The following is a 69,293-nucleotide window of genomic DNA, read 5'->3' on the forward strand; positions in this document are numbered from 1 at the left end:
TGGAGGGCGAGGAGAGCCGGTGGGTGTTGGGGTCTCTGACTGGCCTGGCGACTTGGGGTGGGCAGGGGTGGGAATTGAGTCCTGTTGTCCTGGGACAAGGGCCTGGAGTTGGTTCTGATGTCCCATGTGTCCTCTGGGTACAGGCTGGAGTCTGGGATGCAGAACATGAGTATCCATACTAAGACCACCAGTGGCTACTCAGGTGAGTGTCCCAGCCTTGGGGTGTAGGGCAGGAGGGCGGGGCCTTTTTACACAGCTCCTGTACATTTCCCTCTTGTACGGCTGAGGAAGCTGGGGCCCAGTTAGAGGTCCTGTCCAAGGTCACATAACTATTTCAAAGCTCTGTCCTAGTCTGCTCCTGTTTTTCCCCAGCCATCCTAAAATAATGAGCCAGGGCTGGGGAACTACGTAGGGGGTGGCAGGGAACAGCGGACGTGGAGCCTGATGTGTGCCTGGCCTGAGCTTATATGGCTGCTTCTGTCTCTGACCAGGTGGCCTGAGCTCAGCCTATGGGGGCCTCACAAGCCCTGGCCTCAGCTATGGCCTGAGCGCCTTCCAGTCCAGCTTTGGCCCTGCTGGTTCCTTCAGCCGCAGCGGCTCTTCGAAGGCTGTGGTCGTGAAGAAGATCGAGACCCGTGACGGGAAGCTGGTGTCCGAGTCGTCTGATGTCCTGTCCAAGTGAACAGCCACGGTGGTCCCTCTCAGCCTCACCACTCTTGTGGCTGCCAGAGCGCCTTTGGGGGGAAAAGGAGCTGTGCCGGGGAGCGTCGGGAACAGGAGAGCCACCTAAGACCCAGCCCTAGTCCTCAGCCTGCCTTTGGGGGGAGTCTTTTGCCCTGGGTACCCCCTCTCGTCCGTGCCGCCAACTAAAAGCCAACTCAAGTATCTTTTCCCAAATAAAGCCTCAGCCGACTCTGCCAATCCCACTGGCTTTGTGCAGCCCTTGTCCGTGGGGTGGGGGAGAGGGGGTCAGGAGGCCCCTCCTGGGACCCAGAAGCTGGTGGGGGGGCGCCTGGGAAGTGGGGGGGCACTGGGGAGGATAGTCTGGCCTTCTCCAGGCTGTTCCCAGAGAGACTTCTTTGCTGAAAGCCACATGATACCTTGGTCATTAATGTCCTCTTCAGTACCCCATTTCATTTTAGCTGTGCAACAAACCCTTTGAGGCAGGCAGGCAGGCAGGCAGGCAGGTTTTAGATGCTATGATCAGGACAGAGTGCAGTTTCCTTTCCATAGACCTCGCAGGACTGCTTGCCCAGAGGGCCAAGTAATTGGCCCAGCAGGAAAGAGGAAGCTCCGGCATTTGTACTCTGCAGTTCCCAAGCCTCTCCTCCTCCTCGGCCGGGCACGTGGCATTTCCTTGGTGGCCACAGATGTCTTTTTACCGTCTTCATTCCTTTGCAGCTGGGAACCAAGGAGTCCCGGTTTTCTCTCCCTTCAGAAGCCCAGAGTGCATTTGTAGCTATTGGACGTGTCACACCCACAGTTTCTAGAAGCCAGGATAGTATAGGACTTGGCATTGGTAAGTGGGCTCCTCCTGGCTCCACTGACGGTTGCTCCCATCCGACACTGGTCCTTGCCATTCCCTTTTCACCCTTTTCCACGCAGTGTTATATATATTTTAAAGACTTATTTATTTATTAGAGAGAGAGGGAGCTCAAGTGGGAGGGGCAGAGGGAGAGGGAGAAAGAATTTCCAGCAGACCCCACGCAGGGCTTGATCTCACGACCCTGAGATCATGACCTGAGCTGAAACCAAGAGTCGGACGCTTAGCCGACTGCACCACCCAGGCACCCCTACACGCAGTGTTTATATTATGTATACAGCTGAGTGTGCGAAGGGTGTGTGCATTCTGTGTTTGCATGTGGAGGGTGTGCTGTGTTGATATGGGTGTGTTTATGTTCTGTGAAGTGTGTAAAGGGGTTTGCCCATCTTCGCTAGAACTGCAGCCTCTGGAGTCTAGGGCAGGGCCAGAGGTTTAGGACACACCTGGGTGGGGCAGGGTGTCCCTGGCCTGCGGCTTCACCACTACCACCACGGGGGTCCGGGCAGACCTGCGGACCTCTTAGCACTGGACTAAGGGTGGACAAGCCCTTACTTGGTTCTGACTTTCCAAAGCACCAAGGGAGAATAAAAACCATGCAGAGAGTACAGTTGTGGGGACAGGGTAGGGCAGGAAGCTCTCAAGTTCTGGCCCTGCTGTAGGGTCTTAGGGCTCCTGTTGGCTTCCCGACCTCGGGGTTCTCTGGTTATCTCCCTGGCTACCTGCCTCAATGGAGCTGCTTGACTGATCCCCGGCCTTCTACTTTCCCACCCCCTCCCAGCGCTAGGCCCAGAGTTCTGGACTCTGTCACAATAAAGGACTTCCCTCTTCCATGATCAAACTAAGCACCATTATTTAGAACACCATTATCTCTCGCATTATTTGGCAACAGCTTGAAGAAAGAAACTCATTTTTATCACAACTTACAGCCTAAGCAGCCTTCGGCTCATGTGTGGCTGACTCTCCCCAGGTCCCAGGAGGCGGCAGGGTGGTGTTAGAACCCAGAGCATGCATGGTACCCAGTGAGAGGGACCTCTGGCCCCGTGAGGCCCCACGTCAATATTTTAAATTGTGCCCCGCCCAATCCTTCTTGAAGCCAGCCACCCATCTTATCAGGCCCTGCCCCCACGAATGCTGGGGGCAGCCAAGGGCCCCACCAATAGGCTCCTGGTGTTTCCACACCCCAGGTGTTTGCTCAGGGAAAGGCAGGAAAAGTCGGGAGAATTCCCTCCCTCCCCCTCCTTCCTTTCTAGGTTGCTGTGTACCTACTATGTGATCAAGGACACTCAGCATTCAGGGGACACCAAATACAAGAGCTGGCTGTCCAATTCTCATTTAGACGAACTGAGGAAGGATGGAAGCTAACCTTTCTTGAATACCTACTTGATGGCTGATCTGGGGCTGCATCACACGCCAACCCTCCAGGGATCCTGTAGGGCGGGTAATAAAGTCCCCATTTTATGCATGTAGACTTTGCACAAGGTTACCCTGTTAAGTGATGGAAGTGGTGTCCAGCGCTTGGGCCAGGGCTTTTGGACAAGACTAGATTTTTATCATCTGTATAGCATACACAGCTGAACAATTTTAAGCTTGTGTTTGTTTTTGAAAAGACGCTGTCCCCTGTACACTGTTCTAAGTACAGGGGGCCTCCTTCCCCACCAGCTACCGGTTTCTCGCCCAGAGGGTAACTAACGTTACCTGTTTCTTGTAGTTCATTTCAGGTAGAGTTTATGTATGCATCATCCCTTAGGTATGTACGTGTATACAGATAAACTTTTCACAAAAGGTATTATACTATATGTGGTATTATATGTCATGCTTTGGCATTCACTCAACGCCTGTTTCTTCCATATCAGTATGTAAATTGCTGCCTCTTGCTTTTTCAAAGCTTCATAATATTCCATTTACAGATGTGCCACTACGTACGTATGTATGTATGTATGTATGTATGTATGTATGTATGTAAGTAAGCAAGCAAGCAAGGAAGCTCTACACCCAACGTATGGCTTGAACTCAACGACCCCAAGATCAAGAATCCCATGCTCTATTGACTGAGGCAACCAGGTGCCCCATATTTAAAAAAAATTTTAAATTAAGTTTTTAAGTTTAATTACAGTATAGTTAAAGTGTCACAATCTTTGTAACCAATCCTCAGTTGGTGGGTCTTTTTAATCTTCTGCTATGTCAACAAAGTTGCAGTTAATAACCTTGGGGTCCATGGCATATCGTACATAATGAGGGTATCTGAAAAATTCCTGGAATCGCTGAGTCAAAGTATATGTACATTTAAAATTTTTTAAAAAGATTTTATTTATTTGAGAGAGAGAGAATGAGAGAGGGAGCATGAGAGGGGGGAGGGTCAGAGGGAGAAGCAGACTCCCTGCTGAGCAGGGAGCCCGACGTGGGACTCGATCCTGGGACTCCAGGATCATGACCTGAGCCGAAGGCAGCTGTTTAACCAACTGAGCCATCCAGGTGCCCCTACATTTAAATTTTTGATCGGTATTAGAAAAGAAGCTTGTTTTCTTAAGGGACTGAATTTTAGTTTTCTAGAAAGTCTATGGGTAGAGAAGGCCCATGTTTGATCGTTTCAGATAAATCAGGCATTGCTCCTCACCTCTCACCCCTCTAGGAACAAAATAATGAGTTTTCCAAGCATTTGTGGGCCACTTTTCATACACTGTCATTTTAAGGTTTTGCTCTGCCCGCCCAGGGTGATCTGGGCTAGGATGGCCCGTGATCGTCTCCGTTGGGGGGACTCTAAAGAGGACTCAGGAGGAGGGCCAGACAGACCATAGTGTAAGGTGGGGGGAAGGGAGGAGGCTGCTGGGTGCCGAAGCTGGTGAAGAAGGGAAGGCAGGCATGGGGATCAGCAAGGCCGAACATGGTCGGTGGCCCCTGGGCCGGACTGATCCTGCTTTGCCCATCCTGGCGGGGTTAGTAGCTCTGTGTATCCAGCATCCCTCCCCCTTCTGGTGACAGGACTCTCCCCCCATCTGGCCACTCCCATGGCCTCCCCCTTTTCAGGGACTGTCCTTCCCAGCTGCAGCCTGTGGTTCTGGCGGGCCTGCCAGTCACACTACCTGTTCTCCGGGCCCACAAGAGTGGTGGAGCCAGCCTGGCCGATCAAAGAACAAAGCCTTTTTCCTTTCTCGCTGGGGTATAATATGAGTGCAGTAAAAGGCAGAAAGTGCTTCACAGATTTCTGCTTCCCTTCCCACCTGCAATATAGAACATTTCCTCCCTCACAGAAGATTCCGGTGTGCCCCTGGCTAGAGTGCACCTTTAAAAGTACAAATCAGGTTTGGTTAGTCTCCTGCTTAGCAGCCCCTCATGTTGACACGGAGGAGAAGTCCCCACAGTTTGGGCCTGCTCGGTCTCTTCCCGCTCCTCAGGCCTCCTGGTCACCCTCTCTTGTGTTCTTTGATTCGGTGGAGCAGGCTTTTCAGGGCTTGGTTCTCATCTCATTATTTTCTGCTCGGACCTTCTGCACAGGCTGTTCTGTCTTCTTGGAACACGGTGCTTTTCTGTGCACAATGAGGAGTTTCCTATTGTTCTTCACGGTGCCTGTGATGCGGCTTCCACAGGAAAGCCTCCTGGACACTACAGGCCAGGTGGACCCTTCCTTTCTCTCCTTCTCTCCTTCCTTCCTTCCTTCCTTCCTTCCTTCCTTCCTTCCTTCCTTCCTTCCTTCCTTCCTTCCTTCCTTCCTTCCTTTCTTCCTTCCTTCCTTCCTTCCTTCCTTCCTTCTTTCCTTCCTTCCTTCCTTCTCTTTCTGCTGATGTATTGGTCTTTTATTTATTATTTTATTTTTTAAAAAAATATTTATTTACTTGAGAGAGAGAGAGAGAGAGACTATGAGTGGGAGGGGCAGAGGGAGAGGGAGAGGGAGAAGCGGACTCTCCGCTGAGCGCAGAGCCCGATGCAGGGCTTGATCTCAGACCCTGAGATCATGAGCTGAGCCAAAACCAAGAGTCAGATGCTTAACCAGCTGAGCCACCCAGGCGCTCCTGTATTGGTCTTTTAAAGCATCTCCCTGCAAAGTGGCCTTGGCCCCACAGCAGCAATCAGGTTGTCTATAAGTGCCTGGGAAAGGGGGAGAAGGCAGACTCGGGGCCAAGCTTGGCATAAATGTGCCTAGCAGTGTGTGGCTGGTGCCCGGAGGGTGGGGACAGGGATGGCAGGAGTGAATCCACAGACACCTAAGCCAGGGTCCTGGGCCTCAAACTACTTTCCGCTTACCTGGGAAAACAATGCACGACCCAGAAAAGTCAACTTCACTTGCTCAGTCATTCAGCAGGCATTCACTGTTCACGGGATGAGGCAGACACCGTCAGGCACAGGGTGAAGAGGACTGGATGTTTGGCACCTGGCAAGGTGAGGAGTCACTGGGCACGATGGACTCAGTGATGACTTAGGGCAGCATTGACTGTTGGTGGTCCCCCAAATCTTGTTCTCCCCCACTTTCCCCAGTATGAGAACTCCACTTTTAGTTGGGCACATGGCTACTTGGAATAAAGGCTGCATACTTCTGCTGTCCTTGCAGTTAGCTGTGGCCATGTGACAAAGGGCTAGAAGAGGAAGTGGAGGGTGAGACTTCTGGGAAGTATCCTAAAATGGAGAGAGTGTGAGCACTTCTTCCACCCCTCCTTTCTGCTGGTGTGAATGCATACGGAATGGTTGTAGTTCAGCAGCTATCTTGGACCATGAGGCGACCTGGGGAATGAAAGCCATTCTTGGCAGAGCAAAGGGGAGATGAGACCTGGTCTGTGCGCCACGGGATGCCATACTAGTCTTGGCCAGATTATTTCCATGTCTGGAAATTGGGAGAGAAATAAACTTCCATCTGCACTGAGCCACTGTTATTCTGGGTTTTGCTATTACTCTTAGCTGAAGCCAATCTTCATATAGTCTCAGGCGCATAGCTTCCAGACGAGCCCAGAAGATGAGCAGAGAGAGTCCTGGCTGGGGTAAGCAAACTGGCTTCCAGCCCCATCTTGCCCTGACTTGCTCTGGGATGTTTGGAGAATCTCTCCCTTCTCGGGCCTCAGTCCCCTCTTCTTGAACCGAGTTGTCAGACTTTGTGGGCGCCAAGATATCTTCTCGCCTTGCCATTTTATCTTCTGGATATTTTGATGAGTCCTGGAAGCCCGGCATGCTGAGCTGAGAACGTTGTACTTGATCTCAGAAGCAGTGGTGTCCTTGGTGAATTTTCCTGGTGGAGAGTAGGGATGGGAAGTGGTGGAGGTGATGCTTTAAGAGGAACCTGGAGTCTCCTGATAGGGACGTGTGGCTACGCTGGAGTGGGTGCTGGGTGAACAGCAGAAGACCAGCTCTGCCATGCACGGGGTCTGGGACTGTGGGCGTGCTGCCTCCCCTCGATGAACTTTAGTGTGCTGCCAGGGACGTGGGGACGATCCACCCTGGTCCCAGGGCAGCTGAGGCTGGGACACAGTAATGTATGTGAAGGAGTTCTGTGAACCCTAGATGGCGAGGCTTGCCCTTTCCCTCAGGAGCCCTTTCAAGATGAATTCTCTGTCCGTCCTCCCTTCTGTGTCTGTGGCTCACCCCAGTGCATGCACTCCCCATCAGACTGGGGGGCCTCGGGAATCAGCATGGCCCTAATGTTAAGGCAGAGGGGTCCTCAGGCACCTGCCCGCTCTGGCCATGACATCCCCCTCCCCCGCCCCCCGCAGCATTTTCTTCCTCTCCTGCAGGTGTCAAAGTGCTTACCCCACCTCGTCTGCTTCTCACGTGTTCTCTCTGAGGAAGGTTCTCTTCTCATTCTCACCTCATGAGGGACGAGGTCTGAGGCCCCGGGAGGGGAAGTCATTTTCTCAGGGTTGCCTGGCTTTTGGTGGCAATGTGGACTGGAAAAAGAGACCATAAACCTGAAGCTGTTCCCAGATTATTTGACCTGCCCAGACCGTTTGAAGCCAGGGGAAACTTGTGGGATTAGAGGAGAGAACTGAGGAGTGGGCCAGGCTGGGAGGCAGGCCACCCAGTCGGGAGGGGGGGCGGACAGTATAGCTTCAGACTCCTCGGGCCCATGGGTCACTTCACCCAGGCTTCGGGTGCTCCCTGGTGGGCATTGTGGGGAGTGCCCAGCCGATCACCTTCCCCGCCGTAGCCGGCTTCTGGATGGTTCCCGGGACACTCCCCCTCCTTCTGGGTATCAGTCTACCTGTGGGGCTTATTGGAACGGTGAGAATGTGAGCAACTTGGAGATTTTTTTTTTTGGTTTAGGAGGTTAAAATTCAAATGCCCACAGGGGCCAGGCAGCTAAGGTAAAACAGAGAAGTTCGTGTGGGGTGAGAAACTGTGGATAGTCACCCGCCATTGGCACATAAAACATGCTGGAATATTCTTGGCCTTCCCAAAGAATTACACTTTCCCGCTATCTTTTTTGAAACACGTCGGCCTTCCATCCTCCCACTGCAGACTGAAAGATATGCACAGGGAAGGTTTACTTTCCTTTTCTCTGTCTCATCTGTTTGCATTTTCTCTATTTCATCTTTATTAGAAGATGGCGCACGTATAGGTATGGCATCTGACACTTGGCCTCATTGTAGGGACAGTAAAAGGGCGTGGTCAGCACAAGGGCAAACTAGAACCACTTAGAACACCTGCGCCGGAGGCACCCCTGCTCTGTTACCCTCTGGCCGTGCCCCTGCACCTCTGCTGAGGAGCCCAAGGGGCCAAAGGGGTGTGTCCACCCCCAGAGCCTGTGTCTCCCCATCCTGTCCAGCAGGCCCTAAGCTCACTTCCGGGAACTGCTGGGGCTTCTTCCCTGGGTCCTGCCTCCTTCGTACCTCATCCTGGCTGAGGGATGGCTGGTTTGGGGGTGGGGAGCCTCTAGAGCTGCCCTGTCCAATCGGGCAGCCGCTAGCCACGTGTGGTTGAGAACTCTGAAGGTGGCTAGCCTGAACTGAGATGTGCTGTGACTATGAAACCCACATCAGATCTTCAAGACAGTAGGAGAAAGATGAATATAAAATACGAATAGTCTTAAATATTGATTACATGTGGAAATAATATTTTGGATATATTGGGTTAAATAAATATACTATTCAAATTAATTCTATTTCTTTTTACTTTATGAATGTGGACTCCAGAAAACAAGAAACTATATATGTGGCTTGCATTTGTAGCTCACCCTATATTCCTGTTGGGTTGGTACAGACGGCCCTTGGAAGAGTTGTCCTGGTATTCATGGTGGCCCATCCGAATGTGGGATGAAGTAGGGGATGGAGCTGGGTCAGAAGGGGAGGGGAGCTGGGGGCCTCCTTTTACACCCTTCTGTGCCTGCCCACATGTTGGGGCCCAGCCCAGGGCAGCCTCTTTACTCAGCCCCCGCCTGCTGTAGACAAGCAAGCTTTCGAACTTTCATCCAGAGTTTCCAGAACTTCCAACTTTGCAACAGAAATTGGAAATCTGAATTTTTACATGAAATCTCCTAATTTTTAAGTGTTGACAGCTAATTCAAATGTTTAGAAAAAACACTCTTCTGGCTAAGACCACACAAGGCAGGCAAAACATATCTTTGGGCTCTGGTTCAAAGTAAGGAGACTGAAGTCAGGGAGACGAAGTTTGAATTGGTTTCCACAGCAAAGGGGACTGAGGGAAGGGGATACAAGGGGACGTAAAATCTCCAACACCAGCATCTGTCCCCCATTGCCAGACTTCGAGAGTCCAGTATGGGTGTCAGGGGCCAGTGCAGTGGTGGGGACCCGAGGGACACAGAAAGCCTTGGATTTTCACCTTTCCCTGAAGCCTGCTGCTCAGCCTGTGTGGACCCTGCAGGATTGGGCGCTGGGACTGGGCCATAGCCTGAGGGAAGGTTGGATTTGAGCGACTAGGAGTACTTCAAATGTCCACTGGGGGGCAACAGAGGAGCAGGGAAGAAGTGGCTCCACATGGTCTTTGGAGCAGAGCGGGCAGGACTGCTGCACCCTCCCCGTTCCTGGAGCCAGACCCGGGAGGCCCCTGGGTTGCAGGCCACCACACGCCCACAGGCTGCTTTCGTGCAAATCAGAGGGCGCTCCCATCCTCCTGGGGGATAGAGCCGTGCGTATGGCTTGGTGAGTGGAGCTTGGGGTGGATTTTAGCCCCATCCACCTGTGCCTTACACACCTGACAACCCAGAGGCCCATGATGTGGTGGTGGGGAGCTGGGGGCTGCGGGCACCCGGGAGCTGAGTGGGGCAGCCGTATTCCTGCAGGGGTGTGTCGCCTGCTACAGCGCGCTGGAAGTCTGAGTTCCTGGGGAGAGGCAGCAGGGGCTCCCCTAGAGGGCGCCACACTGCCAGTTGCCGGCCCTCTGGCTCCCATCTTTCCAGCAGGTGGCAGGCTCCTGGCTCCATCAGCAAGGCAGAGGGAGGTGAGGGTGGGAGGAGCATGCGGAGGAAGGGCTGACTGGGGAAGCTGGGGACAGGCGCCAGGAGGATATGCACAGCGGGTGTCAGAGGGGGTTCTTGGCTCTGGAAGAAGGGACACCTGCCTCATGGGAACATAGGTGGCCCGGTACTCTTGTTTTGGAGGCTCTAGAGGGAAGTCACTGAGTGTCTTGGCAGGGCCAGGGTGAGAACTTGGGTGTCCATGCTCCCCATCAATGCTCCTGTTTCCACAGCACTCCGGGTTGATTCTGATCATGTCACACCCCGGCTAAACCCCTTCCTTGGGGAAAACCAAGCCCCTGAGCTTGGCACTCAAGGCCCTGCTTGACCTGGCTGAAGACCACTTTTGCAGCCCCCCCCATTCCCCCTGCATCCCCCTCGCTCCTCCACTGAGCTCCTTGCAGGTTTCTGGAGGAAGCCCCCTGGCACCTCCCAGTCTTAGTGTACGTGCCCCCCGCTGCCCGCAATGTGTGTCTCCAATCTGGCCCACCGGTCCGTCCTCCCCCGCCCCTCCGAAGCTGGGCTCCCCCACTGCCCTGTACTCTACTGCAGGGCCCTTTCCCCTGGGTCGCAGCTTCCCCAACAGATGGTGACGTTGGTGAGGGCCAGGTCTGCCTGGAATGCATCGGCCTGGCCCAGAGCAAGTGGTGGGAAGTATCTGTTGTTTAGGTGGAAGAGAGTCCTGCCCACATCCCTCGCCCTGCCAGGTGCAGCCTCGCCGGCATAGAGGAAAACGGGGAGGGGGGGCAGGTGTGTGTGTGTGTGTGTGTGTGTGTGTGTGCACGTGTGAACACGCACATCTGTGGTGCGCACTTGTACAGAGGGCCCCAGGCAGCCGCGATAAGGACTGAGTCATGGGGGCAGTTGTGTGGGCACAGCAGGCGATGGGCCCCGACAGACGGGGTCAACCCGGAAAGACAGCGCTCTGTACACAGCAGGGGATTTATTTTCAAACAGCATTTTCATTGAAGTGTACCATACAGGCAGAGGTACGCATGTCCTAAGTCTACAGCTTGATGAGCTTCCACAAACTGAACACGGCAAGGTACCAGCACCCTGATCAAGAAGGAGCAGGGTCAGCCCCGGAAGCCCCCGGTGGGAGCTTTTTAAGTGCCCGTTGCTTGACTCTCGAGAGAGGGAGGAGGAGAGGGGCAGGAGCGGAGCGAGTCTGGGGCTCCGCCTATCACCCCTGCAGGGTCTGGGCCTCCCCAGTGTGGCCCGAGGAGCTTTACTGCTTTTTGGACCCCAGCCCTCTCTCTGGTGCCTCTGCCACCATTTTGTCATTGTCTCTCCTCCTCTAGCACCCCATCTGCTGGGCCCGCGCAGGGCCCCCTCCTTGGGCAGCAGGCCCACGGCCTACTCTTCCCTGTCCACCTCAGCTGCCAATAGCTGCCCACGGTCCTGTGTGCAAATCAGCCACTGGCCAATTTTGCTTTTCTTCCTCATGTCTGGGAGGGGCCGCTGTGCGAGGGTGTGGCTTCTGGGGGGACATCTCCCAGCCCCCTGGCTGGGCTGATCATAGCTGCAGAATAGGGACAGAGCAAGGAGAAAGTGAAGCCCACTCTGATGTCTTGGAATTGTGGACACCAGGGGTGTGTGTGTGTGTGCAGAGACCTGCACCCCGAGAACCAGCTCTCTCAGGGCACCCCTGGCATGGCCAAGTGGGACAATTATCAGCCCCCAGTGAGGCTGGGCAAATCTGCATGACCGGCCACACACAGGACACAGTTTCTTTCGGCTGTGTAGATGTCACGAAGGCCGCATGACGCCGTGCTTCTGTCATGGGGCTCCATGTGACTGGCAGTGCGGGGGCATGGGGTGTGACGTGCTGAGGGGGTAGAGTGGTCGCGTGTGCAAGGCTGCGTGCGTGGGGCCGTGAGAAAGAGTGCTGGTTGTGTGTGTGCTGGACAGATGTCCGTGGGTTAAGGGACAGTGTGACAGACTTGTAGCTCTGGTGTGTTTGCTCACTGCAATCAGGAGGTTACCGGTTACTGGGGGGATCCAGGATTGGTGAGGAGGGGTCAGTCTGAAGAAGGAGAAAGGACCAGGCGGCTGTGGATGGGCTGTGCCTTCCCCCTAGGGTCTTGCCCCTCCTCTTCGCCCCCAGCTCTGGGCATCAGGCGACCCACCTACTGCCTGCAGAAATGGGCGAGGTGGAGGCCCGGGGGGGGGGGGCGGCTAGATGCTGAGGTGGCAGGCCCAGGAGGAGGGGGTGGGGCCAGCGATGTGCCGGAGCGGCAGCCGGGAGCCCAGGGCACCCTGCCCTGTGCTGAGCTGGCAGCGGGCGCTGGGAGCGGGCGGGGCCCCACCCGAGCAGGCTGGGGCAGGCCGGGCAGGGTCTGTCTCGGGCCAGGGAGAGCATAGAGCTAATGGGGCAAGCCCGGGCCTTGTTTTGCCAAGACAGAAGGTGGGGGGGGCAGTGGTCTCTTCTGGGGGAATTCCTTTCATGATGGGGGTGGTGTGTGTGCACGCACGCACTCGGTTGTTGTATGTGTGTCTGATTTGCGTGTGTCTTTGTAGTTTCCTCTTGGTGCAGGCATGTATCGGCGGGTCTGTGTGAGGGCCAGGCTGCTGGGGGTGTGTGTGTGACTGGCGCCTGGGCATGTTTGTGTGAGGGTCTCACTTGGACGTGTGTGCCCACACGACTGCTGTGTGTGCGCCCTTGTAGCCAAGGCCCACGTGGCTTGTGTGTGTGTCACATTTGTGGAAGACATCTGTGTGGGTCGGTGCGAGCTTTCTCCAAGGCCTATGTGTGTGCACCCATGTCTGTGTGTGTACGTGATTCATTCAGGTTCTAGGCACCGAGGGCAGAGGGGGCCGAGGTTGGCAGTGGCCTGTCCGGGGTGGGGGTGGGGGTGTGGGGAGTGGAAGGCTCTGGGCTTCCTGGGTTGGGGTTTGGCCAGGTCCTGGAACCAATTTGTTTCCACACCAAATCCACATGCCCTTCATGCTCCCCCATCACCCCCTTTGTGAGGGTTTGGAACAATGTGTGTGTGTGATGACCTACAAATTTACCAGTGTGTGTAACCATGCCGCTGATTCTTATATACTTGTTTGTAGCAATTCCCGTAAACAGCATGTGTGCAGCATGTGAAATATGCAGGTGTGGTGTGACACATACTCCTGTGTGTCTATGTGCCACGATCCCAGCAAAGCATGATGTATGTGCATTAGTGTGCGTGGGGTTCTACCGTCCCTGTGCATGTGTGTGTGGGTCCCATGAAGTATATGGATCCAGCTGACAGTGTTCCTCCTCAGCTGTCTCCCTGCTGGGGACCTGGCACATACAGTCTGTTACCTCCTTCAAAGCCCACATGTCCTGACACTCAGCTTCTTTCTGTTCCCCTCCCTGGTCCCCACCCCACTCCTTCCCACAGCCATCGGGGATCCTCCCCTGGGACAGGAAATCCTGGGTGGTTGAGAACTGGGCCTTTCTGTGGAGTCAGTGGTTTTCCCCAAGTTTGCTATGGTACCAAGGGGCCAAGGGGAGGCTGCCACCAGCTAGGTGGTTGGGGGAGCAGCCCCGGCCAGGGGCAAGAACATATGTTTTGAAGCCAGACAGACCTGGGGTCAAATTCAGACTCTGACAAACTACACATGTGTGACCCTCTATGCTCCGTTTCTCCTTTGCTGATTTTTGGAGTTGCTAGGAGAAGCCATGGAGGAGGTGAACATAAAACTCCTAGCATAGGGCTTGGCACCCAGTGGTCTTTGGCCATGGGTCCTTTTCTGTTTAAAGGATGGCTTTAAAATCATTGTGAGATCTTGCATGTAGGGCCCAGGGGCTGGCGTGGTGCCTTGAGTCTGATGCGCAGGGCAGCATCTGGTCTTTGACCTTCAGGGGCCCTGCGGTGTGGCGATGGGCAGAGCCTGAGCCCAGGAACTCTCCAAATGTAACCCCCGACACAGTGGTCTGGGCCTCTGTGTCCAAAAGAGGCATGGAGGTGGCGTCCAGGATGTGTTTGGAGGGCATGGGAGAGGCAGTGCAGAAATGATCTTGAAATGGTGGTCACGGAATGACACCCCAAATGGACCAACATACAAGACTCGAAAAGATGACCAGAGTGCATCAGCTGGACCCGCAAAGATCCAGGAAAGGGAGACACAGAGACACAGAGACACTTCCAGAAGGATTGGCACAGCTTCCCATTTCAGAGGTGTCCCCACCACCCCAAGGACAGACACTCGGATCCCCCAGAAAAAACGGACACCAGACCCTACCCCCTAGGGAGCCCCCTGCCGCCCGCCCGCGCCCCTCCTCCCCGCTCCCCCCGCCCGCCCCACGCGCCCTGCCGAGTCAGGCTGTTCCAGCTTAGCGGGCGGGTCTCGGCTGGAAGCGACGGGGCATTCGTCCAGCTCCAGGGGTGGTGGTGGGGGGAGGGTGAGTCACCGAGAGGGGCCCAGCCCGAGCCGCCCTGGGCCCGCGGGCCGCCGTGGGAGCGCTGGGGCCCAGCCAATCGGCGGCTGCCACCCGGCCTGTCGCTCTGGCCCCGCCCCCGCCGCAGGCCCGCCGGCTTCCCAGTTCCCAGGGTCCTTTGCAGCCGAACGGACCCCTGGCCGGGCACCCAGCCAGATCCCGTGGTCAGTGCTTCCGGACAGAGGCTGTAGGAGACGGAGCACCGGGCTCTCAGGGAAGAGAGCTCCCAGCCAGAGTCAGCTCCTCTCCCAGGGGTCCCCTTGCTGTCCCATTGGCTGGTTAGGGGCAGGGGTGGCCTCGCAGGTGACAGGGGGGACTGCCCCCTTCTTGCTGTCCTCTGAGTCCTTCCCAGGTTGTCTCTGCAGGGCACTCAGCCTCTCTGGGAAGGGGACAGACTGCCCTCATTTCCCAGGCTAAGGGCCTGTGCTGGCTGCACACCGTCTGTCCTGTAACAGTCTCTATGGCCAAGTTCCTGGTCCTCAGTCAGGCATATACCACTGTATTCAGAAACCACAGGCACTGTTCTCTGGAGGCTCACTGTTCCTAAGGCTCTGGTGACCCCAGCTACTGAGCCTGGCCTGGCCGGGCTCAGACATGACACCGACACCCATGCAGACACGCAGACTCACCTGAACAGGGAGGTATGAGACCGCGCAGACTCAGGGACACAGACAGACGGGTGTGCAGATGTTATACCCAGATTTTCATGTATATATGAGAACACACACACACACACACACAGACACACAGACAGACATTTTCAGTGTGAGAGGCAAGCATCCCAGCTCCATCCCTTACTAGTTACCTGACCCTGGGTCGGTTATCAAATCTTTCTGTTTCCCTATCTATAGAATAGAGATAGCTAGAATAACTTCCTTAAGGGTTGTGGGGAGAATTAATGGCAATAACAGCTGGAAAGTGCCTGGTACGTTGTAATAATTCCATAGATGGCGGCTATGATGGTCACGCAGACCCACGTGGATATAGCCACACAAACACACTCGTGGACACATACCAAGGCACTCAGACACACCAAACCTCAGACAGCCATACACATACAAGGACCAGGTGTGTTTGCACATAGATACACAGACACAAACAGCACCCCCAAGGAAAACAGCAACCCCCACAACCATAAAAGCAAGTTTTACTGCTCTGGGTGTGATGGGAACAGCCAGCCCAGCTGGGTGGGGGGCGGAGGCCTCCGCGTCGGGCGGTGCCCGCTCTGCTCCAGCTCCCACTCAGCCCCAGGGAGGGGATGCTTTCAGTCTTCCAACACGCCCCTCTCTGTCCCCCTAGAGCAGACATCCCATCGTTTCTCCACTGTCCTCTGAAATCAAACCCCACTTTTCCTAACAGCTGGAGTCCCAGGGTGGGGCCCCCAAGGATTTGGGCTCTGTGGGGTCGGTGGTCGGGCACAATGGCCTGGCTTCCTGGGGAGGGCTTGGGGGTCCCCAGGGCTGGCGCTGTCCCCGCCACTTCTCTGGCCTGGTGGATTCTGGAAGGTAGTAGTTGTGGGGATTTGGTTGCTGGGCCCTGGAAGCAGCCAGTGGGGGACCACCTGCAGCTGGGGATGCCCCTCTGGGCTCAGATCCCTCTGGGCTCTGGACAGGATTCAGATAGCTTCTCTCTACTTTTTGTTTTATTTTTATTGTGGTAAGCACTCTCACCATGAGATCTACCCTTTTCAACTGTACATGTCCTATATAGTGTTGCCAACTACAGGCCGAGGGGTGTGCAGCAGCTTTCTAGAACTTACTGGCACAACTGAGCCATCCTCTACTTTGCCTTGTGCTCCCTATCCCCAGCTCTTGCCTGACCCTAAACCCTCCCCAGGGATGGGGACATTGGAAAAATGGGTCTTTAGTCTCAGGAAAAGCTAGAAGGAATCCCTGCCCCCAGCTTGGGAGTGCGAGTCCTTTTCTGTGGAGCCATGGTCACACCAGCCTGGTTTTCCACTTAGTGCTTTGCCATTGCTCTCTCTCCTCATTCACACCGTGGGTACTGGATAATTCCAGTACCATAGGCTGTCAGAGCTGGAAGGAACCCCCAAAGTAACATAAAGTCAGAACCAGAGATGGAGGGTCCCATGTCTGAGTTGACACAGTGATTCTGTAAGAAGCAGCAGGGGGATCGAACTCGGGGCTCCTTCCTCCTCGTCCAGAAGAGAATCCCATTTCTCAGTGCTCCCATCTCCCCTGCCCCTTGTGTCCATTTTCACAGGGAGCAGGTCTGACACCCTCCCATGGCCTCCAGGTCGTAGGAGCTGGGGCTGGAGACTAGAGCAACAAGGGGACCCAGGCCCTGTGCTCTGGAGCTCCAGGCTGCTGGCGGAGGAGGGCGTCTGATCCAGGGAGCAGAGGCCGGCCGCAGACGGGTCCTGAGCACGCACACCAGACTAGAGGGGTCTCACAGCCTCTGGGAGGTTTATCAAGCAGTTACCTGGAGGAGGGTTTTGAGGGAGAGGAGAGACATGGACAAGGCCAGGGGAGGGGTCCCGAGGGTGGGGGGCGGGGGGGGGGGGGGGGAGGGGAGATGGATGAGGCTTGTTCTATCCACTTCAAGGAGTAAATGTGCTAGATTCTGGGGGTCGGCTATGAGCGACCAGGTAACCCTTTGCTTCAAATGTATGGCATGACTAAAATGGCCAAAGAAAGGCCTGAATGTCTTGCCCAGGCCTGGACCTGGGTGTAATGCCCTACGGTGTAACCTTCAGGGCGGGGCCACTGGCCACTTTCAAGGCTTGGTCTCTCTGGGGGAGCTGGGGGCCAAGAGATGACAGCTCCACCAACATCTTGCCAACCTCCACTCTCCTGCTCCAGAAAAGGCCAAGCCAAGCTTCTCAGAGGCCAGCTGGCCCTTGAGGGTGGCCCTGCCCTGCCGATGGGTCCTCAGAGGACTGAGAAAGCCTCTCAAACGCCCAGGTGTTCAACAGACCCCTGCCTTTCCTGCGCTCAGATTTCCTGCCCCCTTCTGCCCCCAGGGCCTGGATGAACCAGAAGGGTGGGGCTCTCAGTTGGCAAGACCCTATTTTGCTGGCTGGGAGTTTTTCAGGGTGCTAATTAAAAGGAGCCACCCAGAGAGAATGACTTCACTTGTTCACACACACACCCTTCTGCCCTGCCCTCTCTTCTGCCCCCATTCACACACCCAGCCAAGGCAGGGGTGGTGGGCAGAGGGAGCCCAGCGGCAAAAGCCTGGATTGTGAGTAGATGTAGATGTCAACAAGCAAACTGCAGGCTCAGAGCATTTTTGACATTTTTTTTTTTGAGAGTCAAATGTTGCAGTCACTGCATTTCTCCGAGGTTCCACTCCCAGCTTAACTGAACCGGCAGAACTGACCTGGACGGGAAGGGATCTCCCAGAGGCCCCGAAATACCCCTACTGGGGGGGGCGGGAGGGGGGAAATCGACCTCAGTCCACCCAGCTGCGGCCCCTCCCTGGTGGCTTCATCCCCCGTGGGCTGAGACCTTTGCCGGAGAGACCTTGGCGGCTCTGCCTTTCCTACAGGCTATGAGATTCTCCCCACTTCTTCACAGCTCTCTATGTTCCCTAAATTCTTCCAACAGTAAAACCACGATCCCTTCCGTGGCCAGGCTGCGGGATGGGGGTGGTGCCGAGGTGGGCACCGGTGCAGATCCAGTGGTATCTGCAGGGGACGGGTGTTGCTGACAGCGGCAGAGCTCCCAGATCCTTCTGTCTTGGTGCTTGCTACAACCCCCGTGGAGCCCTTGGTCTTGGCTAATTGGGGGCTGGATGTGAGTTTCCAGATTCTACGAGGGTCTGGTAGGGGGACGACCCTCAGACTCCACGGGGCTGCGAAGCAGTAGGGCGCGGGGGAGGCAGAGAGACTGGGCTGCTGCGCCCGGCGTGGAGCTGGGAGGGGAGGAGCGGAGCGGACGCTCGCTGTCCTCCTCCCCCTCTATTCTGGGAACGCCCTGCAGGGGGCGCCCTAAGCCAGGCTTCCTGTCGGAGGTCGGCGAACAGGCCCTCTGGACAGGCGGGGTCCTTTCTCAGCCCCCTGCCGCCGACAGGGCTCTCTTCTCCCGCTAGGGTCCTCCAGGCCTCAGGAGTCTAGAAGGGGCCAGAGGAAGGACCAGAGCAACATGGGGCCAGAGGCTCTGGAGTGACAAGTGTCGATAGCTAGACAAAGTGCATGCAAATGAAATGTACATGAGCCTGGCTAGCACGCAGGCCCCTCTTCTGTATCTCAGGAGTGTGGAGAGAAGTTGCTGGCCTGCTTTCCACCCATCTGTGGATGTTAGGATCCCATCTTTGCTGTTTGCACCTCCGAGTAACTCACTGTGCCAGACACGCAGGTGCTAAGTGCTTTAGATACTGCACTTAATTGTCACATTACCCACTGGCAGGGACAATGATCCTCATTTACACATGGTCCCTGTGGGGTTGGAATATTGTTTCCTAGTCTCTCCCTTTTTCCTCACAAATCACCAGCTACCAAACCAGCCTGAAAAGAATGTGACGGGACCCCACCCCCACCCTCCGGAGAGCTGGGTCCTCCTGGGAGGTCCCTGAGAAGGGGGGCTCTGGCCTGCAGTTTGCTGCGCAGAGACTCCTGGGAGTCAAGCCTGGGAAAGGACTCTGAAGAAGTCATCTGAGCATTCCCCTGCCTCCTTGGGGCGGCCCCTCCCTGCCTGATCCAGGTAGCCCAGACCCTGTCCCTCTGCTCCTTGACCCTGACCTTTCCCCATCGTCGGTGGTCTGACTTCAGGCACCCTTGCTGCAGCACAAGCCCCTTACCCTGGTGGGGGCCAGCCTTTCTAAGGAAGTGTCAAAGGGGATTTTGATACACTTTCTCTACTTCCCTCTTGCAAAAGGGCTTCATGAGGCCTAGGGAGCTTGGGGTGGCACAGGTCGCTTTCCTGGAGTAGAGTCCCAGAGAGAGGGCCGAGGGGACCTGATGCTCTGCCTAGGTTTCCCACATGCTTTCTCCCTGGGGAAGCTGGGAGGCGGCTGGGGTGAGGCCAGGTGAGGTGTGCCCGACCCCCCTCCCCGCACACCAAGTGCTCTGCCTCAGCCCCGCCTCAGCAAGGAACCTGTGCCAGGCTCCTTTGGCACCCCTAATCCCCATTCCTCCCCACACGCTCTCCCCTATTCACCCTGCCTTGCTGTCCCTCCTCCTCCCACTTCCTCTTTGGCCCCCGTGGATCTCCTTTCTCCTGAATCTTTGCCAGGCAGCCTCTCCTCCCGGCCTGCCCCTCTGGGCACTTTGGCTGGTTACTCTGGAGCCCCACTGAGTTTCTCTTCCCCACAAGTCCAGGGGTTCAGGGGCTCCTCCCTGTTGCTGGGAATGAGGCAGCTAGAGGAATGAAGCCCTGGCACATTCCAGAGTTTGAAGGTGCTCAGTGGCTCAGCGCCTGGGCTCCCTGGGATCTGAGACCCCTGGCCCAGCAGAGGTCAGGAAGCAGATGGTCCGGCCTCCTTGGGGGTAGTGCAGGGAGACAGGTACTTTGGGGGCTCGGCACCAGGCCCCAATTTTTACCATCTCTGTTCCCACTCTGTGCCACCTTGCATGCAGCCATACACCCGCCCTCCCCAGCTAGGTGTCACAGAGGCCAGAGTCCCCCTTTCCATCCCTTCTTTCCTCCACTCGACAATCCAATCTCTCCCCCTTGCTTCTTGAGTTCCCTCCACGCTCCCATCCTCTGGAAGTCTTTGCCGACAGCCCCAGCCCACCATTTCCCCTAGTTGTCCTGTCCAGTCTGAGCGTGTTTGTGCCTTTCTTTGGAAGAGGAAGAACAGAGGTGCCCATTCTGGCTGAGAACAGACAGGAAGATGCAGGCATAGACCTAAGAAAGGGTCCAGACTTTTACAGACAGACCTAGGTTCAAATCCGGACTCTGTCACCACTGGTTGTGTGATCTAGGACAAGTTAACCTGACCGAACCTCAGTTTTCCCATCTATAAAATGGGGTTAACTAGAGGTACCATATGTAAAGCACCTGGCATGTAGTGCTTGTGCATTGAGTGATGATTATTGTTGATACATATAATGTTATTAACAACTGAGACAACTTCCTGGAAGAGTGGTCTTCTCTGGAACCTCTAAATGAAAGGAAGGACCCCTCTTGACATCCAGCGTCTGCATCCAAGTGGCCCTTCTTTCTGAGATATCCTCCCCACCCAGTCCTCTATCGTGGTTTTGCCTTCTTAGGAGACAGGGTGGGGTGCGGTGCCTGCCTCCTGGGAGGGGGTTGGCCCCCCCACTCCAGCCCCCAGTTCCCTTCTGGCAGGGAGTCGCTGGCTGCCCCTGGATAAGGCCTGCCTGGGCGGGGAGGCAAAGTGCTCTCAGAGCACGGAGAGGGGCTTAAGCTTTCTGTCACTGGCTGGCAGCTGCCCCAGGTGCCCTCAGAGGGGCCAGGGAGAGCAGGGAGAGCAGGGAGAGGGTACGGGCGGAGCAGAGGGAGGTAGGGGCAAGGTGTGGGTTCTGCGCCACCAAGAGCATCCCCCCCACCAGGAGCATTCCCAGGCAGGGGTGGGGGTGCCGGGTGGGGACAGCTGACGCTGGTTTCCCTTCCAGAGTTTCGATCAGTGGGGCGGGTTTAAGGCTGGGCTCTGTTGAGCCAGCAGCTTTTCTCTAGGAAACTCAAAAGCTTTGAAGAGAGAAAAACATCCAGGCTGTTCTCCCATCAGGTCAGGGGCACTGTCCCCTCAGCCTGGGGAATTTTTGTCTCTGGTACCCCCCTCCTGGCGAGACGCGTGCCGGGGTGGGGCTGGGGAGCATTGACATTCACACACAACCTTCCTGCACACACATACCCTTACACATTCACAACATACAACCCGGTACACATTCACGCCTTGTCCCCCCACAGCCCCCCGCGGCCCCTGACACACTGATGTGCACGAGTGTCTTCTATGATCCACGGTCACAGAGCTCCGCATCTGCACGCCCACCCTTATACGTGCGTAACTAGCTTACACATGCATATATGAACTGCGCTTCCACGGCCCCGACACTTGACTTGTGCACACACATCTACACTCCTACGTGGTCATCTGACTTCTGCACATTCCCACTCAGGCCCCTACACTCAGTTAGAAGCTCCCAACAATACACTCCTCACATGTACCCACACACATGGCCCTACTCTCTCTGTCTCTTGCCCCACTCACTCAGATGACAGTGAGGTCAGGAGTAGTCCCAGGAAAGTCAACCTTTAGTAAGCCAGGACTGGCCGGCAAGTGGGGACTGAGAAGATAGTAATAATAAGAGCTAATAGTTGGTCACTCCACTGTGCTAAGTGCTGTTCTGGGCTCTACGTGTATCCTCTTGTTGGACATACACAGCAACCCTATGAAATAGGAATTATTATTCCCTTATTATAGTCGTGAACATGGAGGCACAGAGAGGTTAGGTCACTTGCCTGAGGCTACAGAGCTAGTTAGTAGTGGAGACACAATCTGAACCCAGGCAGTCTGACTCACGCTCTTAACCACCACCTGTAGGTCCTCCCTTCCAGATCCTCAGCCTCTCTCTTCTGCTCTACCCAAGGTACCCCTAGGACCCCAAAAGCTAGCTTCCAGAGAGTCCATGTACGGTGGACTTTCCCAGCTTGGCCCAGGGCCAGTGGGGACTTCCCAACATCCAGAAAAAATGCCCAGGAATCACTGGTGGCTTATGTTCCCATTTGGGGGCCTGTTTGGGGGCTCTCGCCTTATAACCCCATCAGGCAGCAGGGAAGTGGTGCTAGGGGAGGTACTTCGGGGAGGTCCTGATGACCCCCCACTACTGTTTCAGGAATTCCAGCGGGACTGGCTCCGCCTGGCTCCCACGCCCCATTCCGGTCGTGAGAACGCTGGCTGCCTGCAGGGGGCGGTCAAGAGCACAAGAAGCCAGGCTCGTGCTCCCGCTTGGAAGGGAATGCCAGGAATGGCTCTGTGCCCTGGAAAATCCTGGAAAGATGTCTGGGACCAGGACTGGATTACACTGCCCTGTCCGTTGACCTGCCGGCTGGCCCCCGCGGGAGACGGTGTGTGCATGCATGTTCGTGTACGTGTGTATGTGTGTTCAGACGTGTCCTCTGGGAGAGAAATCAGACAGTGGGCTTGGTGAAAAGCCCTGAGAAGCCATGCAAGGGAATACACTGAACCGTTTACAATAATCTGATCTACACTTATGGATACCGACGGAGTGAAACTGGCTATAAACCCATATGTATAATCTGATCCCACTTCTGGGAAATACAGATTTATACGCATAAGTGGTGCTCATGCTACAGCAGTATATAGCACTATACTAGAAACATGAATATACACGTATGCATATATACATATATATAATTATAAAATGCAAACTCCATAAGGGCATGGATTTTTATCTATTTCATTGGCTACTTTATACCTAGTGCTAGAACAGCACCTGGTCAAAAAAAAAAAAAAGAACAATATGTGGTCCAATAAATACGGGTTGAATGGATAATGAAAGATATTTACATGTAGAAAAGTCTGGGAAGTTTTGCACCAACCTGTTGATAGTGACTGCTTCTAGGTTGTAGTTTTTGGAAGAGTTTTATTGTTCCTAATTTTATTTTATTATCTGTTGTTTTAAAATTTTCAGCAATGAGTTTGTATTATTTGTATAAAGAAAAGGAAGTGCCACAAGCCTTAGAATCTTCTTCCTCCGCATCTTTAAATCATCAGCCTAGACTTTAAGAAGCCAGGCAGTGGGAGCTGCATTTTCTTCCCCCTCTACTTCCCCACCCAACATCTTCCTGCTGGTCTTCTGCTCTCCCTGCCCCCTCCCTGCCCACAAGCTTCTGCTGGCACAGCTCCTGGGGGCTTTTATGCCACTTTTGAAATAATGGAAGGGCTACCCCAGGAGCCAGGAGAAGCCCTGGGTAGCACAGGCACCCTCCCCACCTGCCAGGCCAGGTGAGCAAGCAGGTGCCTCGGAGGCCAAGAGACACTGGGCTGATGTTGCAACAGGATGGAGTGAGGTGAGACCCAAGAACTTCGGAGAGTAGTAAGTGTTTGGCCAGGTCAGGGAGGTCACAGGGCCTGTCTCTCTTCCTGGAGGGCAGCAGGTACTCTCCATTCTTAGCTGGAGGGGATTATTCATTGGATCTGAAGCACCTAGCACAGTGCTTGGTGCTGAGAAATGCCCGGTACGTGTTATGGATGCATGATAGCCTTCACGAGCTTGCTGGGATGGCGGGAGTGGGCGGGCGGGTGGGGTTTTGGGGTCCGCTTCCATGGGTCTCTATCCAAGTCTCATGGCTCTCTATAATGCAGGATGAAATGAGTCCTGGCTTAGTGGGTTCTAGTCCTATCCTTGCTATGTTGCCCTGGATAGGTTGCTTTCCCTCCCTGGGCCTGTCTCTTGTGCTGTTAAACAAGGGTGTTGAACAAGATGACCTCTTAGGTCTCTCTGCTCTGACATTCTGCACCAACTGGCAGGTGTCGTGTAGGGTCTTTTTGCTGTTGGGTCATTCTCCAGTTGTGCATTATTATGGTCTTGATAGAGTCTACAGTCCCCAAGGGCAGGCACACAGTCTGACCCGCTCTGTGTAGCTCACGGCAGGCCGGCCATCAGGCCCTCCGGCCCTGTCTGCACTCAGCATGCTGCTGTCTGCTCTCCCCAGCTCCGCCAACCTTATCCCCCCTGGATCCAACCAGGGGTTCCTGTCCTTGTCACTGTCATGACTCAGTGGTTCCATGGAGGAGGGGGCCATGGTTCTTTCCTTTCGGGAGCTATAGGGCAGAGCATGCATCTGTGGGTTTAGGGATTAGATTAGGTATTAGGAGAATTTCTTAACCCTCAGGATAGATTGGGAGAGCTCCCTACCCTCTGCTTTCCCCCTTCTCAAACCTGCTTTCATTCTTTCTCTCTTCTGGAAGAGCTTCCCAGAGGAAAGCTCTATTTTCCCATCCCCCAGTCCTGACAGCTAATGCTGCTCCTGGTTCTGGTCTTATTTCTTGGGTTTGTGTGTGTTTGGGGGTGGGACCGCTTCTTCTGTCAGAAGGTTTCTTAAACTTTTTTGGACAATGATCCCTAGGAAGAAATTCATTTTTTTTTTTTTAAAGATTTGATTTTTAAGTAATCTCCGCACCCAACGTGGGGCTCGAACTTACAACCCCAAGATCAAGAATCGCATGTTCCATCAACCGAGCCATCTGGGTGCCCCAGAAATTCATTTTCTATCATAGTTCTGTATGCACTTATACAAGCACACACATATGGAACAGAATTTCGTGGTGCAGTGGTAGGTAGCCTTACTCCCTGTGAGGAGCTGATAACGCTGGTTGAAACCCATTCAGCCAGGGCGCCTGGGTGGCTCAGTTGGGTAAATGGCTGCCTTCGGCTCAGGTCATGATCCCAGAGTCCGGGGTTCGAGCCCCTGCTTCTCCCTCTCCCTCTGCCCCTTCTCCAGCTTGTGCTCTTTCTCTCTCGCTCACTCACTCTGTCTCTCAAATAAATAAATAAATAAAATATTAAAAAAAAAAAGAAACCCATTCAGTTGATTTCACAACTTGCTGCTGGTTGTAACAGAACAGACTGAAGTTCCTTGGGGATGGGGGCAGAAGAGTCAACCCCCACTCCCAGACCCCAGGCCCCGGGCACGGCTCTTCACATGGCCCGAGGAGGGAAGCTGGTGAGGGGGGGTGAGGGTCAGGGAGCTCATCCAGGTGACCCCCCCTTCCCCACCTCCCAGTCCAGGAGCACCTGTGGGCCTTACTTACTTTCCCAGCATTGTAGGAATCCTGGGAACTTTCCCCTAGAAATTGCCCCATGGGCCTTTTGCTCGCTGGGGTGTTGGGAGGCTGTCCTTAGCAACTCATCTCACAAATAGTTGCCACGTCAGGAGCAGTTGCTATAACAACAGGGCGCCCAACTGGCTGAACCTGATTGGATCAGAGTGGCCGTGCTGCGTGCTGCGGGCTGGGCCCTGGCTGAGCAAGTCTGGATGCTCAGCTCGGGGTTTCTGGTCTGAACACTCCCCTCTTCCCTCAGCCCAGCCCCACTTTCCTCTCCCAGGCACCACTGGTTTGCTCCCAGATATGTGTTCTTGGCTGCCACAGGCTGGGAGAGTCTCCTTCCACGGAAAGGCCTCCACCTGCTCCCCCCTGCAGCTGGTGGTGGCGTGCTGGCACCACACCAGCCTGTGCACACTCCGGGGGGCACGCCGTGTCCACCTCCCCAGCTCTGCAGTCACTGGCAGCGCCCTGGCAGCTTGAGATCAGCTGGGGTGGGGGTATTTACACCCCAGAAAATGGCCAATGCTACGAAGTGGAGCTGTGTTCTCTCAACCTGCAGCGAGCCCGTTGTTCTGCGGCAGGGCCCGGCTGCCTGGCCCGAGCCCAGTGAGTCCCCTCCAGGCTTCTGGTTCTCTGCTGAGTGAGGAAACACGCACCGTTCGTACTGCACCAAGGAGTCTCAGGGCATGCCGCGGCGCTCCCAGGCAGACTCGGTTCTCGGCCTGACTTGGCCTCTTATCTCGGGCACTGGCTTCTGTTTCTGTGCCTGTAGCATCAACGACGATGATACCCACTTCTCAGATTGCGACGAGAGGATGCAGGATCTGCAAACGCCAGGCACGGGCACAGTGATGGCGCCCAGGGGTTCCTCAGTAGATGTTTTAAAAGTGCTTCATAGAACACGATCACTGTTTTTCACGTAAAAGGGTTATTATCCCGAAGTTGGAGTTTGGCATTGTCCTATACAGCCTCTCTCAACCTGGACCTTGGAGACATACATTTAAATTTGAACTCCCAGGCAAAGCTTTGCAAATCCCTGCTCTCCAAGGCCTCTGTGTTGGGATTGCGCTCCCTGTGGGTTTTGGGGGCTCATTACCTGGACTTGGCGGCGTTGTGGAGGCAGCAGCTCAGCCCACCCCTTTCTTGATGCAGTAAGCCCGTTCTCCCCATTCTCTGGCTGGGTGCCACCTTCCTCCGTTGCTGGTACAGTGAGGAGGACAGGGGCTACCTGACCCAGCCCAGCGGGCAGGAGGGTGCCCGGGCAGAGAACACTGGAGTGCGCTCTGCTTGGCCTGAGGCAGCATGGGGGGCTGCCTCTTTCATCTCCTTCCTCTTCTTTCCTGCCCCACAGGCCAAGAGAGATGTAGTTACAGAAACTGGCCACATTGGAAGGGTGCTGCTCCCTCCCTGTCCTCACTGGCTTTGGGCAGGAAGCAGCGTCAGGTTGACCTGTGTTTCAGAGAGGGTGCTGTGTAGGCCATTGGCACATGGACGAACGTTTGACATTTTAACAGCCATATTTTATTTGAATATGAATTAGAAAAATTAGAATTAGCACACCAAAGCCATGATTTCAAGGACATTACTGCTTAGGGGCAGGATAAGAAAACAGTAAATTGATTTATAGAAAACTGTTAATGGGGCCCCTGGGTAGCTCAGTTGGTTAAGCGTCCGACTCTTGATTTCAGCTGGGTCATGACCTCAGGATCATGAGATCCAGCCCCATGCTGGGCTCTGTGTTCAGCGCCAAGTCTGCTAGCCCCTCTCCCTTTGCTCCTTCCCTCCCTTGCTCTCTCTCAAGTAAATAAATAACATCTTTAAAAAAATAAAGAAAACTATTAAGCATGAAATGACACCCATGGGACAACGATATGCCACATGATGGTGAGGGTTGAATGGGCGAATGACTGATGTTCGAGATGCTCTGGGTTAGAATTTGGCATGTATTTCTCAGCTGCGAAGGCCTAACTGAGGGAACGTTCTATGACTCGAGCAGGAGAAGTCATGGGCTGTCTGTGGTGGGGGGTGGGGAGGCTGGTTGGAGACAGGTGAGGGACACTTTTGTGTCCGGTTCCCCTCAAACAACAGGACAGTAACCAAGCCCTTCAGTGCCCCGTGAAAACTAGGAAAACAGAACAAGCGTGGGCAGCATAGCCTCACCCTGACCCCATGAGATGATTTTCCTTCTTCCTGAGCATGCCAAGAATAAGAACATCTGCTGCTGCTTCTAGAAGATCCCCAGGCCCCCACAGTACCGTGTACGTGGCACCTTCAACACTTTTATTGCACTTAACTGGTTTTTACATAGGTTTCCTGCTAGACTGCAAGTTCTGCTAGGGCAGGGACTTCTTCTTCTTCTTCTTTTTTTTTTTTTTAAAGATTTTATTTATTTATTTGACAGAGAGAGACAGCAAGAGAGGGAACACAAACAGAGGGAGTGGGAGAGGGAGAAGCAAGCTTCCTGCAGAGCAGGGAGCCTGATGCAGGGCTCGATCCCAGGACCCTGGGATCATGACCTGAGCTGAAGGTAGACGCTTAACCACTGAGCCACCCAGGCGCCCCAGGGACTTCTATTATCCTTTGTTTACTCTGGGCTAACATGGTGTCTAGCATCTGGTAGTGCTTCCTTAATATGGATAATGGATGCAGTTTGAAGAATGAATTTCACTTTTGGATCTGCTGTGTTTGGGCAAGTTGTTTTACCTCTCTGGGCTGTAGGTGGTTAAGGTGTCCTTCAATGCTGATATTCCCAGGTCTCTGAGAGGAGCACCGTGTGGTGATGGAAGTGCAGGGACTCCAGGGCTCAATGACCTGTGTTCGGGTTCTGGCTTTGCAGCATACCAGCTGTGTGGCCTGGCGCAAATTCTTTGTTCTCTTGGCACCTCGGTTCCCCTTTCTGTAAGATGGTGATATTAATAGTACCCATTTCACAGAGTTGTTAGGATTAAATGCTTAATATATGTAAAATTCTTAAAATGGGGCTTGGCATGCAGGTCCCATTGATTGCTTTATTGTTGGGTAAGATAATTCACTGGCACTATTATCTCGGTAGTTTTGTAGGTCAGACAGAGTCTATCTGGGATTCAGTGAGACATTTGATACATTTTCTGATGTTCTTGCAGCAAGATGGGAACATGGGGTCAGGGTACAATGGATGCAGGAGAGGGGCAGATAGAGGCTTCCAGTTACGGGATGAATGAGTCCCAGGAATGAAAGGCGCAGCATAGGGAATAAGGTCAACCGTATGGTCATAGTGTTGCATGGGGACAGATGGCAGCTACGCTTGTGGGGAGCACAGTACAACCTATAGACTTGTCCAATCACTATGCGTACACCTGAAACTAATGTAACATTGTGTGTCAGTTCTATTTCAGTGAAAAGAATTGGATGCTGAATTAAAAAAAATGGGGTCTGGATAAAAGTACAACTGGATAGATTTCCAAAGAGCTGAGCATAGGCCCCACAGGACCTAGGCTGGGAAGATGTAAATCTGCAGAGGGAGGGTTTCCAGGGACGGGCCACAGGAGTCTGTCCTGGCTTTCCTCCAAGACCACGGCGTTGGGTCAATGTTCCTCCAAAAGAGGAATCCCCCGCTATTACACCAACATGCAAACTTGCGACCCAGGCAGTCCCTCTCAGGCCACCCCCCCATTCTGTATTCATATGGGTATCCTCCCTGGGACTCTATATTCCTTCAGAGTGGGGATGGGGCCTTATCCATCTCGTATGTCCTGTTATCATTTAGCTTAGTGCTCAGCCCACAGTAGGAGTTCAACACACACACACACACACACACACACACACGTCCATGTGTCTCAAATGTATGCATGCTCCCCACCTCAAGTGGGTGGACGGCGATTTACTAATGCTTCAGAGAAAAGAATTTAGAGTCACAGGGACCTCCAGAGGTGGAAAGATGGAAGGAAACCAATGAGATGAAACTGGATGGGGATTCGTTCATTCAAAAGATACTTCTTGCCAACCTCCTGTGTGCCAGGCACTGACCTAAGTGCAGAGGATACACAAGGGAGCAAAGGGACCAAATGTCTGCCCTCATGGGGCTCACATTCTCCTGCAGGGAGACTGATGAACAAAATGAGTAGGTGAAGGACGTGCTGTGTTAAGCAGTGGCTGGTGCTAAGTTGAAAGAAGGAAAACAGAGAAAGAGACAAAAAGTGTCAGAGGAGGGATGGCCCAGGGTTGCAATTTTGGGTTAAGGCGACTTTTAGCCCCATGGGTAGCTGGGGAGGAGCGTTCCTGGAAGAGGGAAGAGCAAGCACAAAGGCTCTGAGGTGGGAGTGTTCCTGGCACGTTCGAGAATAAATTAGGGGATAAGCTAGGTTAGGCCTCTCTCATGCCCTATACTTTTCTCTCCTTGTTGTAATAGCAATGAAATACTTGTCCAATGACCTGTTCCGTGTCTCTTTCTCCACAAGACTCTGAGCGCTCTTGGTGCAGGGGCTGGGCTTTGCCCTTTGTTAAATTCTTAACTCTCAGTGCAGGCCCCGGCACACAGTGGGTGCTCGATCACATTTTGTTGAAAAAATAATGAATAAATGTGATTAAATGGCATTTGGGTCAAAAAATAGGCTGTGCAGACAGGATAGGCTTGAGCGAAAGAGGTTGGGAATGATAGCTGTGACTTAGGGTGAGGCAGGGAGGGAAGGGGTGAGGCAGGGAGGGAAGCGGCTGCAGGGGAGCTACGAGAAGCCGTGCTAGCCTGGCGCTTTCCCGAAGGTGGGCCCAGGTGGCCAGGGGCTGCCGAGCATGACGTATGGCTGAGGATGGTTAATCTGGAGCAGGAGAGCCTGAGGACAGCCGTAACCCATCAGAGCCTTCACACTGCTGGGTTTAATGTGAAGTCGTGATGCGAGCCACTGGGGCCCTTCAGCCCCTGCCTGAATTGAGATCTCTTTGTGCACCTCTGTGCACAGGGACAAATCAGTCTGCCAGTGGGGGCCTAGCATTCAAATCCCCAAACTGTTTCAGCATTCTCCCTGTCACCTCATGATTATTTATTTGATTCATTTATTTATTTATTCAAAAGGCCACAGAATCGTCATATTTATTTATAATGTCACAGAACCGTTTTATGTATGTATGTATGTATGTATGTATGTAAGTAAGCTCTCCACCCAGCACGGGGCTCAAACTCACGACCCTCAGATCAAGAGTCGCCTGCTCTACTGACCGAGCCAGCCAGGTGCCCCTGACTTATTTTTTTTTTTAAATAGAAAGAAACATGTTACAGCAGCATTTGAGAACCTGGTGGTTTAAGAAGTTCCCTGGGTGTGACTGTCGTGGATAAGAATTCATTTTTGAAAACGGATACCTGTTGATGCCTGGTGTATGTCAGACCCTGAGCCGGATAGAGTGGTGGACAAGTTATAACCAAAGGTTTAGTGGGCGGCTCCGTGGGGCCGTGGTCTGAGCTGGGTGGTGGTCCTGTCTCCAGCCTGATGAGCTGTGTGGGTGGCCTTGAGCAAGTCACCCGGATCACAGGCTCAGAGGTCATCTGGTGCAATCTCTTAGGTTACCCAAGGGTGCACAGTCTCTGCACCCCGCCCTACCCCCTATGGGGCCTCAGAGTCCTTAAGTGTGAAACAGGGGCATTGGACAGATGACCTTGAAGCTCGTTCTTACTTTAATGTTCTGCAACACTACAAATATGAGGAAGTTCCAGGGAGGTGGATTTGGTGCCATCCCACTTGTGATTTCTGTCCTCCACCCTTAATACTGGGGAGGGAGGAGGAGGAGAGTCCAGTCCACAGAGATGTTTCTTTTTTTTTTTTTTTTAAGATTTTATTTATTTATTTGAGAGAGAGAGAATGAGAAATAGAGAGCACGAGAGGGAAGAGGGTCAGAGGGAGAAGCAGACTCCCCGCTGAGCAGGGAGCCCGATGTGGGACTCGATCCCGGGACTCCAGGATCATGACCTGAGCCGAAAGCAGCCACTTAACCAACTGAGCCACCCAGGCGCCCCACAGAGATGTTTCTAAACACATGCATGGGGCCTGGAAGGAAGGTACCTGGCCTTCCTTGCTGCTGCAAAGTGGTCCCCAGGGGTAGGGTTTGGAGGTGGGTCCTCAGTGGGATCCAACCCATTTCCCAGATTTTCTTTCTAGACACTGGGACTGCTCCATGATGCTTCTCTCTCCTCGGTGCACTCGGATCTCCTGTTTGAATCTTTTGTCTCTTCTTCCTCACCTGGCCCCTCAGTCCCTTGATCTCTTTTGTTCTCCCCATGGAAGGCGCAACGTCTTCTTCCCCGTGAGGCCATCTGTCATTCAGCTTCATTCAGGGTTGTGCCAGCTGGGGCTAGAAGGAGGGAAGGGCTTCAATCCTCTGCAGGGAAGGGAGACTTGCTCACTGTTGTCTGGCCTGGGGCTGTATTGCCAGGACCAGCTTCCTCATAGCATGTCTCTTGAGTGTTCATTATGCTGACTCCCTGTTTGTTCTTGCTTTGAGTTGCATTATCAAAAGCCCAGTCTCCTAGTTTTAGGGGCCACCAGGCTGGGAGGCAGGGAAAAATAACCCTCCCACCATGTAAGAAAGAATTTTAGAAATTTCTAAAAACCAGAGCCGCCCCACCCTGCTTGCCAGTAGGGGAGGGGTTTCAGTGGTGGCGGCTGGATGCCTCCTCCGAAGGGGCCTGTACTGGGTGGGGGGCTCACGGAATACCAGAGGGCAGAGGCAGAGTCTATCCTGGGGGGGGGGAATCCCCAAAGTTCCTGTGTCTGCTCTCAGCACCCCAAGGGAGTATTTTTCTAACTACATATTTTACTTCAGAGCCTAGGTGCCTCTGATTTGTAACCTGACACAGGCAGTGCATGACCCGAGCGGATGCGCCTGGCACTGCGAGTCTGGGGCAGGAGCAGGGGCATAGGCTGGGCTTGGAAATGCGCCACTTGCCCAGATACAGGTTGGAGATGCCTGGTTTGAGTGGGGTGGCGCCTTGTGGATGATTGCTGGGTTGAGCAAGAGAAGGGACTTGGACACCCTGTTTTTCTGTTTCATTTCCAAATCCTGGAGTGTCTTTTAGCCAACGACGACAATAACATCTTTATTAACCCCGTAGCTTCTCCTAGTGCTGCCAAGTGCCTTCCTTCTCCAATTACTGTAGATAGATTCTCCCTTGAGAAGCTTCACACTCCTCTGTCCAGCATGGCCAGGGCACTCAGATGCTCCACAGAACCCCCTCTCTTCTTCCCCATCCCATCTCCTTCTCTGGGAAGCCCTCCTTGAATGACTCTCAGTGACGGCTCAGGGCCATCGCTCCCCACCGCCAGCACTGGAGTCCAGGTCTCTGGCTGCTTCCTTGTCTTTGGGACGCGCCCAGCTCTTCTGCTGGCCTGGGAGCTCCGAGGGCAGGATCTGGGCCTTCTCTCCCTTGGGCTCTGCACGTGTTGGGCCCCTATCCTCCAGGCATGTCAGAATAGGTCAGCTGGAGCCAGTGACAGACACAGTCAGGCAAAGAGCATCTTGCTCCCCGAGGCCCAGCCCAGGCACGGGAGGGGATAAAAGTCTTATGCTGGGGCCTCAGGGCAGGAACTCGCACACCTCGATTATCCTCTGTCTGCAGCCGTGTGACCTTCCGTCTCTACCATGTCTCCCTCTTCATGCCAGGCCCGGAGGGGCTTCAGTGCTCACTCAGCCTGTTCTGCTCGCCTGGGGGGCCGTGGCGGTGGCGGCAGGGGCAGCTTCAGCAGCAGGAGCTTCAGTTCCTTCAGGGGGTGCAGAGGAGCCTCTCGTGGGAGGGCTGGGGGATCAGGGGGAGGACCATGGGTGCAGTTTGGGGAGGGCCGTGGTGGGCCGGGGCTTTCCCTGTGCCCTCCGGGGGGCATCCGGGAAGTGACCATCAACAATAGTCTGCTGACCCCATTGAGGATTGAGATCGACCCCCAGTTCCAGGTGGTGAGGACTCAGGAGACCCAAGAGATCAGAACGCTCAACAACCAGTTTGCTTCCTTCATTGACAAGGTGAGGGTCCACTCGGCTAAGCCCCTCTCTCGGCCTCCCTCGGAGGAACTGTTCTCCATGGATTTGGGAATGGGGAAGTCTGCTCTGCTACCACTTTTCTCATCACTTCTGCAGCAAAAAAGTCCTTCCTGTGGTCTAACTGCAGGCTCTCTGATTACGCTGAGACCCCGCTGTTCTATGGTTGGGGCTCAGGAATGGAGAACGGCTGTTCAGCAGTAGACCCTCCCCTGCTAGCCATCCCCATCATTTTGATGTGCTCAGAGTCTCCTGGGAGGGCCTGAGGCTGCCCCTGCCCAGGCTGGATTGGGAGGTAGGGGAAAGGTGGGCTGACTGGAGGGCCCCTGAGGCTTTCCTCGCCAGAGCCTGTGGCCAGGGAGCCCCACGGGAGCCTCAGGGAGCCTCTGCTTGGGTGGCAGGTGCGCTTCCTGGAGCAGCAGAACAAGGTCCTGGAGACCAAGTGGGAGCTGCTGCAGCAGCAGGGGGTGAGTGACAGCCCCCCGGACCTGGAGTCTTTCTTTGAGGGCTACCTGGCCCAGCTCAGGTGGCAACTGGAGCAGCTCCAGAGCGAACGGAGGGCTGTGGATGCCGAGCTGAAGTCCTGCCAGGACCAGGAGGAGGAGTATAAGGCCAAGTAGGCAAACCCCAGTGCCCCATGGGCCCCGGGTGGGGTCTGGTAGGGTTTGGTTCGGGGCTGGCAGTTGGAAGGCCTCCCACATGCTGAGCTCCCAGAGACACAGGACTGGCCTCCCCTCTTCATCCCATTCCCTCTGATTCTCAGAGTGCCCCACCTGTGGCAGGTAAGGAGGCCCCACAGTCCCTGATGCCCAGGTCTGGAGAGCCTCGGTTCCAACAGACCCAGCTCTGAGGGCCATGTTTCGGGTCAGGGCTGGGAGGGGCTTCTTTAAACAATGCCTCAGCGGGTTTTTCCTCGATAAATTCCTGTTGAGCAGGCTGTGGGCTGAGGTGACTCAGATGTTCTCTGGTCCCGGTGGTGGAAGGGAATCCATTTAGTGGGACCCTCCCCAGGCGTGTGGCATGATTCACAGCTGGGCTGTGTTTCTGGGTTCCCCACCTAGGTCACCTGGTGGTGTGGAGAGAGCAGTGGACTAACAGGAGGCTTGGGTTTGGTGACCGCGAGCCAGGGGAAGCTGTGTGGCCTTTTACCTTTGCCAGCCTCAGCAGCATGGGAGGTGGAGCGGGTCCTGGAAAAAGCCCAGGAGACCTGGTTTTAGATCTGCTTGGGCCACCTAATTATCGATGGCTTGGGCAAGCCATGTACTCTCTCTGACAAAAGCCAAAACGCCTGCTTCGCATGATGATTGTGAGCAGCGAGTAAGAAAAGGTGTTGGAACGTGCCTTATAGACGTGGAGAGTGGCCTCATGTGGTTAAGTGGACGTGAGCTGAAGGCGTGGAGGCGGACGTAGCCAGGATGTGACAATGACTTCCTGATGGGAAAGGCCGAGGAGTGGGCTGGTTATGTGTCCTGCTTGGGAGCGTCTAATGGCGGCAAGGGGGGGCCCTTTCAGGGAGGTCGTGCTCGGAGGAGGGCCATGGGCTCTGATCTCGCCACCTCAGGCAGCGTCCTTCTGTACTTACTTCACAGGTATGAAGAGGAGGCCCACAAGCACGCCACGGCTGAGAATGACTTTGTGGTCCTAAAAAAGGTGGGGGTCAGCAGCTTCACTGGGATCCTGAGCACCCACCATGCACAAAGCCCAGTCCTGGGCTGGGACAGTGGGAGGTGGGAGACCCTAATGCAGCACATGATACCACACTGCCTGTAGGGGGCCCCCAGGGAAATGGGACACCTACGTAGACACAGTGACCCCAGAACAAGATCTGATGGAAGGACCACGTGATGAGCTCTGGGTGTCACTGTGGGAGAGGGTGGGGAGGGAGTGGAAGATGCAGAACTGTTTGAGAGTAATCAGGGAAGTCTTCCTGAAGGTGGTGTGTGCCAGTGTCAGGCAAAAGGGAGAGCAGAACGAGGGGGGGCTGGAGGAGGAAGGAATGGGTCTCTGGGGATAGCCATGAGTGAGTATTGAGTAGTGTGTGAGCAGAACTCCTGAGCCAGAGTGGGACCCACAAACAGAAGTGGGAGTACATGGTTTCTGTCTTCCTGCCCCCAGGATGTGGATGGGGTTTTCCTGAGCAAGATGGAGCTGGAAGGCAAGCTGGATTATCTGCGAGAGTACATCTGCTTCTTGAGGCAACTCTATGAAGAAGTGAGGATCTGCCAAGTGCAGGGCAGTCTGCTGAGGGCCTGCGGGAGTGAGGGGAGGGGACAGGGCAAGCAGGCTCCCTGGCTACAGTGGGAGTGGCCAGGAGGCGACGCCTGGTTAGGGTGACTTAGATCCAGTCATTCAGTCATTTGACAAACGAACATCAAGAATGTACTGTGTGGATTGGTGGGTACTGGAGATACACTAGGGAATAACCAGACAAAAATCACGACGCTTGCTTTCTGTTGGAAGGCAGACAGTAAACAATAGACCTAGTAAAGAAGTATATTGGATAATATGTTAGAAGGTGACCAATGCTATGGCAAACAGGAAAAAATGCTATGGCAAACAGGGAGAGGGGGCTTAGGAATGTGGGTGGGAGGTAGGGCAGGTGGTAATTTCAAATAGGGTGGTCAGAGTGGCCTTATTTAGAAGATAAAGTTTAAGCAAAAATTGGAAGGAGGTGAGGAAGTTACCCAAGCAGCTGGGACCAGAGATTCCAGGCAGAGGGAAGGGCCCCCAGTGGCGTGCTGGTATCTTTGTGGAAGTAAGGAGGCCATGGGGGTCGGAGCAGGAGAAGGAGAGCAAGGGGGTGTGACAAGCAGTCAGAGGAGTGATGGGGACCCGGTGCTTTCGAGCTTGCAGGACATTTACCTTTCATGTCCAAGCTGCAAGGGGCATTAGACACCACCTCCTACAGTCCTCATTTTCAGATGAGGAGACAGCAGGGAGCAGGGCATGCCCAACCACCCAGCGGAAGGAAGGCTGCCCCCTGTTGGAGTTCACGGGCAGGAAGTCAGGCAGCCTGCCCCCCTGCCTGGGGCTCCAGGGGGAAAGGGAGGGGGGGCAGGTAGACACTGAGTCAGTCTTCCTGGCAGGAGCTGGGCCAACTCCAGACCCAGGCCAGTGACGCATCCGTGGTGCTGTCCATGGACAACAACCGAGGCTTGGACTTCAGCGACATCATTGCGGAGGTCCGCGCCCGGTACGAGGAGGTCTCCCAGAGCAGCAAAGCAGAGGTGGAGATGCTGTACCAGACCAAGGTGCCGGAGCTGGGGGGCAGCACTGGGTGGGAAAAGGCTGGGTCTCCCTGCCCACACCCCACAGGGGTCATCCACCTCGGTCCTCTTGGGGCTGTTCTGATAACCTCCCCGGAGCTCCAGGGCTGGGTGGCATGGCCACTTCCCCTCTCCAGGAGGGGGACAGTGCAGGGAAACCGTGGGAGACCAGTCTGGACTATTGCAAGCCCATCCCGCCGTGTCCTGGCTTCAGCGTTTAACTCGCATTCCAAGTGAGGACGTGAGGAGGCACAGAACTGGTGACATGGTGTTTCTCATGGTCTTGAGGTCGGAGGTGAGGGTCCTCTTAACCAATGGTGTCACCTCCGTCCCCCTCAGTACCAGGAGCTTCAGGCGTCTGCCCGGCTTTGTGGGGACAGCATGAAGGAAACCGAAGTCCAGATCTCTCAGCTGCAGCAGGCGAGTCAGAGGCTGCAGAGTCAGATCGAGAACCTCCAGAAGCAGGTAAGGCTTCCAGAGCTCCCCAGGTCCCCCTTTGTACTACCTTTGTGCCAGGGTCACTGCTGGCTTTGTGTGCAGGTTTGATAACTAGCTGGAGCTTTGGATACTTTGTGTGGAGAGAACTTCAAGCCCTGTTTTGGAGGAATTTGGCCTCCCTCCTATGACTTCAAGCCTGTGTGCGTTCTGTGCTGAACAACTCCAGGGGGCGCTGCTCACCTGCCTTCCATGGCCAGGCATACATCTTGCTTTTGGATCCTCGGGGAGAGGGTTGATCCATCTTTCTTGTCTTATACTCTTGTCTTTCCTTACTCTTACTCCTCCAGCCCAGCGGAGACTCTAGGGCCAGGTGTTGACTTTCTTCGTCCTGTGTTGGGGAGGGTGAGAGCCATGATCTCAGGGCACAGGTGAGATGGGGGGGAGTGAACCTTCCTTAGGCAGGTCTTTGCGCAGGCTGGAGGTGATGCTGTTGGGGCCTGGCGTGGGATGGAGTGGGGAGAGGAGGAGGGAGAAGATGGTAAGGGCAGGGGGGTGGTTCCTTGCTGGTCCTGGAGCCCTCACTTCTAGATGTGAAGGATTGCAGACTCTTCAGCTTTCGAGCCTCTTTGCACTCACGTTCCCCAAACCCATAGAATTGGTCTTGGGATCGGCAGAGGGTTGAGAGCTGAGACTACAGAGTCTCAGGCAGTTTCCTCAAGCATTTCAGCTTGACTCCCGGGGCGCGCCCGTGGCCAGTCCTCTCCCAAGCCGGGGCCCTCCTGGGAAAGCCCTCGGAGCTCCATTCCAAAGCCCGGACTTTGGTCTCCACCCATCCCTGCCCGCTGTCCTTTGGAATGTGATGCGGGACAGAGATGAAGGTGACCAGGTCCTATTATCCAATGTGCTGCCACAGGGTTTTTGCCCATAAATTTCAATTCCTTGCGGTGGCGGTTAAAATGCAGATTCCTGGGCCTCTGTCAGACTCAGGCAATCAGCCTCTCAGGGTGGAGCCCAGAAGCCTATTTTCTGAGCTCCGTTCAGCCAGGCGATTGTGAGCGTGCAGTCTCAGCCCAGGGGCCAGCACTTAGGAGGGCTACCACGTCCCCACAGCTGGGAGCCACAGCTCTGGCACACATGCTTTTCCTGCGAGAATCCCTCTTGGGAACACAGCCCCTGCTCACTCCTCCTTTTCCTGTACAAACATGACGGACCGAACTCCCCTGTGCCAGGTCCCGGCAGAGCCCCGCGGGCTGGAAGAGGGGGACCAGCTAGCAGCTAGCTGTCCTGGGTTAGGGACCCAGCTCTCCCCTCACCGCCTTTCTGAATCTCATTTTCTTCATCTGTAGACGGGAGATGATGTTGCCCATCCACAGGGTGCTTGTGTACAGAACAGAATAGAATAATGAGGCTAGAATGGGGGTAGAATAATGAGAGCCCTTAGGGAATGCCTTTCCTGATCCTGCGCATATGTCAGCTGGATGGCCAATTAGATGGGGGATGTTGCTCTCCTGGGAGTTTTCTGTCCGATCAGAGAGGTAAGTACAGAGAGTGTATTTCTCAAACCAAAAATTGGGGTCCGTGGTTTGATATACTTTTTTTTTTTAAGATTTTATTTATTTATTTGACAGAGAGACACAGCGAGAAAGGGAACACAAGCAGGGGGAGTGGGAGAGGGAGAAGCAGGCTTCCTGCTGAGCAGGGAGCCCGATGCGGGGCTCGATCCCAGGACCCTGGGATCATGACCTGAGCCGAAGGCAGATACTTAACCATCTGAGCCACCCAGGCGCCCTTGATATACTTTAGTAAGAGGACAAAGCATTGGAAGAGGTGCTAAGGGATGAGTTTCCTGTGGCTGCTATAACAAAGTACCACAAACTTGGAGCCTGAAACACCAGCCCATGTGTTCTCTCGGTTCTGGAGGCTGGAAGTACGGAATAGGGGGTTGGCAGGTGCGCTCCCTCGGAATCCCTCCTTGCCTTTCCCTAGCTTCTGGTGGCCCCGAGAAGCCTTGGCATTCCTTATCTTACGGCAGCATCACTCCATCCGTGCTTCCATCGTCACATGGCGTCATCCTTGTGTATCTGTTGCTGTGTTCTGTCATCTTTTCTAGGGACACCCCTCATGGGATTTAAGGCTCATTCTATACACAGTATGATATCGTCTTGAGATCCTTAACGAATGACATCTGCAAAGACCCTATTTCCAAATAAGATCACAGTCTGAAGTTCTAGGTGGACATGATGTTTTTGGGGACACTAGTCAACCCACTCCGGGAGTTAAGGGAACAGAAAAGGAGATGCTTTCCCTTAGAATGAGAGGAACGGGGTGGGAGCAGGATGGCCATGGGTAATTTTGAGCTCCTAAGATTGTGGTCTACCCTGGGCTTTAAGCTCTAACCACCGTAGGTTCCTTGGGAGGCTGTGCTGGACTTGCAGCCACTTTGTCCCTCATTTCTACACCCCTTCCAGAATGCCAGCCTGCAGGCCACCATCACCGATGCCGAGCAGCGTGGGGAGCTGGCCTTCAAGGATGCTTGGGCCAAACTGGATGAGCTGGAGGCTGCCCTGAGAGCGGCCAAGCAGGACCTGGCCCGGATGCTGCGCGAGTACCAGGAGCTGATGAGCATGAAGCTGGCCCTGGACGTGGAGATCGCCACCTACCGCAGGCTGCTGGAGGGCGAAGAAAGCAGGTGGGGACCTGGGAACATGGGCGAGGTGTGAGAGCAGGATGGACCGCCACTGAGCTGCTCTCCTCGCTGAGGGGGATTCTGAGACTTCCTAGCACTCTGAGCCATGGAGGGCAACCCATCCTGCTGGGAGGGATTTAAAATCGGGACTGTGGGTTTGATCTGCTGAGAGGCTAAAATACCTGAGGATGCATTCTTTGCAGCCTTTCTGAGCATTTCCTCTTCTCCTTTCTCTGCCAGGATGTCTGGGGGGTGCACCAGCCAGGTCACTATCTGTAAGTATCAGGGGGCTGGGGGAGAGTGGTCCCGGTGGGGAGCTGAGGACTCTGCTGGGACCCCGCTACGTTTCTTGGCAGCCGTGGGTGGAGGCAGCACCGTTGTGTCTGGAGGAGTTAGCGGTGGCCTGGGGAGCACTTGTGGACTCGGAGGCGGGAAAGGCAGCTTTGGGTCCAGCTGCTCCAGCGTCGTGACCGGAGACTCCAACGTCATCCTGGGCTCTGGGCAGGGCACTGTTTTGGGCTCCTGCTCTGTGTCCGGCTCCGGCTCTGGCTGCCACACCATCCTGAAAAAGACGGTGGAGTCAAGTCTGAAGACGTCCATCACATACTGAGTGACCTGGCAGCCACTTGCTCCCCGTGCCTTCTGGAGCCCTCTCAGCCCTGCCCCAGCTCCACCACCCACCTCCCTGCACGGCCAGCTCCGTGTCCCTTGCCCTCAGCCTGAGCCAGCCCACGGGGACTCTGCAGAAGTCAATAAAAGTCATGCCTGCCGCTGTTCTGAGTGTGTGCCCGGACTGGCCTTGCTCCGCAGACGGGTTTGTGTCTCATTTGCCTGCTGTCCGCCCCAGGCCCACCGCGCCCTGTCCTCCAGCCAACCAGCCTCATCCTCTCCTCTCTGCAGCCCTCAGGCAGAGCTGGGAAACCCCTGGTGGGCTTGGCCAGCCAAGTATTGTCCTTTGTGGGGAGGGGAGAGGTCTGAGGCCCACTGACCAGAGCCTGGGGGCTGGAACGAAGGGCCACCACCCTAGTCCTCCTCACCTGCCTGTGGACCTCCATCTCTCCAGCTCTCCTATGAAATGAAGCAGCACCCATTTCTCCCTGAGGGGGTCTCCCTTTCTCTCTCCCCTCTCCCACTCTTTCCCTCCCACAAATTTTATTGAGTGCAAACCATACTCGAGGCACTGTGCCAGGACTGGGCTACACTGGCAAGCAAGATCAACCCCATCCTGCCCTCCTAATGGACTCAGTGTCTGTCTTTTTTAAAAAGTAAGCTCTATGCCCAGTGTGGGGCTCAAACTCATGACCCTGAGATCAAGAGTTGCATGCTCTATAGGTCGAGCCAGCCAGGTGCCCCTGGGTTCAGGGTCTCTCCCACCCCTTCAGTTTCTGGGTTCTCCAGCATAACCCCTCCCACCCACGAGAGCCAGATCTTCCTTCTGGAGCCTGTGGTTACCAGGCCCAGAGGCCAGTCTCCTGTGGCTAATTCAGACAGCCTGTGTTGGGAGATGGGGGTTTCCGGAGGGGGGGCTTGTTTGCGTCCTATCCCTTCTTCCAGTGCTCTCCCACTGATGCCCTGGCTCCAGCTCCATCCAGGGTAGCAAGCTGGGTCTTGTCATGTCAACCCCACCACCTCTTTGAGCTTTAACCTGGCCCCTCTCCAGGGATGCCCCCAGCAGGTTAATAATTCAGCACTGATGCCAAGCAATAACTTTAAAGGCAGGTTCCAAGGGCATTTAGAAGGGAGGCTGAAGGGCAGAGATGTGAAGGTTCCCTGTGGCACTGTGCAGCTTCTCTGCCACTCCTTACAGCAATTCAGCTCTGTCCCAGGCTTGCATCTCACCCAGCAAAACAGAAGTGGTGCTACTGCCCAGCCACTCTTCCCAGAAGGCTAATTTGTGGAATATCTATTGCTGTTTAGGAATATCCAAAGGACATCTCACTCCTCATCCCAGTCAGCTCATCAGGGGGCTCCTTCCAGCCCTCTGCTCTGCTCCCTGGGATGTCCTCCCCCGCCTCCATCTCCACTGATGTTTCAGTATCTCTTCTAGCTTGTTCCCTGGTAACATAACTGTACTCCAGACCGAAGAGAGCCCCTCATCGCTGCTCCTTGTTCTTCTCATGTGTGCACCAGATTTTTCTCCTCCTGGAAACCTTCCCTAATTCCCCAAGTCTGAATGTGCCAGACCCTTTCTTTCCCTGGCACAGCCTGGCTACACCTGTTGCTGTCCTTGGCTCTGTCCCTCTCTGGTTCTGGTCTGGGATCCAGCTTTCCTATTAGCCTGGGACCAATGGGCAATTTCTTCTCCCGCACCCACGATGGGGATCAGCTGCTTAGCTTGTGCAGGGGGGCCTCTGATGAGCACTTGGGACTGGAACTCTGCCCATCCCCTTACCTCTTGGCTCTCACCCCATCACTGGGCCTGTCTGACCATGAGGCTGGACATTTCTCCTTCCTCTTCCGCAGGAAGTCCTGCAGGAAGCCAGGAGCGTGGGCATTGGGGCCAGTTGCTAGGTGGGTGAGGAGGGCCACCTTCTCCTCCCCGGGCCCCACCCCCCAGCAGCCCATCGGCTCCTGCACTGCTTCTCCTGTCTTCTCCCTCCCATGTGGCTCAACCCCAAACTCCACGGTCTAGGCCACAGGAGGTCATGCCATTCAGCCCCAGCTTTAAGGGGAAGTCAGCCTTTTTCTCAGACCCAAGGATCTCTCCATCAAAAGTATCTGAGAAGGAGGCTTTTTGGCCTTCTGTAAGGGAGACATGAACTGGGGAGCACATGGCCCAGGAACCAGGATTCCTGGGCTTGCATCCCAACTCTGCCACTTACTAACGGTGTGACTTTGACCACGCTATGTAACCTCTCCAGTTTCCTCATCTGTGAGTAGAGATTAATATTAAGGCTGACCTCACAGGGCTGTGTGGGGATGGTGCCATTCAGGATCCCAGCAGGAGACAAAATTCACCCGAGAACGTTCAGTTAAATGGACTTCAATGCCAGAAGCACCTATGGAGGTGTGGGTGTCACTAAGGGAAGGCAGAAAGGAAGGAGGGGCCAGAGGCCAGCAGAGCTGGAGGGGCCAACCTCTGGTTTGTCCAGGGCTGAGCGGTTTTCCAGGACGTGGGCCTCTCAGTGGAAACAGGGAGAACCAGGATGAGGGGGTTGCCTGCGTAGAGCTGAAAGACAAGAGGAAGAAGTGAGTGACAGATGGAAGAAGCTGTAACCATGGAGGACAGCCGGGCAGAAATACCTGCCCTCCCTTCCACCCTCCCACATCTCCTGCCCATGCCCCCCAGCCTTGACCGACCTGTGAAGCCAGAGAGCAAGGGAGCAGCCTACAGGGGTCTAGGAGGAGGGTGACTGATCTGGGGTGGGAAGGAGGCGGATGGAGCCCAGCCAGCGTGGACATGAGATGCGCTATTGCACTGGAAGTGTCGGCCCCATAGTAAGTGCTGAGTAAATGCTGACTGTAATGATCATCACGATTAGGTGAGGAAGTCCTACCCCTGTGGGAGGGCTCCCAAGGGCAGCGACTGTTGTCCTCACCCCGTATCTTTGCTATGGCTCCGTACCCAGCCTGGCCTGCGTTGGGTGCCGTTGGGTGCTCCGCAGACACCATCTGTCTGTCCCCACCCAAGCCATCTTGCCTTGTCCCTCCTGCAGCAGCCTGCCATCCCCTCGGCTCTTGTGTCCTACCGACGGGGCGAGGGGGGGGCGGGGGGATGCCAGGCCGGTGAAAGTCTCCAGACACAGAAGCCCTTGGTTGGAGATACAGCGGAGGGGAGGAAACTGTTCGTCCTAAACACCAGAAAGAAGGTCTGAACTTGGGTGTTCTGCCTGAAAGCAGAGTCAGGGCCTAAGGAGACAGGGTGGCTCCCCCACTCTGTCTGGGCTGGGACCCCGGAGCCCCCGCCTGGCCGGGAGGGAGTCTGTCTCCAAGCAGTAACTCGGGCAGAGTGAGCCTGGCTACCTGTGTGGCTATCTGTCACCAGCTTGCCCACAAAGCCCGACAGAGAGAGCCCGGTCATCACGTGTGGCTGTCATTCCTGGGGAGGGGTGGAGTGTGTGCAGCCGACTCTACTCCCACCTCCCCGGCCGCCCTGACTCAGAGGGCTGACATCACTCCCTTCCCCAGAAGTCCCACTCCCAACTGTCTCCCCTTCCCACGCACCTGCGGGAAGCGATAAGGGAGGCTGAGAAAGTGAGCACAGCCTCAGGGACAGGAGACAAGGGTCGGTGGGAAGTGACGGCTCAGTCCTGGCTCAGTCCTGGGATCACAGGCCAATACTTTTGGATAGGGCTTCCCCTTTCAAAAAGGCAGAGGGGAAGGAGGCCCAGAGGGGTTGAGAGCAGCCCAAGGACACCCAGCTCAGTGGGGATTCACCTCCTGGCCTGGCTTGCCCAAATGCCTTGTATCCTAGCTCCCAGCAGAAAGGAAGATCCCCTCCTGGGCGCTAAGGGACTGGTTCTGTGAATGCCCCTCACCCCATCCCTCATGAGCGTTAGGTTCGACATCTGTAGCAACTGGGAGCCCCTTACAGCCTTTAGTAGTGGCCCCGGGAAAGAGTCCCGCAGCCTCCTCTGGGTCTGGAGTGGGTTTGCTCTCTGCCTGCCTTCCTCAGGCTGTGGGAACGGGCCACTGTCCTCTCCTTCGGGGTCCTGGGGCCACAGGTGGCCAGAGTCCCAATTCCACTGTGGAAGGAGTGTGGCAAGGGGCTGTTGCGGCTCCTTCCCTCGGGCGAGTCTCTCTCGCCTCTCCGGGTCCATTTTCCAGTTTTCCAGCTGAAAGCTCAAGTGGGCGAGGAGGGCCAACCGCCAAAGTCACCTTGGCAACACTCCCTCACTCCTAACATTTCACTAGCATCTGACATCTCCAAGTCTTCCTTTGGGGCTGTGCTTGGTCCCAGGAGCCTGAGGTGGGGGCGGGGGGGGGGCACAGAGGGGACTGTGTGAAGTGATCAAGGAACCCCCTGGCCTTTCTGAATCAAGCATCAGGCTCCTTGGGGGCTGGGAAGATGGGAATGTTGGGGTGCTCCCTGGGGTTCTTGGGGCCTTTGTTGAACACATTCTTCTTAGACCTGTACTTATGTCTAATCAGAACGGGATGCGTCCTCCACCCACCTGCAGCCCCCTCCAAAGTGGCCGGGCCCTTCTGGGGATGCTCTGCTGCGGGACAGAGGGCTAGGGGGGAGGGCTCTCAGGTTATAGTCAAAGCGCTCTGTTTCTCTTCAGTCCCCAGCAAAGTGTGCTTTGCGCCATGCATCTCCCTGACCTCGGCGCAATGCCTGAGGAGCCCAGGGCCTTCCACCTTCTCCTCAAGTGCCCCGGCCCCAGGGTTGGGCCGAGACCCTCTTTCTGTCCTTGTACCCACTTTGCTCAGCACAGGGTCTCCGCCCAGCAGACAATCTGCCAGCGATGACAGAACAGATCGCCCCTGCCCCCACCCTGTCACCTGTGTCCCCCTCCCTGGACCTGCCAGGAGGCGATGAGGCTGTGGGCTGGGAGGGTGGGACTGGAGCAGGCCTGGGCACCCTCTCCACAGCCCGTTGCCCAACCGTCGCTTGCCTTGCCACCTGTACAGCCCTGGGCCTTGGGGCCTTGGCTTGCGACAGGGGCCTGGGCCAGATCCCACAGAACAGAGCCCCATTGACGGTGGCCATCAGGGCTGGGTGGGAGGAGAGCAAGCCAGCCCCTGGGTGGTGGGGGCGGCCGTGGGAGCCTGTATCATCCCGTTCCAAGTCAGGAGAGCCCCAGGGGGGAGAAGGTGGCATCCTGCCCCACACAGTCTCGGCTCAGCCCCAGCTTGGGAGCACAGGTGATAACTGGGAGCAGCCCCTCCCTCCCGTTGGGGGAGAGGGGACTCCCCTGGCCCACGGGGCCCCTCCCTCTCTTCCTGGGGCAATGGGGCAGGAGTGTCTGTGAAGCCCAGGAGCCAGCCCAACTGGGAAAAGATAAAAAGCCCATCGGTGGTACAGCAGCTTACCGCGTTCGCTCTCCGCTCTCCCAGCCTGCACTCCAGCCCCTCTGACAGCCATGAGGTCCTCTGTGTCTCGGCAGACATACTCCACCAAAGGGGGCTTTAGCTCCAACTCCGCAAGTGGAGGAGGCGGCTCCCGGGGCCGCACTAGCTTCAGCTCAGTGACGGTGTCCCGGAGCAGTAGCAGTGGTCGGGGAACGCGCTGTGGCCCCAGCAAGGGTGGCTTTGGCAGCCGAAGCCTCTATAACTTGGGGGGCAGCAAGAGCATCTCAGTCAGTGTGGCTGGAGGGGCGTCCTCAGGGCAGGCCCTGGGAGGCTTCGGCTTCGGCAGTGGGGCCTATGTGGGTTTGGGGGCCGGCCGGCAGCCATTCGGGCCGGCCTGCCCCCCTGGAGGCATCCAGGAGGTCACTGTCAACCAGAGCCTGCTGACCCCTCTCAACGTGGAGATCGACCCCGAGATCCAGAGGGTGCGCACCCAGGAGCGCGAGCAGATCAAGACCCTCAATAACAAGTTCGCCTCCTTCATCGACAAGGTGAGCCAGGGTGGAAGGAGGCAGGGAGGGGCCCTTGGAGTAGAAGCAGGGCCGCTAAGAGAGGGGGTGCTGGGCAGAGGCTGCACACTGTTGCGGGGGAGGTTGATGGGATGACTTTGGAGCTCTCTGGCCTGGCGACGGTCTTCTGGGTCTTCCTGTCCTTGCTCAGGTGAACTTGATTCTACTCATGAGGCCTGTGGCCGAGCCTACCTTGACTGTGTTGTGCCTTTCCTACGGTCATCATGAACACGATCACACAGCAGCCTGTCGCACGATTAAGGAGTAGACTGTCCTCACGGCTCCTCTTAACAGGGTGGTCCTTAGTGCCTCTGGTCATTTCACAGCTGGGTGCTCAAATGTCCAACAAGTTATCCAAGGAGCCCCATCTCTTGCCTGCTCTCTCAGTGTTGGAGAAGGCCTAAGGGCAAAGATGTGATCAGGACATGATTGAGGGGCTTGTCCTAGGAGGAGTTACCATTTTGCTTCTCCTATTGCTCCTTGCTGTTCTGGTCAACAGGCTCAGTTTGGGGGTGGGACAGTGAAGAGGGTGGTCGCCTGGGCACCATGGCCTGGGGGTGGAGTTTGATCTGTCCCAGATTGGGAGCATCCTGACCCCTCCCCTGGCCTCCAGACTGACTGGGTAGCTCTTGTACCTGCTCTCTGGTATTTCCAGGTCTACTTTGCTGCATTGTCTTACCTCTACCCCAAGTCCCCAGGCAAGGGGACCATGATGGGGAGAATCCTGGTGGATAACTGTTATCTTAGTTCAGGGACCGGGGGGTTCCCAAAGAACATTCATGTCCTCTTTCTCACGTGAAGCCCACAGTGTCCCATTGTGGGACACCCATAGTGATATTGTGTCCATTCTGAAGAAGAGAAAACAGAGGACTAGAGAGGGCAAGTGATTTGGAGGCAGAGGCAGGCCTGGAACTCAGGTTCATGGGCCCTATGGTCCTTGGCATTGCGGGCTCTTGTCTACGTTTGTGGCAGATGCATCTGCTTTATGGTTCCCAGGCCATGTGACTTTGGGCCTGGGGTGCTGTGGAGGTGGGACCTGGAGAAACCGGATGGCAGGTGAAGCAAGCTGTTCCGCCCACCTCCTCACCTTACCCCCTAGTGACTTTTGGTCCTCCTGTGGGACTGTCCCAGAGGTCAAACAGGCAAAAACCTCTCTCAGGCTCTCAGCATCGTGTTCTAGGAGCTGGGGGTCTGTGAGGTTGACCCTGTTCAGTGTCTCTGGCTGGACAGAGAACCCCCCCAGGGGGCCTATGAAGCCCATGCCATGAGCCCTCTTTTAAGTCTTTAGAGATAGGGCTGGGCATCTATATTTAAAATTAAAAAAAGTTCAAATTTATAGAAAAGTTGCCAGGACAGTACAATATATTCCTATATATTTTTTCACCCAGATTCACCAAATTTTAAAATTTAATTTAATTTAGTTTAATTTAATTTTAATTCCAGTGTAGTTAACATATGGTGTTATATTAGTTTCAGGTGCGTGCCACAGTGATTCAACACTCCCATACATCACCCGGTGCTCATCACAAGTGCATGCCTTCACCCCCATTCCCTATTTCCCCATCGCCCCGCCCACCTCCCTTCCGGTAACCAGCAGTGTGTTCTCTAGAGTTAAGAGTCTGTTTCTTGGTTTGTCTCTTTCTCTCTCTCTTTTTCTTTGCGTGCTTGTTTTGTTTCTTAAATTCCACATATGAGTGAAATCTTATGGTATTTGTCTTTCTCTGACTGACTTAATTCACTTTAGATTCACCAATTTTACATTTTGTCACATTTGCTTCCTCTTTCCGTGTGTGTACACATGTACATATGTACATATTTGCATATATACATACATACACATACACCTATATATGCATCTGCATTTTTAACAGTTGATTTTGGTGTAGAATTAGGGTTCAGGAACACTGATCTAGTCTGGTTTACCCAGGACCAGTGGGAAAGGGAGACCCAGAGGTAAGTGACTTGACTGTTGTCAACTAGTAAATGACTGAGTTGGGGCTTTTGCAGTTTATTAACTCTTTAGAGTCTTTGTCATTGGATTGGACAGTCTTTTCCAGCAAAGACTATTCCCTTAGGAACTCCTCCCCTCAGCAATGCATGGGCTGTGCACTGGCCCTGTGAGGTCCTGGTTGGGGGCAGATGGTGACGATGGGCCCAGTCCTGGGTCCCTCCTGGAGCCAGGAGATGGTACCAGCCCACCACCCTTCTTGCTCTGGCGCAGGTCCGTTTCCTGGAGCAGCAGAATAAGGTGCTGGAGACCAAGTGGGCCCTGCTGCAGGAGCAGGGCCAGAACTCGGGTGTCACCAGGAACAACTTGGAGCCCCTCTTTGAGAACTACTTGGGCAACCTGCGGAGGCAGCTGGACAACCTCCAGAGCGATCGGGGGAGGCTGGACTCAGAGCTGAGGAATGTGCAGGATGTCCTTGAGGACTTCAAGAGCAAGTGAGGAGGACTGGACAGGCTGGGCCCATGGGGGGGGGGGGGAGGGGGACGGCATGGGAAATCTCCCCAGAGAGGGTCACCCCATTCCCAGGCTCCTGGGTCCCACCTGGGGGAGTGCACAGACAGAGCTGCTTCGCTTGGGTGTCTAGGCCCTGGGCCCATTGCCTCCTGGAGAATTGTACCACTTATTTGTGTATTATTCATAATTTAAAAAACTCTAAGGTAGGGAGAATATGTAAGGAACCTCTATGTTCTTATTACTCAGGTTTAGTAATTATTAACTCATAGACCATCTTGTTTCATCTATATACCTACTTGATTTTTCTCCTCCCTTATTGTCTTGAGACAAATCCCAGCCATTGTGTGATTTCATTCATAGATATTTACTGGATATATTCATATGGCTCATCAGTATAGCTTGATTTAATCAAACATAAACATAATGCCATAACCACATCTCAAGTTTTTAAAATAGTAATTCCTCAGTATCATCGACTATCCATTCTTTCTGAATTTTTGACTGTCCCATAAATGTCATAAGTTTTAAAAATAGTTTGTTTGAATCAAGATCCAAATAAAGGTCAGATATTATGACGAGTTGATATGTATATCTATAATTTTACGGTATAATCTTTCATAACTTCCCCAATTACTTGATACCGGCAATTTCTAACCCTTAAAATCTCAGCAAAAGCAGTTGGAGAGAAGTAAGCTGTTTTAAGTGACCTCCTGCCTGTCAAAGGTGAACGCAAAAAAAAACAAAACAAAACTGCTGTTGACACATCTTTGCCTGTTCCTATAAAGCCTCCTATGGGCTCTGATCCAAAGAGATGGCTTGATTGCCATATTATTGCGCAAAATCTGGGCCTGTTCCCTCAAAGTGGGTGGGCAGGAATATTTAACGACTGTACTCCAAGTTTCTTCACTGGTGGGCTGCATTACAGAACTGCTTCTCAAGGGTGTTCTTAGATAGTGTGGGACCCAAGGGGGCTTAAAGCCAAGTGGGTTAAATGTCTTAAAAGGCAGAAGTAGGCTGAGCCTGGCCTGAGTCTTCCTATGTAACAGGTACGAGGATGAAATCAATAAGCGCACTGCAGCGGAGAACGAGTTTGTGCTGCTCAAGAAGGTAAACAGGTGGCAGGGAGTGGGGGAGGTGGTTCTTGGGCTTGCCAGGGTGCTGGGCTGACTCAGAGGGAGGTGAGAGCCCTGGGGGCTGAGGCATCTGCCTGCTGTCTCTCTTGCCCCCAGGATGTGGATGCTGCATACATGAGCCGAATGGATCTGCATGGCAAGGTCGGCACCTTGACTGAGGAGCTTGACTTCCTGAATCATCTCTATGAAATGGTGAGATGGCCAATGGACAGGGACAATTACGTTTGTGTATAGCACTGGGGATTCCCCCTGGAGGTCTGCTCTGAATTCACCAGTGCAACTTAACTGGTAGAAGATAGAACTTGGATCTTTCATTAACACAAGCTTCCAGGTATTCAGTGCTAAGGATGGGCCCAGACACCGGGCCAAGTTTTACATAATCCTCCCAACAAAGCCACAATAGAGGTACTACTATTGTCTCCATTGTATAGTAGGTGACATGGAGGCTCCGGGTAGCTTGCCCACGGTCACATAGCTAGTTAGAGGCAGTGCCGGAATTAAAACCTGGTTCTTGGACTTCAGAGTCTGACTCGCGCTCCTGTGTTAGACTGTTTCCCTTCTGGACCAGTTTGTAACAGAGCAAGGGCTGGGGGAGCAGAGAGGGGGCAGAGAAGGGCCTGAGATTCGAGGTTGGCGCAGGAGTTGAGGTGTGGCTAGTGGGTAGATTGCAGGATCCAGGAGGGGTCCCAGGAAACCAGGAGGTTCTGAAGACCAGGGCGAGAGGGCTGAAGTTAACCCGACTTGATCCTGGTATCCAGGGCCTAGACCCGGACTCGGTAGGGGCCTCGGGGCCCACCGGCCCTCCGCGCTGGGGCCCTTTCTCTAACATCGCTGATAGGAGTCATGTAGCCTCGGCTTGAATCCTCCTGGTGGTAGGGAGCTCACTACTTTTTAGGGCAGGCATTTTCATTGTTGACCAAATTAGAAGGCTGATTTTAATCTTCTTCCCATGACTTCTGCTCTTGATTGGCCCTGATTCTGCCCTCCAGGCAACAAACCCAGTTGTCTTCTGTGTGGCATATTGTCTTTCACAGGGCAACACCTTAGAGGTCAGGATGCTTCAGGGACTGACATCCGTGGTATATGAGGAAGTTGAGGAAACAGCGTTCTTAGTCCAGACTTTTGGTAAAGAGTGGGATAGGGAGGGAGCTTACAGACTTGCATTCGTGCACCTAATGTTGTGCTAGTTTATGTGTCATTTTTAGAAGCCATTTCACAACATTTGCTCCTTAAAAAACCCCCGGCCTTTTCCACATGAATGCTTTCTTTTTTTTTTTTTTTAAAGATTTTTATTTATTTATTTGAGAGAAAGAATGAGAGAGAGCGAGCACATGAGAGGGGAGAGGGTCAGAGGGAGAAGCAGACTCCCCGCCGAGCAGGGAGCCCGATGCGGGACTCGATCCCGGGACTCCAGGATCATGACCTGAGCCGAAGGCAGTGGCTTAACCAACTGAGCCACCCAGGCGCCCCACATGAATGCTTTCAAGTGAGGCATGTATCCATTTGCTTCCAACTTCCTAGATTTGGGCAGTTGAAGTTTTGAAACCAAATGCAAGAGTTAATGAGTTCCGTTTTCCCTGTGACATGTGATTATGGTTTCATCCCATCGCCTAGGTAATTGTGGGCACTTTGAAACTTGATTTCCCCTATCCATATGTTGGAGATACCCAACTGGGTAATTAGATGTATTCATGATACCCCAGCTTGGGGTTCTCTGCAGACCTGGTAAACTTTCGGTTCAGTGTGAGTGTTCATTTCAGTGTACGTGACTGGTGAGCACATTAAAGCCAACAGGGCCAAGAACCGAGTCCTAGTGCAAGAACTAGGTCTTCAAGTGGTGCCTTTCTGCCAGGCTGACCTCACTCCACTAATCACTAATTTGTGGTTCAAGTGCCTCAGCTACTTTAAAATCTAGTTGACCATATCATCATCTGGCCCACATCTTTCTGTCTTGTGTTCAAGAATGCTGTGGAAGTCTTGGTCAAGCAATGTCTGTGATGGTCCTTTAGCATTTTAGCAATACAACCACAGGAGAAAATGAAATCTATTTGGCTTGGCCTTTCCTTGGGGAAGTCTTGCTGGTTCTATGCCTCTTACATTTTGTGATTCTAGAGGTTCATAGGAGGTTGACGTCAGGTTTAAGCTGAAGAAGTCTAAATATCATCCCCTTGAAAATGAGGACATTTACTGCGTCTGGGGTTCTGGAATCTTCCCCACTCTCCATATTTCTTATGGATCTCCGGGAGTATTCATCCCCTTGGCAATCCCATGGCCTCCTAGGATATGCTCCTTTGGCCTGGACCCTTGAGATTCCCCAACAAGGCCAAGCCCTCTCATACTTTCTGTGTCTGTCTTGGCTTTCCAATTCTTCTCCAGCATCCTGCCCTTTCTAGTTTGGTGACTGTTCTCCTTGATGGAAAACAGGTAAATGATGTAGCCATTAAGTTGTTGGGTTTTGGGTTTTTTTTTTTTTTTTTTTCCGGGTTAGCCCAATGCTGCCTCTCTGTTCTTCTCACCTGGAGCTTCCCTATAGCCCTTGTCAGCTGGCCTCAGCATTTCTCCAGTCTCATTCTTGGCTGTGTTTTTCTCCTTCTAACATCTCTACCTGCCCTGTCAGAATGGAGCTTGTTGGGGAATGTTCTGTGCCATCACGCTGATTTCCTAGGTGCCTCCCCACTTTCTTCCTTATTGGGACCACTGATGGTGGTTTGCTGCTTGGGGATTCCTCCTTCTCTTCTCTTAGGTTCTTTTCTCTTCGGGGCTGGGTCAACAGTGCCCGCTCCCTTTTCTCTAAATGGGTAGGAATTGGCTTTCCTACTGTCTAAAGCACATGCCTGGAATGCCCAGTGTTCCTTTCCTTTGCTGTTCCTTATCATTTAACACCACAGATTATTGAGTAGTTTCCACATGGCCCTGGCTTTGGGGGCCCTGCAGTCTCAGCACGTGGTGGTGAGGCTGTGTTGGGACAGGAACAAGGTACCTGGTGCAGGCTGTGCCTGACCCTTCCTGGGAGGGCTGGGGGAGCCTCAGAGGAGATGGGGTTTGAGCTGAATTTTGAAGGAAGGGCAGGAATTCTAAAGGAGGAGCAGGAGGAGCCTGCCAGCCGGGGCCCAGCCTGCACAGTGACACGGACGCAGCATAGAGCACACGTATCTGGGGAACAGCGGGCGGGCCGGGCAGAGAGGGTCTGGGAGAATCAGGTGAGGGCTGGGTGCACAGGGAGGTGGGCTAGGGGCCAAGCCAGGGTTCCTCCGTGTCAGAGTTCCTCGTTGCCTCCCTGTGCCTCTTTGGGGCTGAGAACGAAGGCCAGAGCAGCTGTCCCCTTGCTGCCTCCTGCACGAATCAGCACTTGCTAGTTGATTTCAGGCTCCGGTTTTGGTCGAGCCAGATCTCAGGGAAATCCGGAGGGCTACCCACCAAACCTTGGCATGTCTTACACGGCGGAAAAGCAGCCTCGTGCCCTCCCTCTGGCCCGGATGATCCCTGTGGGATTCAGCTCCTGCTCCGGTGTCAACACTTTGGCCTCTCTGGCTCATTTCCTCCTTGCCCAGAGGCTCTCCACCTGCTCTTCCTCTCATGGTCCCTGGTGTCTGAGGAGACACATACCTTTAATCTACAGAACTCTTCCTTCTCCACTTGCAGAGACAGCTCTGTCTCTTTGGAAAGCCTAACCCTTTTAACCCTTATTCTATCACTCTAGGTGGTACCTGGTGGATCTTCTTGTCTAAAAAATTCCAAGTTGATTTTCCTCAGGACCAAGCTCTGGCACGGGACTGCCAAGGGACGCTGAGCTGGCGAGGGCGAAGGGGTGATGCTGTAAGATGACACTGGCAGAGTGGTCACTGCTGTGGCAAAATGACGTGATCTGTAGCAAATAAGCCTCATGGATGTCTTGACTGACCTTCAGAGAGGTGTGGGCACATAATGCATTTTATTGAGCACCCACCATGGGCCACAGATGGATCTGAATCCTTACATCCACCGCACGAGGAAGGTGTTATCACGGGCGGTTTACAGAAGAGGCGGCAGAAGCATCATGAGGCTTCATGACCACCCCGGTCACACAGCTAATGAATTGCAGGCCGGGGACTTGAACTTTTCTTTGCCTGTCTCCAGAGCTCATGTCTTTTCACTAAACCGCAAACATTTCACTGATTGGTGTTCGCCCCTTCCTCTTCACCCATCCCACCTTTCAAAAGACAGTGTAACTTAGTAATCTAAATCGATGTCGGTATGGACGGCAGTTCTGCCTTTGGCAGATTTCTTTCTCGATTTCTGCCTATCTCTCTTTTAGTCTGTGTCACCTCAGGTTCTGGTGTCAGAGGACCTAGGGTTGAGACTGGGCTTCCCACTTATCAGTTTGTGATTTGGGGCAGGTTACTCTTTGTGCTATTGGAAAAGGGCTTGTAATGAGTTGGTGCCTGTCAAGTGCTTAACACAGCACCTGCGCACAGGAAATGCTCAGTCAGTGAGAGCAGCTATTATATTCCAGCTCTATCTGTTATAATCCCACTGGCTGCAGGAAAGCTGGAGACAAGACCAGAGCACACAACGTGTTGACTTTGAGAGGGAAGATTCTCTGCCCTTTGGGAGCCACTGAGGAGCACTGAGGGATGAGGGATTTGATTGGAGCTGGAGTCGGGGCAGTTTGTCAGCAGCCCAGGGCAGGAAGGACCATGGGTGAGATGGAGACAGAGCTCAGCTAGGAGACCATGCAGATGACCTAGTGATAGAGCTGAACTCAAAGACACAACACAGAAACTGAACTTGCTGTTCATGGCATCTTTAAATGCCTGTTTATATGTCAAAGTTGATGGTCCTAGAAACCCAGGGAGGGTCCAAGAACATCACCATGGTCTATGAATGTCAGTATAGTCTAGAGGAAACCACTTGGGATTTGTTGCTCAACTGATTGATTCCAGTCCGGGCCCCAGGACTGGACGGGATGACCTTGGATCTGGTGACCTTGGATGTGTCACTTCTCTTTCCCAAGCCTCTTTCCTGTCAGGACCACTGTGAATGGTGGTGCAGGTTGTTAGCTGGCTGAGTGGAGAGTGGGGTTTGAATCAGGCCCATGCTCAGCTCCCCGGGTCCCACTGTCTGCCCCTGCTCAGAGGGGAGGCTTTTCCCAAGTTGGCAAAAGTGGCCTGGCTTGCCTCCCAGGGTGTTCTGAGGATGAAAGGGACTGGCACTGGGTTTGGGTGCAGTATGTACACATTCTTTCCCCTTCTTTAATCTCTGGGAAACCTGTAAATCCATAAAAAGGAAAGATATTTATAAAAATGAAAGCCCCATTTCCCGGCTGGAGAGAATGAGGCCTTTCTTTCTAGGCTGAAGCCTGGGGCAGAGCACAGGCCTCCTGATGCCACCTGGGGACCCCGTCCTTCATCCCTCGGCTGTCTCCTGGGAGCCCGGAGCAGGGACGCTGGTGGCAGCTATCTCTTTCTGCAGGAGCTGAGCCAAGTGCAGACCCACGTGTCTGACACCAATGTGGTCCTTTCCATGGACAACAATCGCAGACTTGACCTGGACAGCATCATTGCTGAGGTCAAGGCCCAGTATGAGCTGATTGCCCAGAGGAGCAGGGCTGAGGCTGAGGCTTGGTACCAGACCAAGGTGAGAAGAATGGCTAGTCAGGTGTGTGGGCTGGGACAGACAGAACTTCCGCCATTGTGAGAGGCCTGGGGCCAGACACACCGAGCCTACATGGGGTGGGGGTGGGGGTGTGGGGCTTTCGCCGTGAGGGTGGGCCTGGGGCCACTAGTTACCCAGGAGGGCCTGGAATTGACAGCTCACTGACACGTTTTTGGTCTCCAGTATGAAGAGCTGCAGGTGACAGCTGGGAAGCATGGGGACAACCTGCGGGACACTAAGAATGAGATTGCTGAGCTCACCCGCATTGTCCAGAGGCTGCAGGGTGAGGTGGATGCGGTTAAGAAGCAGGTGAGCCTTTGGTTGGGAGCCTGGGGATCAGGCCTGGGTTGGCAGAGGTGCGGACCTTCTCATTGTCATGCTGAGGGGTGAGAACTGCTCTTTTCCTGATGGATGGGACACACTCAAACGCTGGACCATTAAGAGCAACACACTCCTTTTACAGGATAGGAAACTGAGGCCTGGAGAAGGATAAGAACTTGTCCAGGGTCACGCCGCATATTAGTGGTGGAGCAGGTGGGCTGATCTCCTCCAGGGAGACTGGAGATTGAGCCTGTCTCCAGGAGGTCGGAGCAGGAGGCTGACAGTTCAAGTGTCCAGGTCATAGGTGCTGATTCCCTCTAAGATATGGCTAAAAAGCTTGAGTTTTTCCCCAGATCAGAGTGAAGCATCTGGTCAATGGTGAGGTTATATTCTTTATTCTATCTCTTTGAAGCACTGGGCTGAGTTGCAGCAGGAGGGACTAAGATTAGACTTCAGTAAGGACTTTCCCAGTGGTGCTACATGACCCTGCTTGTGTAATAGTATCACTTCGCTGAGATGAATATTTCTCCTTTCCTTCTTTCTCAGTTGGGGTTGAGGGGGGCACGGATGGGGAATGGTGATATCTGGTTTGAGGGTAGAGAGATGGATGTGATGAACCTGGAGGGTGTTCCCAACACCTTTCATCCCTTGGGCAGTGCCAGCAACTGCAGACAGCCATCGCAGAAGCGGAGCAGTGTGGGGATATGGCATTGAAGGATGCTCAGAAGAAGCTTGGGGACCTGGACATGGCCCTGCACCAGGCCAAGGAGGACCTGGCCCGGCTGCTGCGTGACTACCAGGCTCTCATGAACGTCAAGCTTGCCCTGGATGTGGAGATCGCCACCTACCGCAAGCTGCTCGAGAGCGAGGAGAGCAGGTGGGGGCCCCCTCCTGCCCTGATTCAGAGGGCTTTCCAGCCCTGCCTGTGGGAGAGCCCATGTCGTTGTCGGCTCTGTGCTGGGGGTAGGGAAAGAAGGGAGGAACCAGGGAGCTGGGCTCCTAACTCATCACCCACGGGAGACTCTCCATTTGTGTTCATGGCCTCTGCTGCCGCCTCTCCTCGGTTGGCACGACAATCAGTAATCCTTATGGTGGTCGGCAACCCTGCAGAAGTGAGGCTTCTTCCAACACCAGATTCTACCACCTTTGAAGTTTTGAAAAAAAAAATTAATCATCTCTGTCCTTGGGAAGGCATGAGATGTAAAGAAAGTCACTTGAACCAGAAACCAGGAAGCTTCGTTTTGGCACGAGCTTTGTTTGCTGTCCGTGACGAGCATGCAGAGGGAAGGCAGGGCAAGGACAGGGGACGAGGGGCCGCACCGCCTGCTGTGGCTCTGCTTTCTCTGTCGCACCTGCTGGAAGGGCCGCGAGGCCGAGCACAGCCACGTGCAAGTGTTTCTCACGTCTTCTGGTCTTGTCTTGCGGGCCCTGGCTCAAGAGTTGACCCACTGAGTTGATCCACCGTGAAGGCAGAGAGTGGGAGGCGGGAAGGTAGGGGAGGGTTTTCACTTGGGCTCCAGGGACCACTGACCCTTCTCCTGGTCTTTCTGTTTCTGCAGGATGTCTGGAGAATGTCCCAGTGCAGTCAGCATTTGTGAGTATTTTGCTGCCTTGCCCTGCCCCACGCCCAGCCCCGGTCCTCTGCTTCATCCACTCAAACTGTCCTTGGCCAGAAGCACATTGCCCTCCACCTGAGCCCCTGGAGACAAGTTCGGGGGTTCCCAAAGAATGAGCTTCCTGCCCCACCTGCTCCATCAGTTTCCCACGGCTCCACTGCCTTCTTGTGTGCCTGTCCCTCACTGGTTTCTGCAAGTCCTCCTCCCTCTTCCAGCGTGGCTGCTCTGCCTCACCCAGACCCTTTGCCTTGCAGCGGTGACTGGCAACTCCACCACGGTGTGCGGAGGCGGTGCGGCCGGCTTCGGGGGTGGCATGTCCCTGGGTGGGGGAGGGGGTGCTGGCAAGGGCGGATTCAGCACCAGTGTGGGCTACGGCACCGTCAAGGGAGGGCCCGTCTCTGGGGGCACCTCCATCCTACGGAAGACCACCACGGTCAAGACGTCAAGCCGGAGGTATTAGCTGCCCAGCAGTGCAAGCTGGGGCCCCTGCAGTTTCCTCTTTGCTCTACTCACCCCACCTCTGCTGCCCTCCCCACCCACCTCCATAGGAGCGGGAACAGCCCCAGGACCACAGGTCCAGTGTATTTGCATGCCAGACTCTGCCTGTGACCTGCATTTTGGGAAGGTTCAAATCTACCCACGTTTTCTCCTTGTTTCTGCAATGTGATGGGAGGGAAGGTTAAGGCCACCACTTTGAGTGATGTGTTTGAGTGATTTGGGGGTGACCTTTTGACCACTGAGAGGAGGTTGGATTTCTCTCAATTCCTCTATTCTTCTGCTCTGCATTCAGGGCAGGCTGGGGGAGGAAGGAGGGAAGTTGGGAGTGGTCCCCAAAGGCCTTTCAACCTCCCAATCTCCACCAGACTCAACCCCTCTCTGAATCAGTCCACGCCTGGCTCTCCTGTCTGTGCCTGTGATGTATCTCAATAAACGGTAACTGCTGCTAGCTGTCTGTGGCTCCAGTCTGTCCTGCCTGGGGAACTGAAATTGTCAACCACATGCTCACTATGCCCCATGCTACTCACCATGCTAGAAGCACACCAGCTGGTACCATTACCACTGTAGGCCTTGGCTCTTACTCTCTCCTTTGTGGAGTTCACAGGAGAAGGCTTGAAGGAATATATAAGTTGCTCAAGGCAAGACTCGGCCACTGAGCAGATGCCTATTACCAGCCCAACCCCTGATGCCACTGAGTCCTCTGCTAACTCTATGGGGCAGGCAGCATGATTGTTCAGTGGAGAGATCTCGGGCTTCAGAACTCTGAGCAGACTTGGGTTTAAATCCCAGTTCTGCCAGTTACTGTGTGACCTTGGGCAAGTCACTTAAATTCTTTGAGCCCCACTTTCCTCCTTTGTAAAAGCAAGGTGTGATGAGAATATGTGTAAAGCCCCTGGCTAATGAGGGTCTTAATAGGACAAGTTCCTTTGCTTCCCTTCCCTCTGGCTCCTGGTTTCCCACCTAACTTATCACTGAGCAGTCCGATGGCTTCTCTCTCAGCCTTCATACCTGGTCATCAATAAGAATCCACATTTTCCCAACAATAACAGAATACATGTTTTTCTCAAGCACACATGGAACGTTTTCTAGGATAGATCATATGTCAGGCCACAAAACCAGTCTTAGCAAATCCAGGAAGACTGAAATCATACCAAGTATCTTCTCTGGCCCCGGTGGTGTGAAACTAGAAGTCAATAATAGGAGGAAAGTGAGAAATTCATGAACACGTGGAAATTAAACAGCATTTTCCTCAACAACCAATGGATCAAAAAAGAAATTAAAAGAGAAATAAGAAAGTATCTTGAGACAAACAGAAATGGAAAAATAACAAACTAAACCTTATGGGATGCCATACAAGCAGTTCTCAGAGGGAATTTTATAGCTATAAACCTGTACAGCAAGAAACCAGAAAGACCTCAAATAAACCAGTTAACTTGACACTTCAAGGAACTAGAAGATGGACAACAAACTAAGCTCAAATTTAGCAGAAAGAAGGAAATGATAGATTAGAGCAGAAATAAATGAAATAAGGAATAGGAAAGATTAACCAAACTAAGAGTTGCTTTTTTGAAGAGATAGACAAAATAGACAAACCCTTAGCTAGACTCACCAAGGAAAAGAGAGAGAAGACCCAAATTAACAAAATTATAAATGAAAAAGTAGGTGCAATCACTGATAATGTAGAAATGCAAAGGATCATAAGAGGCTCCTCTGAAATCTACATGACAACAATCTGGACATCCTACAAGAAATGGCTACACTCCTAGAAACATACAACCTACTAAGATTGAATCAAAAAGAAATAGAAAATCTGAGTAGACCAATTACTTGTCGGGAGATTGAATCAGTCATCAAAAATCTCCTAACAAAGAGAAGACCAGGACCAGATGGCTTCACTTGTGGATTTCACTGAACATTTAAGGAAGGGTGAATCCAATCCTTTTCAAACTCTTCTTAAAAATAGAAGGGAAGGGGTCACTCCCAAACTCATTTTACCAGGCCATCAAGGAATATAGATGCGAAAATTCTCAAGAAAATACTAGCAACAACTTCTTGCTAGACACATCTCCAAAGAAAAGAGAAACAAAAGCAAAAATGAACTATTGGGACTTCATCAAGATAAAAAGCTTTTGGGACGCCTGGGTGGCTCAGTTGGTTAAGCGACTGCCTTCGGCTCAGGTCATGATCCTGGAGTCCCGGGATCGAGTCCCACATCGGCTCCCTGCTCGGCAGGGAGTCTGCTTCTCCCTCTGACCCTCTTCCCTCTCATGCTCTCTATCTCTCATTCTCTCTCTCAAATAAATAAATAAAATCTTAAAAAAAAAAGATAAAAAGCTTTTGCACAGCAAAGGAAACAGTCGACAAAACCAAAAGGCAAGCTACGGAATGGGATAAGAGATTTGCAAGTGTCTTATCAGATAAAGGGCTAGTGTCCAAAATCTATAAAGAACTTATAAACTCAACACCCAGAAAACAAAGAATCCAGTCAAGAAATGGGCAGTAGACATGAATAGACATTTCTCCAAACAAGACATACAAATGGCCAACAGACACGTGAAAAAATGCTCAACATCACTTGGCATCAGGGAGATACAAATAAAAACCACAATGAGATACCACTTCACACCAGTCAGAAAGGCTAAAACTAACAAGTCAGGAAACAACAGATGTTGATGAGGATGTGGAGAAAGGGGAACACTCTTACACTGTTGGTGAGAATGCAAGCTGGTGCAGCTACTCTGGAAAACAGTATGGAGGTTCCTCAGAAAGTTAAAAGTAGAGACCCAGCAACTGCACTACTAGGTATTTGTCCAAAGGATACAAATATAGTGATTTGAAGGGACACATGTACCCCAATGTTTATAGCAGCAATGTCCACAATAGCCAAATATGGAAAGAACCCAGATGTCCATTGACAGATGAAGGGATAAAGAAGATGTGGTGTGTATATATACAATGGAATATTACTCAGTCATCAAAAAGAATGAAATTTTGCCATTTGCAATGACATGGATGGAACTAGAGCGAAATAAGTCAGTCGGAGAAAAACAAATACCATATGATTTCACTCATACGTGGAATTTAAAGATGAACATAGGGGAAGGGAAGGAAAAATAAACAAAGATGGAAATTGAGAGGGAAGCAAACCATAAGAGACCGTGAACTCTAGGAAACAAACTGAAGGTTGCTAGAGGGGAGGTGCGTGGGAGGGAAGGATAATTGGGTGATGGGCATTAAGGAGGGCACTTGATTAATGACCACTGGGTGTAATTAATATGCCATTGATGAATCATTAAATTCTACCTCTGAAACTATTAAAAAAATAAAAAACAAAAACAAAAGGAAAATACTAGCAAGCTGAATTCAGCAGCACATTAAAAAGACCATACACCATGATCAAGTGGGACTCATCCCTGGCATACAAAGTTGGTTCAACATATGCAAATCAATAAATGTCACGTATCACATTAACATAATGAAAGATAGAAATCATATGATCATCTCAATAAATGCAGAAAAAGCTTTTGAAAAAACTCAACACCCATTCATGATAAAAACTATCAACAAGCAAGGACATGTATAACAAGCCCACAGCTAACATCATACTCAGTGGTGAAAGGTTAAAAACTTTTCCTCTAAGACCAGGATTAAGACAAGGGTGCCCACTCTTTTGGCTCCTATTTAACAAAGTACTGGCAATCCTCACCTGAGAAATCAGGCAAGAAAAAAAAAATTGAAGCCAATTGGAAAAGGAAGATGTAAGATTGTCTCTCTTTGTAGATGATATGACTTTATATATAGAAAATCTTAAAGACTCTACCTAATAACCTTAGATCTAATCAATGAATTCAGTAAAATTGCAGGACACAAAATCAATATAAGAAAATCAGTAGTGCTCCTATACACTAACAATGAATTATCTGAAAGGGAAATTATGAAAATGATCCCATTTACAATAGCATCAAAACCAACAAAATATTTGGGAATAAGTTTAACTAAGGAAGAGAAAGATCTGTACACTGGAAACTGTAAGACATTGATGAAAGAAATTGGAGAAGATATAAACACATGGAAAGATATCTGTGTGCATGGATTGGAAGAATTAATATTGTTAAACTGGCCATACTATCCAAAGCCATCTGTAGATTCAATGCAATCCCTATCAAGATTCCAATAGCTCTTTTTTTTACGGAAATAGAAAAAACAATAGTAAATTTTCTGTGGAACCATAAAACAGTAGTCAAAGCAATCCTGAGAAAGAAGAACAAAGCTGGAGGCATCACACTTCCCGATTTCAAACTATATTATAAAGCTATACTAATCAAAACAGTATGGTACCAACATAAAAACAGACACAGAGACCAATAGAACAGAATCAAGAGTCCAGAAATAATCCGTTCATGCATATATAGTCAACTAATATTTGACCAAGGAGCCAAGAATACTCAGTGGAGAAAAGACAGTCTATTCAAACAAATGATGCTGGGAAAATTGGATATTCACACGTAAAAGAACAAAACTATTTTATACTACTCACAAAAATTAACTTTTTAGTGGATTAAAGACTTAAAGGTAAGACCTAAAACCATTAAGCTCCTAGAAGAAAACATAGGGGGAAAGCTTCTTGACAGGGGTCTTGGCAATGGTCTTTTTTAGGAATGACACCTAAAGCGTAAACTACAAAATAAAAAATAAGTGGGACTACATCAAAGTAAAAAGCTTCCATACAGCAAAAGAAATAATCAACAAAATGAAAAGGCCACCCATAGATTGGGAAAAAAATATTTGCAAATCAAACCCCTGATAAGGGGTTCATATCCAAAATATATAAATATACAACTCAAAAGCAAAAAATCCAAATAATCCCATGAAAAAATGGGCAGAGGACCTGAACAGACATTTTCCCAAAGAAGATATTCAAATAGCCAACAGGTACATGAAAAGGTGTTCAATGTCACTCATCATCAGGGAAATACAAATCAAAACCACAATGAGATAGCACCCCATGCCTGTTCGGATGGCTCTCATCAGAAAGACAAGAGGGAGCAAATGCTAGTGTCAATGTGGAGATTAAGGGAACACTGTGCACTGCTGGTGGGAACACAAACTGGTGGAGCCACTATGGAAAACAGTGTGCAGGGGCCTCAAAAAGTTAAAAACACTGCTATAAACATCTGGGTGCATGTACCCCTTCATATCCCTACATTTGTATCTTTGGGGTAAATACACAATAGCCAAACTATAGAAAGAGCCAAGATGTCCATCGACAGATGAATGTCTAAAGAAGATGTGGTACACACACACACACAGACACACACACACACACACACACACACACACAACGGAATATTATGCAGCCATCAAAAGGAATGAAATCTTGCCATTTGCAACAATGCGGATGGAACTGGAGGGTAATATGCTGAGTGAAATAAGTCAATCAGAGAAAGACATGTATCATATGATCTCACTGATATGAGGAATTCTTAATCTCAGGAAATAAACTGAGGGTTGCTGGAGTGGTGGGGGGTGGGAGGGATGGGGTGGCTGGGTGATAGACATTGGGGAGGCTATGTGCTATGGTGAGCGCTGTGAATTGTGTGAGACTGATGAATCACAGACCTATACCTCTGAAACAAATAATACATTTTATGTTAAAAAAAAAGATAGCAGGAAGGGAAAAATGAAGGGGGGGAATCGGAGGGGGAGACGAACCATGAGAGACTATGGACTCTGAGAAACAAAGAGTTCTAGAGGGGAGGGGGGTGCGGGGATGGGTTAGCCCGGTGATGGGTATTAAGGAGGGGACATTCTGCGTGGAGCACTGGGTGTTATACGCAAACAATGAAGCATGGAACACTACATCAAAAACTAATGATGTAATGTATGGTGATTAACATAACATAATAAAATAAAAAAAGTTAAAAATAGAACTACCATATGATCTAGAATTCCACTTCTGGGCATATATCTGAAGGAAACAAAATCACGATGCTGGAGATCTTTGTATCCCTATGTTCGTGGCAGCATCATTTACAATGGCCAACACATGCAAACAACCTAAGTGTTTATCAGTGGATGAGTGGCTAAAGAACATGTGGTATATAATACAACAGAATACTATTCAGCCATAAAAAAGAAGGCAATCCTAACATTTGAGACAACATGGATGGACCTTGGGGACATTATGCTAAGCGAAATAAGTCAGACAGAGAAAGACAAATACTGTATGCTCTTGTTTATTTGTGGAATCTAAAAAAAAATGTCTCATAAAGAGATCAGATGTGTGATTACGAGAAGTGAGGGTTGGGGGAAGGGGGAACTGAATGAAGGTGGTCAGAGGGTGCAAACTTCCAGTTATAAGAGAAATATATTCTGGGTATGTAATGTACAACCTAATAACTATAGTTAACAATGCTGTATGGAAAGTTTCTATGAGGTTAAGTCCTGAAAGTTCTCATCGGAAGGAAAAAGTTTTTTTGTAACCATGTAGGTGATAGATGTTAATTAATCTTATTTTGATAATCACTTTGCAATAGACACATATGCCAAGTCATTCTGCTCTACACCTTAAACTTCTACAGTGTTGTGTGTCAATTATATCTTAATAAAAACTGGAAAAAAATCCACGTTTTAATTGGACTTTGTGGTTCACAAATATATTACTTTGCCCGTGACCTTCAAGCAGTCGCAGAATTCAGTAGGGGGGAATGTGATAGCCCATTTTACAGGTGAGGCAATTAAGGCACACAGAAGTTAACTCTTACACCAGCAGCCATATAGCTGGTTAGTACTGCTGATTTCAAGCCCTGTGCCCTTTCCCCATGAGGCTACCTCTGTCCCACCTCTGCGTCCCTTTCTCTCCAAATCTTATTGGTCCTTTCCCTATCATGTCTCTCTGAGTCACTGCTTTTCCTCTCCATCTTCACAGCTCCCTACTCTGAGCGTGGACCCCACTCCTCATTCCACACCCAACTGATCTATGCCCTCCACAACCCCAAAACCCTGCTGTGAAATCAGTGTGCCTGAGTCGAGGCTCTCGTTGTACCCACCCCTCCCTAGGCAACCTTAGAACTCTTGTTGGAATGAACCCTTCTTGATATTGCCAGCATTCTGAGCCTGGTCACCCCGTCCTCCTTGGAAGAGTCCAGACATGCCCTGTGAAAACTTCCTCCAGGGTTACGGGAAGGCCGGCAGAGGGATTTTGAGCCAAACCCTAAACCACAGCTTAGGAACACAAAGTCTTAGCGCTTAGCAAAACCAGCTCCACCTTACCAACCTGAGTGGTCTCTAGCTTGGGAGACAGTCACACTTACAGAGCAGTGCTTCTCTTCTAGGGGTTGGAGTGTAGACCACGCCCCATGTCTGACACCTTCTAGGAATGATAGCCAATGTTCACGGAGTGCTTGCTGTGGGCTGGCACTGCTGTTAACCCTCTAACTGATTTACTCTTCACAACAGCCTCTGATAGAAGTACATCTTGCAGAAGAGGACATTGAGGCACAGAGTGGCTAAGTAACTTGTCTAAGGTCACACAGCCAGTAAGTAGCAGAGCTGGGTGTGGAACCTAAGCAATTGGATTGCTTAGCTCTACTCCTTCTGTCCTTGCTTTTGTCACATGATTGGTTGCTCGGTCTAGGTGGCCCTGCCCTTGCAAGTATCCAATAAGGTAGGACGTCCTAGCCCATGAAAATTCTCATCAACCCTCCAGGGGCAAGAGAATGGAGCGGTGAGTGGGAGGTGCAGAGGGTCTGAGCTCCAGGCCCTCACTCAGGCTGCAATCCTGGTGGCCTTCTCATCTCCTCTCCGGGCAGGACAGCTGAGAATCAGACTTCAGCTTCCCAAGGGGAGGGGGGTGCTGCCAGATCTCTTCTGCTCCCATAGCAGCAGCCCCAGATACCTGGAGTAGCTCCACCTTCCTTCCCAGCCCTGCCCACACCTGGGGTCAGGGTGGAAGTCAGTAGATCCTGGGATACCAGTGCCCTCAGAGCTCCCTTGACCTGAACGGTCAGTTCGGTCAGGTTTGTTCAGGTGCCCGATTCTGGATTGGCTGCTATAGAAATTAGACAACTGACTTCATACCAGGCAGGGTGATACAGTGAGAGGCTGGGGGTGCAGAGCCTTTGGGACCAGACTGGTGTGAGTTCAAGTCCTGGCTCCACCACGTGCGACTGTGTGACCCCTCGGAGACCTTTTAGGAAGGTAGAACGGTGCCATGGGTATAAAGCACTCGGCACAGGGCTGGCACAAAGCTGGCGCTCGATAAATACTCATTGAAAGAAGGAGTGAAGGTTCCGCTGCATCCCTTGTAGGAGGTCGTCCTGGCTCTAGGATGCTCACTTACTGCAGGTGGATGGACTGACTACCCATTGGGCTTTCTTCTGTGGACCTTCGATGGAGCCTGGGGGCCTCCTGGCCTGCTGCCATGGCTTCTGCACCCACCCTCCATCTATTTAGAGGTCTCCTGGGCTGGGACAGGTGGAGCTGAGCAAAGGCTGAGGTGGGGGGTGCTGAGGGAGGGGTGCAGACCAGAGGTAGAGGTAAGAGGGGGGCAGGGAGAGGGGGTGAGGGTGAGGGTGGGGAGAGGAGGGAGCTCCCAGGCAGTCCAGTCTTCCCTGCAGCCCCATTCCCGAGAACTGGATCCACTGACCTCTTTCTTTGCACCCCATGGGCCCTGCCCTTTCTCTTTGCAGTGAGGGAGCAGCTGGTCCTTTCTGCCAGCTTTCAGTCAGTCAGGGTCAGCTTGGGCCTGTGGGAATTACCCAGGCCCTGATCACTGCTGTTCCCAGGATTTAGAATGGCAGTCTTATCAGGGCTTTAGAAGAGGGGTAGAGCTGCAGATCTGTCTAATTTCTCATCCTAAGTGGCAATGGCAAAGTCTGGGCAGGGTAAGAATGAATGTCCACTGACCTACTACGTGCCAAGTGCTGCGGGGTCCCTTTAGAGATGAGAGGATGGGTTGAATGTGTTCAGCTTGTTAGTGGCAACAGGTGGGATTTGAACACAGGTCCATGTCACTCAGTAAGGAAGAATTTAAGTTAGAGCTTAACAGCTAGGATTTTGCATTTAAAAACATTGCCCTGAGAAAGGGCTCATGGGTGTCGCTATTCTGCCAAAGCGGTCCTCAGCACCAAAAGGATTACAAACTCCTGCCCCGAATGCTGGGATCATTATGGGAAAACAGAACATGCTCTGTCTTGGTGTGGCCAAGCAAACATGTGGGCAGCAAACGGAGTACTGGGGCTCACCCAACAGGGACCCAGACTGGAGAACGCTGATCTAGAATCCTACACAGACGCAAACAGAGGCTGGAGAAAGAATGGGATTCTTGAGGGCCTGAGGCAGTTAGCTCTCTTCAGTCCCCAGCTCTGCAATGGGTACATAGTAGGTCCTCAACAACTGTGTCAAGTTGAGGTGAATCTTGATCTAGGTTTGGAAGGTTCTAAGGCTGGACTATGGATTTCTTCTTTTGTAGGTGCCTGTGGGGCTGAGTGCAGATGGAAGAATAATAATGATGGTAATAAATATAGGTGCAGCTTCTGACAGTTTACAATGATGATCATCCCCCTGAATCTTGAGACGAGGTGAAGGTAAATATTTGTATTATTTCCAGTTTCTGGATGAAGCAACTGAGCCCCAGCTGGTGACCTGCTCCAGGTTTGCAGAGCAGGTAAGAGCGGGCTGTGCTCTTGAATCCAGACCCTCAGTTTCCAAACTCTGCGGAGTGAGAGAATGGGCAATGGGCCACCTTGTGGGGAGCCAGGGGCCCTGGGGAGGCTGTTGAGATGAAAGTGCAGTGAGTGGCGGGCCCGAAGGGCTGGGCCTGGGCCGGGGCCTGTGATTCAGGAGGCCCTGGAGCACCGGTTCAAGTTCTCCTGGAGGGGAGTGTGTTGGGATTCTGTAAACTGTGCCCTCCGAATGACATCTGTAGGTGTGTTTAGTGACATACTCAGCAGGTACGAGAAGGATGGGCCTGTGCCAAAGGCCAAGCCCAGAGATGTTTCAGATTTTTCCCTTTATGCCCCTGCAACCAAGCCCTGCTGCTCCAGCGCATATAAGAGACCCAGGCTAGGGCTGCAACATTCACAGGCCTGGCCCCTTGCACTCTCTGACAACCCCAAGCTCGCTCTCCTCTCTCCAGCCATGATCGCCAGACAGCAGTGTGTCCGAGGCGGGTCCCGGGGCTTTAGCTGTGGCTCAGCTGTAGTCGGTGGGGGCAAGAGGGCTGCATTCAGCTCAGTGTCCATGTCTGGGGGCACGGGCCGCTGCTCCTCTGGAGGCTTCGGCAGCAGGAGCCTCTACAACCTTGGGGGGAGAAAGAGCATCGCCATCAGCATGGCCGGGTCCCGACAAGGCGCTGGCTTTGGGGCTGCTGGAGGTTTTGGTGCCGGCAGCTTTGGTGTTGGTTTTGGCGCTGGCAACTTTGGTAGTGGATTTGGGGGTTCCTTCAGTGGACAGGGTGGTCCTGCCTTCCCCGCCTGCCCTGCTGGCGGGATTCAGGAGGTCACCATCAACCAGAGCCTGCTGACCCCACTCCACGTGGAGATCGACCCTGAGATCCAGAAGGTCCGGACTGAGGAGCGGGAGCAGATCAAGACCCTCAACAACAAGTTTGCCTCCTTCATTGACAAGGTGAGCTGTCCCCTTGGCCAGACAAGGTGGTAGAAACCAGGGTTCCAGAGTCCTGGGATCTCAGACCTGAGCCTGCCGCAGCGTTGCAAACCACTGAACTCCTCTGGGCCTCCATGTTCCAGCTGTTTAAGGGGAATCCTTGCTCTTTTGTGTCTTCCTCTTTTGTGCATGGCTGGTGGGACCAATGCACAGGCTGCTCAGACCAAAATAATGTTTGGAGTCTTCCTAGAAGTGCTGTGTATACTGGGCAAATCGCTCAACTTTTCTCAATCCAGGCATCCCAGCTTTTCCTCAGATTTTGGTTTCAGAAATAACATGGTTAATAATTTAAAAATTAACTAAAATTATAGTTAACATAATAATTTAACTATTGGCACTTCTGTTGTAGGAGCGGAAGAAAACCAGGCTGGTTTCCCAAATGAAAAAGGGACTGATGCCAATGACAGACTCTGGGTCCCAATAGGACCTTGGGGGTCATCTCCTTCATCCTCCCGACCCTGAGCAAAATTGCTTATTTCTGGATCTGTTTGAAGAGAGAAGGGATCTCTCCTTTTCTTTTTGTAATCCAACTTCCTTTTCCACCAAGTCTAGAGATTCAAGTCTTTTAAGCTCAACTGCAGCCAAGTATGATGGATGACAGCAAGCGGATTAGCCCAGATTGCTGAGTCACCCAGAGATTAATGAGAGTGGATGAGTATAGCCACTCAGTTAAGGATGCCCTGGCTCTCTGTGCATCGGTCTTAGTCCTCTTAGATGAATGGGGCAAGACTGAACCATCTTGAAGTAGACTGAGTGGAAGTGCTTGCTCTTCTTACTAGTTGAATCAACCATCACTAGCTTAAAGAGGCTTTATGGTGACTCCAGGACATACAGATATAAAAGCAAGACCCAGGGTTTGGTGATTTCTTGTCTCATCTCCCCTCATCTCACCTTTTGGGTTCAGACTGTGATCAGTTCCCCTCACCTGCTTTTCTTTCAACTCTGAAGAACATAGTGGGAATATCATGCTAAGCTGCTACCCTGG

At 52.8% G+C, this 69,293-nt stretch overlaps 4 protein-coding genes across 4 annotated transcripts in view; all 4 read left to right on the forward strand.

Annotated features, from left to right (window-relative positions):
• The window catches only part of KRT8 (keratin 8), a 7,378-nt gene extending 6,452 nt beyond the window's left edge, over positions 1–926 (forward strand). The window contains exons 7-9 of the mRNA XM_025883007.2: positions 1–19; positions 144–202; positions 492–926. The exon at positions 1–19 is cut by the window's left edge and continues 202 nt beyond it. Coding sequence (XP_025738792.1) covers positions 1–19; positions 144–202; positions 492–682 — 269 coding nt within the window. The 3' untranslated portion in view covers positions 683–926. The remainder of the gene's footprint in view (positions 20–143; positions 203–491) is intronic.
• Positions 927–32,676: 31,750 nt separating this feature from the next.
• KRT78 (keratin 78) lies at positions 32,677–40,124 on the forward strand. The gene is made up of 9 exons (XM_025883211.2): positions 32,677–33,051; positions 33,468–33,682; positions 34,656–34,716; positions 35,182–35,277; positions 36,153–36,317; positions 36,672–36,797; positions 39,239–39,459; positions 39,697–39,731; positions 39,813–40,124. The coding sequence occupies exons 1-9, from the start codon at positions 32,677–32,679 to the stop codon at positions 40,064–40,066; spliced, it is 1,548 nt and encodes a 515-aa protein (XP_025738996.1). The 3' UTR covers positions 40,067–40,124.
• Positions 40,125–45,285: 5,161 nt separating this feature from the next.
• Positions 45,286–58,080, forward strand: KRT79 (keratin 79). The gene is made up of 9 exons (XM_025883191.2): positions 45,286–45,959; positions 48,199–48,419; positions 49,485–49,545; positions 49,668–49,763; positions 55,023–55,187; positions 55,389–55,514; positions 56,183–56,403; positions 57,086–57,120; positions 57,397–58,080. Exons 1-9 carry the CDS (start codon positions 45,483–45,485, stop codon positions 57,600–57,602), a joined length of 1,608 nt encoding a protein of 535 aa, XP_025738976.1. The 5' UTR covers positions 45,286–45,482; the 3' UTR covers positions 57,603–58,080.
• Positions 58,081–67,780: 9,700 nt separating this feature from the next.
• The window catches only part of KRT4 (keratin 4), a 6,579-nt gene continuing 5,066 nt past the window's right edge, over positions 67,781–69,293 (forward strand). The window contains exon 1 of the mRNA XM_025883192.2: positions 67,781–68,269. Coding sequence (XP_025738977.1) covers positions 67,781–68,269 — 489 coding nt within the window. The remainder of the gene's footprint in view (positions 68,270–69,293) is intronic.

Source organism: Callorhinus ursinus, unplaced genomic scaffold, assembly GCF_003265705.2.
Source record: "Callorhinus ursinus isolate GAN/ISIS: 27379988/994484 unplaced genomic scaffold, GSC_fseal_2.0 scaffold44, whole genome shotgun sequence".
Classification (NCBI taxonomy): Eukaryota; Metazoa; Chordata; class Mammalia; order Carnivora; family Otariidae; genus Callorhinus; species Callorhinus ursinus.

Bases quoted from the DNA above. Each gene is read 5' to 3' on its own strand.
- KRT79 (XM_025883191.2), top strand. From the start codon at position 45,483: ATGAGGTCCTCTGTGTCTCGGCAGACATACTCCACCAAAGGGGGCTTT. The intron at 49,546-49,667 runs GTAAACAGGTGG...TCTTGCCCCCAG, and splicing joins AGTTTGTGCTGCTCAAGAAG to GATGTGGATGCTGCATACAT. The intron at 57,121-57,396 runs GTGAGTATTTTG...TTTGCCTTGCAG, and splicing joins TCCCAGTGCAGTCAGCATTT to CGGTGACTGGCAACTCCACC.
- KRT78 (XM_025883211.2), top strand. From the start codon at position 32,677: ATGTCTCCCTCTTCATGCCAGGCCCGGAGGGGCTTCAGTGCTCACTCA. The intron at 36,318-36,671 runs GTGCCGGAGCTG...CGTCCCCCTCAG, and splicing joins AGATGCTGTACCAGACCAAG to TACCAGGAGCTTCAGGCGTC. The intron at 39,732-39,812 runs GTAAGTATCAGG...GTTTCTTGGCAG, and splicing joins CACCAGCCAGGTCACTATCT to CCGTGGGTGGAGGCAGCACC.